Here is a 72089-nt window from a genome sequence, read left to right as displayed (position 1 = left end):
CTCCTGCATATGTCTGCGCCTCTCATGTATGCCTGAACAAAGAGACTTCAGTAATTATCCCCCTTGTGTTACTTCCAATTCTGCAGGTAGACCTCCCTTTGAATATTGGGCAGGACCTAGCTTCTAGAAGCAACATAATGCTTTAAAAGAGGGGTCCAACACTTTTCAGAGATAACAACAGAACAGATATACAGCGGGGGTAGGATAAAAAGGGGGACAGTGGAGGGGAACAGCTGTACCGGGCATACGGGAGGAGGGGTGCAGGTGGTGTCTAGCGAGTCAGGTGGCGCACAGCGCAAAGTGATGGCCTAGGTGTTGAGGAGAGACTCCTTGACGAGGTGGGCACCTTGGTTCTAGCAATGTGATGACATAACTAATGCTCTGCAGGTATACAGGGATGAGTAGTGGTTTCTAAACTCATACTCATGCTCACACTTCTACTGAACCAGCAGGATCTTAGTCATAACATTGAAAAAGGCACAACATGAAAGGTACAAATCCTTCTGCTCTTTTAGCTAGCATGGGGCGAGTGAAGTCTATACTGTAGAGGGGTGTAAGCAAGTAAGCATCCCCAACAACAATGCTTCTGTGATAACAAATAAAGGGAATTGCCAATACAAGTTCTATAAAAATATGAGACTTGAATTAAGCTGATTAAACAAACAAACTATTGAAAACACTAACAGCACACCTCTGTACAAGTACATAGAGCTTTGGAAGAAAGTGGCACTGTACATATATAGTCAGGGGTACGTAGGCAAATACATTTGTAGCTAAGTTGAAATGTAGGACACTGCTCTCCTGAACATCCGTGAAGATCTGCTCTCTAATTTCCCCTCTCTCCTCATCTAACCATCTCCATGATAAACTGGGTAGCACCGATCAGGTCCTGGCTTGGCTGACCTTGTTCCTCTCTGATCGACCCTCCCAGGTCCAACTTGTGTCCTTCCTTTCCTCTATCTCACTCTCGTCCTGTGGTGTTCCCCAGGGGTCTACCCTCTCTACCTGGCTTTGCAACCAATACCTGGCACCTCTCGCCCACTGCATTGCCGCTCTGTGCTCCAACTTTCAGTGCTATGCGGATTACACTCAGCTCGTTTTCAGGCTCCCCTCTGCCACCTCTTCTACTTCTCTCATCTCTGATTGTTTGTCTGCTATCCAGGACTGGTGTGTCGCCAATGATCTCTGCCTTAATGCCAGTAAGACAGAGATTCTCCTCATCGGCACACATGCACCCTCCTTTCCAGTCACTCTCTGGCCGGCCTCCCTTGGCCCACTTCCTGCTACCACCTGTATTTTATTGTATTGTATTGTTTATTTATTTATAGAGCGCATCTGGCCGTTCAGCAACTGGGCGCTTGCAGAAAATAAATCTTGGGTTACAGGTACATGAGTACGTTACATTTCTTAAGTCACAGGATCATATATTACAAGCTCATATATCAAGCATTTCCTACAGGAGAGATATGTTACATATATCAACATCTTTTTGTGTTGCAATATTGGATGACTTACAAAAGATAAGTAACAGTTACAAGAGTTTACAATAAATATACAGAGTATTTGGTACAGTTGGGGCCTTTAGCGGTCGTTGGTTTTAAGCCAGAGTTTAGCGTTAGTTTTGAACACATGGAAGGCAGGGGTAGCTCTAAGTGCATCTGGGATGGATTTCCAGAGCTGCGCTGCTAGGACCGGGAAGCTGGACCCACCAGTTCTTTTCAGTTTAAAGTTGGGGACTTTGGGGCTAAGAACCTCAGGGTCATCTTCGACTCCACACTCTCCTTTTCTCCTCACATCTCTGACGTCTCTAAGAAGTCAAACTACCAACTGCACCTCTTCAGAGGTATTCTTCCTTTCCTCTCCTTCCAGAAGCTCACTGTCTCCAGAGCTCTGGTTCTCTCTAGACTGGACTACTGCAACAGCCTCTTTCTAAATCTGCCTGCTTCTACTCTTCGCCCTCTGCAACTCATCCAGAACAGGACTCAAGACTTGTCCTTGGCCTCAAGCAAAGGAATTGTATCTCTCCAGCAATTAAATATCTTAATTGGCTCCCGGTGACTGCAAGGATTAAGTTCAATACCTGCTGCATTGTCCACAAGGACTTCTGGGGCCTGGGTCCTCAATACCTCCAACTCTTGCTTTGTAAATACCTTCCTACTCAAGCTCTTTGCTCCTCCACCTCCAACTCCCTCAGGGTCAGATGCTTCTCCAAGCAACGAGTTGGGGGCATATCTCTTTCCTGGGGGGGGGCCTCCCTCTGGAACTGCCTCCCTGCCTCTCTGAAACTTGAGGAGGACCATCTCTGGTTCCAGAAGCGACTCAAGATCTTGCTCTTTGCTTCTGCCTTCTCTCTTCCTCTCCCCTGCTGATCTCCTGTCCAATACTGCACTGGTCACCTGGCTATCCTCTGATTTCAGACCCAGGTCCCTGCCCAGCCAGTTGCACACCCACACTGCCTCCTGGCAACCCTTACAACTGGGTCTGTATCTTTAACCCTACCGTCCCCCTACCTGCATTTATTGGACACCCGCTGTCTGTACATACACATGCACCTGCCACCTGCTGGCCACACTTCTTGTTATTGTTTGATTCCATGTACAGCACTGCCCCCCTCCGCCTCCCCTGGCAGCTTTCCCCTCCCCTGCACTTGTGCGATCTCAATCTCACTTGGCCTAGTAACATCGTTGTCTCTGTTCCCCCGCTGTTCCCCATCCCTTGCCTCATTGCGTCTTGAAACACTTGTGTATAGGCGCATTATAAATGCCATATCATATCATATCAACAGGTGCCACTTGTTGGCAAACAAGATATGAGGCACAACATTCATCATTCTCTTTGTGAACGTTGGGCCAAAAAAAGTTAATTATGACTTAAAGCTTTGTCCCTCCCCAACTGTCCTTCCATTGGAACAACATGAGCTATTTGAAGGATTGCTTGTCTAAACATCTGAGCTACCTTGATCTGCTCAATGATCTGTTCAACCTGTTCAGAAGACAGGGAAACTTTTCTTATTTGGGTCAATACTTCCTGCCTACGGACATAAGTGGGTTGGTCACCAAATACCAACCTTTGACCCACCTCAGTTATTACATTCTGATAAAAGGAGTTTGTGTTTCTTCTTTCTGTTGTACTTCATCTGTAGCCCTTATACTGTTGACTTTATCTGAGACCTGCATCCTGAATGTTTGAATATTTGGGATCCTTTGGCTTTGTCCTTTCTGAGATTTCTGCGTTTTTTTCTTCCCTTGCCAACTGGACCATACATCTCCCTTTAAAAATGAAATAGTGTCCCACCAGCCACATCCAAGGTAATATTTTTCAATTGTTCTGTCGGTCTCCATTTCTGACTTTGAATTCTTACTGTGGAACAGCTGTCAATTAGTCTCAACTAATCAGGAATATCATGGGCCAAGACCCTTTGATAGGGCAAATTCTTCACCACTGCAGTGTGAACCATGCAGGTTTCAGAGCCATTTGTGATAGTCAAATGTATCATTGGGTATTGTTCAAAATGTCAATGAATACACTGGATATCCGTGACACCCACTGGTTTTAACACTGCCAGCAGACCTTGACTTATCAAATTAATTTTACTTCCTCTATGAATAAGAGCTTCTACTTGTTGTCCGCCAGTGTTAATCTTAGTATAATTCTCTCCATCAATGATCACTCCAGTACTGGACCCACTTTTCCCGTAGTGACTGAATTTAGCAATATGCCTGGGACATTGACAATTGTAGCATAAATGCATATCCCTTATCAACATCTCCTGTCCTGCTCTGGGTCTAGCTGTTACCTCTTTTCCTCCAGTTGGTTGGTGATTGGGAAAGTGTTTTGCCGACAATCACTACTCAGTACTGTGCCAAATAATCGTCTTCCAAAACCACTACTGCCTCCCTAGTTTTAGCGTGATGTTCTTGGACCTATAGACGTGCCACGTCAGGCACAACTACTACAAACTGCTCCAGGACAAAGATTTCCATTGGCTCCTCTATGCTTTTTTCCTCCTCCATTTTCTCAGCAGATCCATTAGTTTGGGATAGAACTCCCTGGGTCCTTCTGAAGGAGTATGTTGCTAATTCCTTAACCTTTGCCTAAAAGTCTCTGGACTTCTATTGTATTTTCTGTAGATGGCTTCCTTCACTCCTTCAGACTTATCAGCTTCTTCTGAGTTCAAAGCACTGCATTCAACTTGGGCTTGTCCAGTCAAATGTGGTACCAGTCGCATAAATGACTATGTGTTATAGCCACTGATTAGCCTTGGCTGCATGCTTAAACATAACCAGAGATGCCTCAATATCATCATCTGGTCTCAAGCGATTCAAGCAAAGGTCTTTTATAGTTGGAGTTTTTGTAGCTGGTGCCGTTAGTCCTTTCTTCATCAACTTCATCAAGTCTCCAATTTAGTGACCCTGCTTTTGCTGCAGATGTGCCATCTTCTTCTCTTACTGCTCCATCTGTTTCTTCCACCTCTGTTCATTTTCCACATGTTGATAATCTGCTTCTAATCTGCATCTATTCTATCCCTCATGACGGTTCCTCTCTTACTCAGCATGGTGCACCACCAACAACTTCGCCAGATTCTCCTTCCCTCCAGATGGCACTTCTTTTGCTGAGACCCCAGATCCTTTGCTTCATCCTTTTTTTTTTTACCTTTGGTTTGGTGGCTGCATCTCCCACAGCTTCTGTGGCCCCTTGCCCCTCCTTCAGGACTGGTGATCAGCCTTCATCAATCTCCCAGGAAGAAGACCCATTCTGCCACAGCACAATCTCTAATTTACCAGCTGCTTCCTGGTTACAGGTCCCACTCACTGTAATCTCTCACCTGGCCTGCCTGCATTTATTTGCATCTATTCAATACCTCTCCATCAGGTCGACACCTGATACAGTCTCTGCATCCCACTCAGACACAATGCGAGGGTGACCATTCAGCCTGGAGTCTGGGTAAAAAGGCATCAGCGACCATTTCCCTTACCGATAGTCATCTGCTCTCTCTGGTTACAAGGTTGTGCTACTTTTATAGCCAGGAATTCTCTTCTTTCCACCCCAGCGTATACCATGTTTGTTTTGCATAGGGGTGTTACACAACTTAAACACAATAATATTTACACAAAGAAAACCTTGATTATATACATTAAACACATTGCAATCAAATGTTCACACAGTAAACCTTGCCCCATTTTCGGAAACACCTCATTCACTCTAAGTAAATCTCCCCCTTCCCTTTTCCAACATCCTAAGTGAATGGTTTGTTCCAGGAGTTGGAGAAAACCTAACAAAAGCAAGGTCAATTCCTTCAAGCAGGTGAGACCCATTTCCACTCAGAAAGAATGCTCAGTGAAACATTCGCCGAGCCTGGAGACGTCTGCCATGCAGTGAATACCACTTCTGAAAAGTTCAAACCGTTACATTTGTAGAATTCAATTTACAGAAAAAATCCAATAGTCCTTTAGGTACATTATGATCACCCATTACCACTCAGGCAGCTAGTCAAACTGCTGGTACGCTGGGCTTCTTTCTTAACAAAACACCCTTTACTTGAACATTTCCATTAGCCTGCCCACTGTAGTAAGACCATTCTATCATGACTTCTAAATGCTCTAAACGTTAGCAGGCATTTTGTTTTCAAATTCAGTTTCCCCAGTCGCCTGTATCACTTCAGCACCACTGCTTTCTAACTCTTTTTCGCAAATGCTAAGTATGTGGGCATCACAGAACCCGCTGCTTTAAACCAGCAGCCTGCAACCTTTCACCTCTCAACCCATTCGTCCTCATTTCCACAAACTGTAAGAACAACATGTGAAGTAATAAATAGCAACAAAAACGGAGCAAAACATAAACAAAATATAGTAGGAAAAGTACATTGCCTGGGCCCAGAGTAGTAACACAGACAGCAGGAAAAGGATCCAAAGTCATAAATAATGGTGCTTTGCTCTTCAGGATAACCATGTCCATTTCCAACACTAAATCCAGATTTTTGTTTTCTTTTTCCAAAAATATTCAATGGTTGATCACTTTCAACCCATATGTGCAAACCAGTCTGTGTTGCTTTCTTTCTTTTGGTTTAAACACCTTTGACAAATCGTTGCAGCTACGCACAACATTGTGTTTCTTTCATTCTAAAAAGCTAAAAAGCAACACATTGAAAAAAGTACAATAGCCAACACTCGCAGATACGCTTGTATTCTTGTTTTGCTCTGTATATTTCTGCAGACCCGGCCTGGCCCTGTCACACCCTCTAACTGGTACATTCATGGGCGGATTTCTTTGATACGTAATCTGGCAATGCAAATAGAGGCTGTCTAAGGTCAAATGTGTGACAAGGACCATTTACGATGCATCCATCCTAGGAATCTTGAATGACTTTAAGAAATTATAAATTGAGTTTTTATGGAAAAATGCTCGATATTATACATGTAAGTCAAACAGCAGCTTTGTCTTTCAAAACCAATCTAGTTCTTTTCCTCAGCTTGTACCAACACGGCATCTTAAATGTCTACGTTTAATCATTTCAACAGGGGCACTATTTTTTCATTTTACTAACATAATTTAAACTAGGGATGGGGAGCTGGCAACTACCTAAACGTTAGGGGTTCGACTCGGCTTGAAAGGTTCAAAACATTTGGATAGAAGCTCAAAATGGCTTGCAACATTTGAACCAGAATTAGAGACTGTAATATAGAAATATGTACTGCTATCTCGGCTCAACTCAAATATCGTAACACTCAATTCTGGGATACTGGACGATTAGGAAATTATGGAATATGGCCATAATGTCCTGCCTGCAGCCATTCTGTTGCAGGGAGAGCAGTGAGACGGGCTTCTAGGAGTCATGTTCTTAAATCCAAAGCCATTCTTACTCCATCCCTAGGTAGTTGAAGAACCTTACTTCAGCTTTTGTGCAAGGGATGATTGTTAATGTTATAGGGAGCTGCTTTTGTATAAGGAATGAACTTTTACAATTCAAGAAGCAGCTGAGCTGTAAAGGATGTCCCTTCATTTTTCAAGTGGCAGCTTTCATATAAGCGATGACCATTCATTTTCCAAGGAACTGCTTTTGTACGAGGGATGATCTTTACACGTTCATGTAGTGGCTTTGCTGCAAGGGATGACCATTAACAATTTTTCAAAGAGTGGTGTGATGAATTGCCATCTACCATACGTGTGAAAGCCCTGGCTTTTTTTTATTAATTCATTAAATAATGCAGGTAATTCCATCTCTGAAATGTTCATCTGCTGATAACATGTTCTTTTTGTAATCTAAATGCCAAAAGCATTGTGTCTATGTGTGTCCTGCTGCATCAGTTTCCTGATCTGCAGCACCTGATCTACCTGTGCCATAAAGCAGGTTCAGAGGTCAGAGGTGCCCAATTGACAGTGGCAGTGACACCCAAGTCTCTGCAGCGCAGGGGCTGCATGTTTAATATGCACCCCTGTACCAAAATTATGATGGATCATAAGTAGCCCATGTTGGTGGCAGGGCAAATTCCATATATCATCTATGAATAAGTTAAGGCATGGCACATGGCATTACTCATTGATTGCAGCCACATCAAATTGAAATCACACATGTGTCAGCCCTGCAGGCCCAGTTCAGTTGTGCAAGGGTTTTGTGTATTTCCCCAGACAGGCTGGGCCTTGCCCTAGTGACAGGAATGTAGCCTTGGGGAAATGCCTCTCTGTGTTCTTTGGTAAGGGAAGGTAGCACCCTTTCACAGGGACAACCACTCCATAGGAAACCCGCCTGAGAATAGGAATCAAAGTATACACCCATTCACAAAATTCTTGGTCTCAAATTGGGGTGCTGAATACCTAAAGACATTTGATCTTATTGAGAAGGGAAGGGGTGTTGTTATTGTAGACATGAGAGCTCTCTGCAGTTGGGGAAGACTTCAACCATCTTGTCTTTCTCTGCCCCTTTCTCTCCTTCCTGACCTTCTACTTCCTCTAGAGCAAAGCACTTTGGTGTGATGTCAGAAGGGCAAAGCCTGCTTCTTTTAAGGAAAGACACTGGACATCTAAGGCAGGCTAGCTCTAGTCCAATAACCTGTGGGCTTTTATTTACCTTCAAAAGGTAGAGTCTCACACCAGTTTATTCAATCATATTTGAATAATCTTGTGGACCCCAACCCTTCAAGAAGATTTAATTGGACCTCTGTTGGGAGAGTTGATCTCTCCAAGGCCCTCCTCCAGTGAGGGGAAAAATTAGTGTGCAATTCAGGGATACTCTCTGTTTCCTATTTCTCCCCATGTACCATTGGGGATGAACCCAATGCTGGAACAAGACTTTCCTCTCTGCCAGTCACAGCAGAACCCAGGACCTGACTGTGTTGAAGGACCCCTGCAGATGTGTCCCAGTCTCCCCCATGTTTGTGAGTGTGAGATAATGACTCATCTTGTACCTCAGCCCCTGGATTGAGGCTCACATAACCCTGAGAGCCAGGACAGCTGGGTTCCTTGTGCTTTTCACCATTTAATTGCTTGTAACCTTGTTTCAAGAACTGTTCGACACATTTGAACCTCTAGGACCCTCTGTTGCTTTTTGAACTCTCACAATCTGTAAATTGCTTGCACAGCACCAAGATATCTGGTTTGGTGCTGCTGTACCACCAAGAACTGCAAAAACATACTATTGACTGCTAACTGCCCACTTCATCCATGTTTGGGCCCTAGAGACTGATCAGGTCAATAGGATTCCTTTTGCACCCAACATATCCTTTTCATATAACATTGTGGCTAATACTTTGCGTACACCCCTGATTTATTACTCAGAATGCTGCATCTTGCTATCTTTGCTTATTCTGTGTTCTTTCTTCAGGGGAGGGTTTTGGGCAGTGTTTTTCCATTTAATTATTATTGCACATGGTGTGTTTCATTAAAATTCTAGGGCCTGTGGTAGTGGCCCTGTAGTTATGGTTAAGTTGCTCAACCCATAGGAAAAGCACTTTTTGGACGGTTATAACTTTGCTGACCCTGGACAAATCCTCATGAAACTTTCCAAATAAAATATATGACCCTGTCCGATTGATTCTTTGTAGTTTGGTGAAGTTATGTTAAGGGCGGGGCAAAGTTAATTGGGAGGTCCCAAAATGTGTGGATTTTCCCATAGATGCAATGGAAAAAACGTTTGCTCACACCTACAGCCCAAACTGCTGGATGAATTTTCACCAAATGTATGGCAGGAGTGGCAGCTTGGTTCCGAAAGCATGCTTTTGTAAATTTGGTGTAAATCCACCCCATAGTTTTTTTTAAAACAAGCAAAAAGTAGGTTAAAAATAGTGATACTTGGTTTCGGTCCAAAGACTCACATCCCTGTTTAATCCACGGATGGCCTCTGATTGGTACAGACGACGATGTGATGTCTCTGGACTTCGTACATGCACGCTGATTGGATAATGAAAAGTGTGAGGTGCATCATATTTTTTTAAACGCCTGCCATGTTGGATACGTGGAGACCGGCACCTGTCTGCAGAGAGCTTGGTGGGGGAAAAGTCTGGAAAACACATTTTGGGTTATTTGATGGTGGTAAGAGGGGCTGGGAAGGGTAGGGGAGTGGAAAAAAGATGATATGGGACTATATTTGTTGGTGTAAAAAGGTCAGGCAGGTTTTTTAGCGGTCTGTGGACACTGCAGTAGTTTGCGGACAGTGCTGTGAACGAACAGCTTGGGAAAGACATTTGGGGTTATTTGATGGCTGAAATGGGCATATACATGGTAGGGAAGTGGAATGAAGGTCATTTGCAGCTGTTTTTATAGGTGAAAAAAGGGTTTGGAAATGCTGCAGGGTCCTCAGTCTATTTCGGTGTCCGCGGACATCATTTTGATTGCAGGTGGCCAGGGTGAGTTTTATTAGTTGATGGTGTATGGTACATACTTGTTACATAGGTAATTGTATTGTGGTTGTTGAAGCCATTGGCCAGATTCTGGGAGCATGGCCGAAGGCCATGCCAGGAAGAGTATGTCGACTGGTCACAACCACCACAGTAGTAATATGTGTATAGTAATTATAGGTAATGTAGTAAAATAATGGCCAGAATCATCATAGTAGTAATATGTGTATCGTAATTATAGGTAATACAGTAGGAGTGCAAAGTGTTTGTTATATGGAGGAATGATGTAATTGAACTGTATATGGTACTTATGATTGTAGTACAATTGAGGATAGTGCTCATAGAATATGTATCTGATTACAATAACTTTGGTGACTTCATTTTATAGCATTATGAAGCTGGAATCTCCGGTTTTATTTTCTGTGGAAGAAAAACAGTACAGTTTGTTAATCAGGATAGTTTAAAAGCTGTAGTTGTATGCAATTTTACATATTTTTGTATACCCTCACAAACAGTTTGTATTAAGTACTGTGTTTGGTACAACATTAGTTTGTGATACACTGCTGTTGTGTTGACATTAAATAATCGTTGGGTCATTGGGAAAAAATCAATACTGGATTAAAACAAACAATTGCAGTTCTGTCAATGTAAGGTGGTATAGTATGTTTGTTGGAAGTATGTTGTGATTAAGGGAATGCTTGAAGTAGTTAGATACCTGTTGGTGTATTATAACTACATTAGAGGCTAGAAGATGTTTTGTCATATAAGAATTGAGGTGCCGTATTTGAAGTGTTTGGTGCATGGTGCACCACCAACAACTTCGCCAGATTCTCCTTCCCTCCAGATGGCACTTCTTTTGCTGAGACCCCAGATCCTTTGCTTCATCCTTTTTTTTACCTTTGGTTTGGTGGCTGCATCTCCCACAGCTTCTGTGGCCCCTTGCCCCTCCTTCAGGACTGGTGATCAGCCTTCATCAATCTCCCAGGAAGAAGACCCATTCTGCCACAGCACAATCTCTAATTTACCAGCTGCTTCCTGGTTACAGGTCCCACTCACTGTAATCTCTCACCTGGCCTGCCTGCATTTATTTGCATCTATTCAATACCTCTTCATCAGGTCGACACCTGATACAGTCTCTGCATCCCACTCAGACACAATGCGAGGGTGACCATTCAGCCTGGAGTCTGGGTAAAAAAAAAAGGCATCAGCGACCATTTCCCTTACCGATAGTCATCTGCTCTCTCTGGTTACAAGGTTGTGCTACTTTTATAGCCAGGAATTCTCTTCTTTCCACCCCAGCGTATACCATGTTTGTTTTGCATAGGGGTGTTACACAACTTAAACACAATAATATTTACACAAAGAAAACCTTGATTATATACATTAAACACATTGCAATCAAATGTTCACACAGTAAACCTTGCCCCATTTTCGGAAACACCTCATTCACTCTAAGTAAATCTCCCCCTTCCCTTTTCCAACATCCTAAGTGAATGGTTTGTTCCAGGAGTTGGAGAAAACCTAACAAAAGCAAGGTCAATTCCCTCAAGCAGGTGAGACCCATTTCCACTCAGAAAGAATGCTCAGTGAAACATTCGCCGAGCCTGGAGACGTCTGCCATGCAGTGAATACCACTTCTGAAAAGTTCAAACCGTTACATTTGTAGAATTCAATTTACAGAAAAAATCCAATAGTCCTTTAGGTACATTATGATCACCCATTACCACTCAGGCAGCAAGTCAAACTGCTGGTACGCTGGGCTTCTTTCTTAACAAAACACCCTTTACTTGAACATTTCCATTAGCCTGCCCACTGTAGTAAGACCATTCTATCATGACTTCTAAATGCTCTAAACGTTAGCAGGCATTTTGTTTTCAAATTCAGTTTCCCCAGTCGCCTGTATCACTTCAGCACCACTGCTTTCTAACTCTTTTTCGCAAATGCTAAGTATGTGGGCATCACAGAACCCGCTGCTTTAAACCAGCAGCCTGCAACCTTTCACCTCTCAACCCATTCGTCCTCATTTCCACAAACTGTAAGAACAACATGTGAAGTAATAAATAGCAACAAAAACGGAGCAAAACATAAACAAAATATAGTAGGAAAAGTACATTGCCTGGGCCCAGAGTAGTAACACAGACAGCAGGAAAAGGATCCAAAGTCATAAATAATGGTGCTTTGCTCTTCAGGATAACCATGTCCATTTCCAACACTAAATCCAGATTTTTGTTTTCTTTTTCCAAAAATATTCAATGGTTGATCACTTTCAACCCATATGTGCAAACCAGTCTGTGTTGCTTTCTTTCTTTTGGTTTAAACACCTTTGACAAATCGTTGCAGCTACGCACAACATTGTGTTTCTTTCATTCTAAAAAGCTAAAAAGCAACACATTGAAAAAAGTACAATAGCCAACACTCGCAGATACGCTTGTATTCTTGTTTTGCTCTGTATATTTCTGCAGACCCGGCCTGGCCCTGTCACACCCTCTAACTGGTACATTCATGGGCGGATTTCTTTGATACGTAATCTGGCAATGCAAATAGAGGCTGTCTAAGGTCAAATGTGTGACAAGGACCATTTACGATGCATCCATCCTAGGAATCTTGAATGACTTTAAGAAATTATAAATTGAGTTTTTATGGAAAAATGCTCGATATTATACATGTAAGTCAAACAGCAGCTTTGTCTTTCAAAACCAATCTAGTTCTTTTCCTCAGCTTGTACCAACACGGCATCTTAAATGTCTACGTTTAATCATTTCAACAGGGGCACTATTTTTTCATTTTACTAACATAATTTAAACTAGGGATGGGGAGCTGGCAACTACCTAAACGTTAGGGGTTCGACTCGGCTTGAAAGGTTCAAAACATTTGGATAGAAGCTCAAAATGGCTTGCAACATTTGAACCAGAATTAGAGACTGTAATATAGAAATATGTACTGCTATCTCGGCTCAACTCAAATATCGTAACACTGAATTCTGGGATACTGGACGATTAGGAAATTATGGAATATGGCCATAATGTCTTGCCTGCAGCCATTCTGTTGCAGGGAGAGCAGTGAGACGGGCTTCTAGGAGTCATGTTCTTAAATCCAAAGCCATTCTTACTCCATCCCTAGGTAGTTGAAGAACCTTACTTCAGCTTTTGTGCAAGGGATGATTGTTAATGTTATAGGGAGCTGCTTTTGTATAAGGAATGAACTTTTACAATTCAAGAAGCAGCTGAGCTGTAAAGGATGTCCCTTCATTTTTCAAGTAGCAGCTTTCATATAAGCGATGACCATTCATTTTCCAAGGAACTGCTTTTGTACGAGGGATGATCTTTACACGTTCATGTAGTGGCTTTGCTGCAAGGGATGACCATTAACAATTTTTCAAAGAGTGGTGTGATGAATTGCCATCTACCATACGTGTGAAAGCCCTGGCTTTTTTTTATTAATTCATTAAATAATGCAGGTAATTCCATCTCTGAAATGTTCATCTGCTGATAACATGTTCTTTTTGTAAACTACATGCCAAAAGCATTTTGTCTATGTGTGTCCTGCTGCATCAGTTTCCTGATCTGCAGCACCTGATCTACCTGTGCCATAAAGCAGGTTCAGAGGTCAGAGGTGCCCAATTGACAGTGGCAGTGACACCCAAGTCTCTGCAGCGCAGGGGCTGCATGTTTAATATGCACCCCTGTACCAAAATTATGATGGATCATAAGTAGCCCATGTTGGTGGCAGGGCAAATTCCATATATCATCTATGAATAAGTTAAGGCATGGCACATGGCATTACTCATTGATTGCAGCCACATCAAATTGAAATCACACATGTGTCAGCCCTGCAGGCCCAGTTCAGTTGTGCAAGGGTTTTGTGTATTTCCCCAGACAGGCTGGGCCTTGCCCTAGTGACAGGAATGTAGCCTTGGGGAAATGCCTCTCTGTGTTCTTTGGTAAGGGAAGGTAGCACCCTTTCACAGGGACAACCACTCCATAGGAAACCCGCCTGAGAATAGGAATCAAAGTATACACCCATTCACAAAATTCTTGGTCTCAAACTGGGGTGCTGAATACCTAAAGACATTTGATCTTATTGAGAAGGGAAGGGGTGTTGTTATTGTAGACATGAGAGCTCTCTGCAGTTGGGGAAGACTTCAACCATCTTGTCTTTCTCTGCCCCTTTCTCTCCTTCCTGACCTTCTACTTCCTCTAGAGCAAAGCACTTTGGTGTGATGTCAGAAGGGCAAAGCCTGCTTCTTTTAAGGAAAGACACTGGACATCTAAGGCAGGCTAGCTCTAGTCCAATAACCTGTGGGCTTTTATTTACCTTCAAAAGGTAGAGTCTCACACCAGTTTATTCAATCATATTTGAATAATCTTGTGGACCCCAACCCTTCAAGAAGATTTAATTGGACCTCTGTTGGGAGAGTTGATCTCTCCAAGGCCCTCCTCCAGTGAGGGGAAAAATTAGTGTGCAATTCAGGGATACTCTCTGTTTCCTATTTCTCCCCATGTACCATTGGGGATGAACCCAATGCTGGAACAAGACTTTCCTCTCTGCCAGTCACAGCAGAACCCAGGACTTGACTGTGTTGAAGGACCCCTGCAGATGTGTCCCAGTCTCCCCCATGTTTGTGAGTGTGAGATAATGACTCATCTTGTACCTCAGCCCCTGGATTGAGGCTCACATAACCCTGAGAGCCAGGACAGCTGGGTTCCTTGTGCTTTTCACCATTTAATTGCTTGTAGCCTTGTTTCAAGAACTGTTCGACACATTTGAACCTCTAGGACCCTCTGTTGCTTTTTGAACTCTCACAATCTGTAAATTGCTTGCACAGCACCAAGATATCTGGTTTGGTGCTGCCGTACCACCAAGAACTGCAAAAACATACTATTGACTGCTAACTGCCCACTTCATCCATGTTTGGGCCCTAGAGACTGATCAGGTCAATAGGATTCCTTTTGCACCCAACATATCCTTTTCATAGAACATTGTGGCTAATACTTTGCGTACACCCCTGATTTATTACTCAGAATGCTGCATCTTGCTATCTTTGCTTATTCTGTGTTCTTTCTTCAGGGGAGGGTTTTGGGCAGTGTTTTTCCATTTAATTATTATTGCACATGGTGTGTTTCATTAAAATTCCAGGGCCTGTGGTAGTGGCCCTGTAGTTATGGTTAAGTTGCTCAACCCATAGGAAAAGCACTTTTTGGACGGTTATAACTTTGCTGCCCCTGGACAAATCCTCATGAAACTTTCCAAATAAAATATATGACCCTGTCCGATTGATTCTTTGTAGTGTGGTGAAGTTATGTTAAGGGCGGGGCAAAGTTAATTGGGAGGTCCCAAAATGTGTGGATTTTCCCATAGATGCAATGGAAAAAACGTTTGCTCACACCTACAGCCCAAACTGCTGGATGAATTTTCACCAAATGTATGGCAGGAGTGGCAGCTTGGTTCCGAAAGCATGCTTTTGTAAATTTGGTGTAAATCCACCCCATAGTTTTTTTTAAAACAAGCAAAAAGTAGGTTAAAAATAGTGATACTTGGTTTCGGTCCAAAGACTCACATCCCTGTTTAATCCACGGATGGCCTCTGATTGGTACAGACGACGATGTGATGTCTCTGGACTTCGTACATGCACGCTGATTGGATAATGAAAAGTGTGAGGTGCATCATATTTTTTTAAACGCCTGCCATGTTGGATACGTGGAGACCGGCACCTGTCTGCAGAGAGCTTGGTGGGGGAAAAGTCTGGAAAACACATTTTGGGTTATTTGATGGTGGAAAGAGGGCTGGGAAGGGTAGGGGAGTGGAAAAAAGATGATATGGGACTATATTTGTTGGTGTAAAAAGGTCAGGCAGGTTTTTTAGCGGTCTGTGGACACTGCAGTAGTTTGCGGACAGTGCTGTGAACGAACAGCTTGGGAAAGACATTTGGGGTTATTTGATGGCTGAAATGGGCATATACATGGTAGGGAAGTGGAATGAAGGTCATTTGCAGCTGTTTTTATAGGTGAAAAAAGGGTTTGGAAATGCTGCAGGGTCCTCAGTCTATTTCGGTGTCCGCGGACATCATTTTGATTGCAGGTGGCCAGGGTGAGTTTTATTAGTTGATGGTGTATGGTACATACTTGTTACATAGGTAATTGTATTGTGGTTGTTGAAGCCATTGGCCAGATTCTGGGAGCATGGCCGAAGGCCATGCCAGGAAGAGTATGTCGACTGGTCACAACCACCACAGTAGTAATATGTGTATAGTAATTATAGGTAATGTAGTAAAATAATGGCCAGAATCATCATAGTAGTAATATGTGTATCGTAATTATAGGTAATACAGTAGGAGTGCAAAGTGTTTGTTATATGGAGGAATGATGTAATTGAACTGTATATGGTACTTATGATTGTAGTACAATTGAGGATAGTGCTCATAGAATATGTATCTGATTACAATAACTTTGGTGACTTCATTTTATAGCATTATGAAGCTGGAATCTCCCGTTTTATTTTCTGTGGAAGAAAAACAGTACAGTTTGTTAATCAGGATAGTTTAAAAGCTGTAGTTGTATGCAATTTTACATATTTTTGTATACCCTCACAAACAGTTTGTATTAAGTACTGTGTTTGGTACAACATTAGTTTGTGATACACTGCTGTTGTGTTGACATTAAATAATCATTGGGTCATTGGGAAAAAATCAATACTGGATTAAAACAAACAATTGCAGTTCTGTCAATGTAAGGTGGTATAGTATGTTTGTTGGAAGTATGTTGTGATTAAGGGAATGCTTGAAGTAGCTAGATACCTGTTGGTGTATTATAACTACATTAGAGGCTAGAAGATGTTTTGTCATATAAGAATTGAGGTGCCGTATTTGAAGTGTTTTGGAATGAAGGGTATTTTTCATGTAGTTATATACCTGTTGGAGTATTCTAACTAGATTGACTTTGAAAAGTACTATTGTAGTATTAGGGATGTAGAAAGATACCTGTTGGTGTATTCTAACTGTTGTGCTATTATTAGTTACAAAATTTGGGGTGAAGGAATATTAAGTAGGCATTTGTTAAATGTGCTGGTAGCCTAGGTTTTGCAGTAACAGATTTAGGGGCTGATTCATGGAATTTGAGCGCTGAAAAGCAGGGATTGTTGTGCCATTATGTCTGCAAATCCCTGTTTAACAAATGGGGATTTGTGCGCCATTCTGCCCGCAAATCCCAATTTTTCGGTGCACAAATTCCATGAATCAGCCTGTCGAAACAGAAAAATTGATATGAGGCCAGGAAGCCCAAAGGAAACACCCAACACAGGTTACAAAGGACATACAAAGCGCTTTATTCAAAGTTACAACAATTACCAAAGTCAATTGACATACTGATAGCTATTTGGCCCTCAGAGTAACAGAACGAACTATCAACGGTAGTTCCCCGTGTTAGTGTGAGAGACCGTACATTGGGATACTCGGGTTTTTATACTTTTTATCCAGCTCTGGCCAACCCCCTCGCGGGTTAACCATTCTTGGGACCAGGCCTAGGGTTCGTTGCTAGGTCAATCCCATAATGTATGCATTTTGATCAGTTCCGCTGATACAGTTGTTCATTAACACATAGGTCAGGGATAGGACAAGGTCTCAGTTTGCGACCCTAACAAGTGGCCTGCGGGCATATTACTTATTCATGTGTGCGGAGGTCACAACGGCCAGAATCCCACTCAAAATGTCATTCGGCCTCCATTTTGTTGTTCAGGGTGACTTCCACACTGCAAGAGAACCTAAAATGGCGGCTAAATCCAAGATGGCGATTTGCACAATACATTAAGGTCAAGACCTTGCAGTGGAATCTATGTACACAATGTTTTTAGACAACTTGGCGTAGGCCAACATACATTCAAACAATGCGATAGGAGGTACAATATTATTTCGATTTCCACAGACCCTCCTTTTGGCCTATGCCAAGTGCTAAACATCATCCCTAATACTTTCGAAAATGACTCCATGTATTATCATCCATAGGTTCCGCATCATTGTCTGTAATGTCTATAGCCATAAGGTCGTTCATAAGAACCTCTTGTAACATGAATTCTTTAGATGCTGTATCTGGGGTATATATTTTATGCCCTATTGCGCTCACTGCTTGAGCACAACACCCCCCTATCATTCCACATATACTTGGGAGGCATTGAAAACAACAACAAAGGAATAACAGAATCCCTAAAATAACCAGAATAACGGAAAGCACCTTCCAACCCCAAGATCGCAAAGAATCCCAAAACCAAGTACTAAGGTTCCAGTCTCCTACAGGGATATGGACTTCAGAACTGAGAGTATGCAAGTTCTGAATTGCTTTAAAAATTGTTGGTGAGGAGTCTGGTATGAAAACACAACAAGCGGACCCCACTAATTTGCATACTCCACCTCATTCTGCCAAGATGACATCTAACGCCATCCGATTTTGAAGTGCTACCAATCTTATCGCCTTTTGCTCTAAGGTCATATTGTAGAGTATGTCCGTGGTCCGGTTGATCGTTCTCTCCAATACCCTTGCTAATCCCCTAATGTTCTCTGAGTTTGCTATTTGTCCCCAAAAGGGCACAACCGATTTAGCTATGTCCCCCAATACTTGCCCAGGGGTATCTCCATTGTTGTCTCGCCGTGGGCGAGCCTTAGAAACCTCCAATGTACTAGCTACAAATATCCCGGGTAACAATATTCCTAAATAACAGGTTCCCTGCCAATCCTTGGGCAGCCAGTTAAATGCTAAACTACCACAAACAAAATAAACAGGCCCTCCTACATACAAAGGCCTGTTTTCCCCAGTCAAATTTACAACGTTTTTACAAGCTTCAAAATCTCCCATTGGCCTAGTGCCATTTCTCTGTACACAGAAGGGAACTGAGTCAGGACTATGATTTATAGAATAAGAAGGAGGTACAGTGTCCTTATTGCCTATCGGAGCCATTTTAAAGGAAATCATAGTTTGAAAAGGAAGAGATAGTTTGTCAGACGGCCTAATAGAAGCGACGTTAGGTTTACTTCTATTTGCGAAAAGCGAGCATCCCAGGGGAGTCAATTCATGTTTCTCGAAATCATTCAGATTAGTTCCATCAAAGTTCCCTGAGATGCTATCATTCCATCGACCAAAGAATAGTGCTCTAAGTGAGGCATAGCAAGAAGTCGTTAAAGGTAGAGGATGTATATACCATCCCAGTCCCTTGTTCCCATGTTGCGGTAAATGAGTACAAATCCAACAATTACTCTTATTAAAAATGGCATGAGTAGCATTCATTACTATCATCAGAGTGCTATTATGATACTTCTGTCTATGTTGGGAGTCTCTAGGGGACAGAGTATGAAGGTGTACAGAGGGAGTCAAAACAGTTGGTACGATCTTGGTCGGTAATAAAGTTTTCAAAGGATAGACTTCTTCGAAATACCAAAGTCCTACAGCAGCAGTTGCAAAAATAACAATAATCAAAATCAAAACACAACAGTACGTTTTCGGGGCCCAGGCACATTGTTCATTGTTCGATTTGGTCACCCCCTTATCTAAAAGTCCAGTGCGGGGAGCAGCGGTGAAGGTGGCAGGCATCTTAGTTCCTCGATCGACGGCCCCAATGTTCGTTGCTGGCGACACTACGGTCGCGTGATTTCTTAGTCCTTCCCAACCCTAGCAGAATCCCTTTTTGTTCAACAAAACAAAACAATTTTCCGATCACTTCCTTTTCCAGATGCACGACACTCGTGCCGTAGTTCTATTTCCGTGGTCGAAGATTGTACCTGATGGTACCCAAATTTGTGTGGTCCAGAAGCAAAGTATCGTCACTTCCTGAGGGAAGCGACGTGTCGGTGGCGACGGAAGTCGCAGAGCTCAAAACAGTATTTTCCGGAAGTGATTTTTCAAGAGAGTGCGGAAACTAAATGGACCGTTCCCCAAGCTCCTCAGGCTCAGAGACCTTCTCCGACGCACTCACAGTGCTGTTTGCTACTCCAAGATCAGAGACTGTAGCATCAGTGAGGGGTTCTGCTTCTTCTGTAGCGTGTGGCGTCGGGTGAGGAAGTTTCTTGACGTGAGTTGCGTGAATCCAGTTCTCCTTTCCAGCCACCCGCACTGCTGTCCTGGTGACCAGTAATACTTGATGGGGTCCCCGCCAGCGAGGCGCGAGACAGGGGGACCTCTCGTAGGCCTTCACGAGGACCCAACTTCCAGGCTGTATATCGTGTCCTGGGCCCGTGAACCCTACAGGTAAAGCAGAATTCACCTGGTGGTAAATGAAATACAGATTTTTAGTTAACTGGTTACAGTAGTCTACAAGCAATACATTCTCCACCTCCCTCAGGGCTTTAGGTTTCGGGAGACCCCAAATGTTAGCAGGTCTCCCCATCACTACTTCAAATGGAGAAAGCCCAGTTCTAGTCTGAGGTGTGGTACGCATAGCTAATAACACAATAGGCAAAGCATCTGGCCATTTCAGTTTGGTATCAGCACATGTTTTTGCAAGTTTATTCTTTAAAATACCGTTGTGTCTTTCTACCAACCCAGCACTTTGAGGATGTCTAGCTAAATGAAATCGTTTCTCAATGCATAGGACTGCACATATTTGCAAGATTACTGCTGCGATAAAGTGAGGACCATTATCCGACCAGATTATCCTCGGGAGCCCAAATCGAGGAAAGAATTCTTTTACCATAATCTTTGCAGTGGTCATGGCGGTAGCATCTTTGACGGGGAAAGCCTCGACCCATTTACTGAAGGCACAAATAATGACAAGAACATATTCAATAAAATCAAAGTGGATGACCTCAAAGGGGACAGAGGGGTCCCGAAACTTCCCCTTGGAGTCACTGTCCCTTTACCCACATTGTGCTGTAGGCAGATCATGCAGTTCTGGACGTGCCTCTTTGCAGTTTCCATAATTTTGTCATTTACCCAAACCTGTTCTAACATTTTCGTGATCTGCTGGGCACACACATGCGTAGGACCGTGTGCCATTGTAACCATTGCCAATACATAAGAATCAGGAAGCAACCATTTCCCTTCGGATGTATCCACCCAACACCCTTCGTCATCCAGTTTCCCCATTCCTTCAGCCCACTTTTTAGATTCTTCCATCGTGGCATCAGTCTGAATATCTCGCACAGACCCAATACCTTCATCCATTATGCAAACGTCTCTCATTTCCCTCAAGGTATACATGTCCGTGCTAAGGTCTGTGGCCGTTTGTCTGGCTATCAAATCCACAAAAGCGTTCCCTCTGCCCACATCATCTATGACCTTGCGATGTGCTGCACATTTCATGATCGCTAACCGTTTAGGGAGTGAGAGCGCCGAAAGTAATTGCACTATCAAAGGGCCATGCTGAATCTTGGTCCCATGTGAGGTCAGGAACCCTCTTTCCGACCAAAGTTTTCCGAAGTTGTGAGCCACCCCAAATGCGTACTGGCTATCGGTATATATATTTAGTCTTCGCCCTTGGGAAAGTTCACAAGCTCGGGTCAACGCTATAATCTCTGCGGCCTGCGCGGAGTTATGCGAAATTCTCTTAGTTTCGACAATTTTGCTCAATGTAGTAACTGCATAAGCAGCTGTAGATGTACCATTCGAAAGTTTGAAGCAGGAGCCATCGCAAAACAGCTCCCTTTCTGCATTCTCCAAAGGAGTATCTATGAGATCTATCCTGCCCTTCGTTTCTTGTTCAGTGGTATACAGGCAGTCATGTAATTCTTCGTTACCGCAAACAGTGTTTTGCGGGAAAGGTAAGAGTTCAGCCGGATTAAGAACACAACACCTCTTAATTTGAATATGAGGGGCAAACAAAATTAGTTCATACCTTGTTAACCGTGCAGAGGTGAGGTGTTGCGTTTGGGTTTTGTTCAATAGAATATCAACAGAGTGAGGTACCATCAAAATCAAATCATGGCCTAGGACCATTCCCTCACTCTGTTTTACAGACGCGGCAGCAGCAGCGACAGGGCGCAAACATCTTGGCAAAGCGCATGCGACAGGATCAAGGGCGGAGGAGTAGTAGCCGCACGGCCTATTCTTCCCTTGTGTTCCTGTGTTAACACAGCCAAAGCACATCCATCACATTCATGCACAAACAACACAAAGGCCTTGTCATAATTTGGAGTACCCAGAACCGGTGCCGAACATAGCGCGGTTTTGAGACGCTCAAATGATCGTTGATGCTCCGATTCCCATGGCAGTGGCAGAGAAATGCCCTTCTTCGTCAAAGCCAACAACGGTTTTATCACTAGTGCGAAATTCGGGATCCACAACCTACAGTAGGACGCCATCCCTATCAGGGCTCTGACTTCCCTCTGTGTATTTGGAACAGACATGCCAGAAATGTGTTTTATTCTTTCAGGTGTCAATCTTCTCCCCTCCTTTGACAGGAGGTAGCCTAGATAGGCAACCTCCTGACAACAATATTGAAATTTTTTAAGCGAAGCATTGTGACCATTTTTAGCTAGATGAACAAGCAACAGAATAGTGCCTTCTTTACAGGCCTTCTCAGAATCTGCAGCCAAAAGTAAATCGTCAACATATTGAAGCAGCGTGCAAGTAGGTGGCAATTCAAGGGTGTCGAGCTGCTCTTTTAAAGCTCTACTATAAATACTGGGACTTTCAGTATACCCTTGAGGTGCCATTGTAAATGTAAATGAGCGTCCCCCCAAGGTGAACGCAAACAGATATCTGCTTTCTTTATGTATAGGGATACTAAAGAAAGCGTTTTTTAGATCCACAACGCTGAAGTGCGTAGCCGTAGCAGGGATCATTGTTAATATCGTCGTCACATCAGGCACAATTGGAAATTGTGGGGCGACCACTCGGTTAATAGCACGAAGATCAATTATAAACCAGTATGGAATTGCATTGTCGCCTTTCTTATATACGGGTAAGATCGGACTGTTACACAAACTACCTGTAATCTCCTCGATCACCCCACGATGTACAAAATCGGAGACAATGCATTTCAAAGCATGTTCACCTTCGACTGATATTTTATACTGCGGGATGCGTGGCAGTTTCACCCCATGTTTCAGGACTATTTTAACGGGCTCAATCTGTAACACTCCGACATCATTATCGTCCACCGCCCACAAGCATTCCGGGACAATGCTGAACTCGGGAGGTAAAGGTAGAATCGAGAACTGAGAATTAGGAAGTTGCTGTGGTGAAACCGTTAGCCGTACTCCATCTGAAGAACAATGAATTACTGCGTTCAATTTCTTTAACAAATTCAACCCCAGCAAATTCTCTCCACAGTTTGAAGTGAGAAGAAAAGGGCAATGGTCCGTGAAGGGACCCAAAGAAACGGATACCGGCGCAGAAACCGGACAGACAGTTGGTATACCAGAAAACCCTATGGAAACATTTGTTTGCCCTGACAGTGGAATGTTTGGAACCCTAGAATGATCAATGGAGCACTTCTGTGCTCCAGTGGCAATCAAAAACTGGTGTTTCCTGTTCCCTACTAATAATTCAACGTAGGGGCCTTTCTGATTAACGGGAATAGGTGAAGGTTCCAAACCCTGCTTCGAGCAATCCTAATAAAATAGAGCTTCATCAGAAGGAAGCTCTTCAGAAAGGTAGGCAGCAGAAGGGTGATCAAATATGTTTCTCGAGTCCGTACTCGAGATCTGATTTTCCGGTGATAAAGGTTGCTAGAATCTTGCAAAAGCTGACCTCTGTCAGGGCCCCCTGCTCCAGGGCGGCCCCTAGGTCGTCTACCCATGCCCCCAAATGCACTGCTTGACCTCTGGCGAAGGACAGGGCACTGTGCTCGCCAATGACCTTCCTGGCGGCAATAAGCACATTGATTAATATTTACAGGACTCAGAGGAGCATTTCCTTTTGGAACGTACTGACCTCTAGTTTTTGTCATACCTCCTCTGGGGTTTCTAATAATTTGCTGTAATAATACTTTGGTTTTCAAATCTCCCTTTCTCTTTTCAATCTTTTCCTTCTCATTATTAAAACGGTTCTCATAATACTGAGCCATGTGCAAAACCTCAGATTGAGATTTTGCCTACCAAGCGCTCTCAGAGGACATAATTTGTGACTGGATGTCAGGTAACAATCCACGTACAAATTTGTCCATGAACAACCTCTTCCCGACTCTGTACCTAAATCCTGTCCACTGAAGTCAGAAAATACCTGCTCGAATCTATTGAAAAATTCGGTGGCGCCTTCAGTTTTCCCTTGAACACAGGCCGTAAGCTTGTCCCAAATAATCCTTTTTTCTGGAATTATAGTTTTTAGTTTAGTGACAATCCTATCAGGTAAAGTAAGTATTACCTGTGGTGGTTTCTCACCAGCTGGTCTTTCTCCATCAATTCTAATCATATTTGCCCATGTATCTCCCAGCCCTGGCACATCGTCTACTGTCCGAACCTGTTTCCATACATCTACAGGTAGGAGTACAGGAAATAACAAGTCAATGTCACTCAAGGTGAACACAGAGGACTGTAAAACTGACTCTATTTCTTTATAAAACCCCGTCGGGTTTTTTCTAATATCAGGAACTGATTGTCTAATTGTGTTCACTTCCTGTCGTGAAAACGGGACGTGAACGAATTGAGATACATAATGTGCAGGGACATCCACAGCGGGGGCACCAGTCGCTGCGTTGGCGGGGATCTCAACTTTTGGGACAAAGGTCGGAGGGACCTCTCTCATGGACAACTGAGATATAGGTACCTCCGGCCGCTTACTAAGCAATAGAGCCAGGTCGAGCGCTAAGGCAGCTGTAGAAGTGTCGGGCGAAAAAGCCCTTTTACAAATCCCCAATAATTCTATGGGGCAACTAACCCTCTTCCTTACACATTCCTCTTGCAGGTGCTGTACCATCACCTGAATTACTTTTCTTTGCATCTCTACTGTATACTGACTATACGTGTCATATACTTCGTCTGGCGGTATCGATGAATCCGAGATCCATCGAACCGCATCTTTGGTACAAATTCGTACTTCCTCAGGTGCCGCTCTATGGCATGGAAGGAACCGTTTCTGTACATATATTCTATCGTCTTCATCATCCTCATCTCGTGATTTTTCAAAGTCTTTCCTAAACTCAAACAATCTCTCAACATGTCCATATACTTTCTGCTCTGTGTCCCTCGAAAGTGCCAAAGCATTCAGATCTCTCACCCCTTGTGGAAGATCCGAATTTTGTAATCTACCCCACATCACACACAAATGAGTCCCCAAACCTTCGATAAAAACATTTTTCTCGGGAAAACTATTCAAATTAGATAATGTAGAAAAAACATTAGCTTGATCACCTTTCTCCATGCAATGCTTAGCCCATGCAAACAATTCCTGTTTCCTATCTGCAAAAACAGTACTACGAGTCACAATCTTTGACCCTGCATCTGGATCGACTCCAATCAATACGGGGCCACTCGGGAGCAGAGGTATAGGTAAATTTAACAAAGGTGCAACTATCGGTGCAGGGGGAAGGGGCGGTGCGATAGGCGGAGGAACAACAACCAAAGGACTAGGAACAATAGGCTGTACAGGGGGAACAGGAATAGCAACAGGAACAACAGCAGGAATGGGCAGAGCGCCCAAAACAGGAGCATTCGGAGGTGGCGCTGAGGCATCGGGCCTGCGTTCATTTAATAATTTCTCAATAAATTCCTCAGACACATGGAAATCTTTAGAGGGATACATTTTCTGGATCCCGAGTAAAAAGGCTCTATCCATATTTTTAACTGATTCTGAACGCTTTTCTTTATCATATAATAATGCTTTTTCAGCGTTTGTTTTATGACGACGTGCATGTTTATCCCTACTTTTAAGCTGTTGTAATGCTTCTTTCTTCCAATTCTGTAACACATCAAAGGCTGCTGGTCTAGCCTTTTTCTTTAACAAGATTGATTCTAAGTATTCAATACGGGGGATCTCAAAACTACCGTTGATTGGCCACTGAAATTCGGAGGCATGTCTGGTCTGTCTGTGCCAAATATCATTAAATACTATACTTCCAATGCCATACTTACAGTACATAGTACACGCCGGCGACCCCTCCTGTGGTGCCGGGCGGCTAAATTCCAAGGATTGTCGATCGCTGCGGAACAGAGCCCTAAAGCAGCTAGACAATTTCCCAGGCATTTCACAAAAATTTGGTGTTACCTGGTTCAATAATTGTGTCTGCAGATACAATACGCCAAATTCAAAGTGTCAGGGTTAAATTAAGAGCCGGGTCACGAGTGCACCTGACCAAACCTAAGGAGGACCGTACGGTTTACAAAGAACTTACCTAACGAATTTTACCTTGCGTTTGGTGGTTTCGGCAAATCTGCCCGCCTCAAAATTGGACCCTCGTCAAGATGCCGTGTCAGACCACACGACTATCGTCCAAGGATCGGATCGTGCAGCGCTGCCGAGGTATCGCGTCTTGATCGGTCGGGCCCGCAGAATCACACCGTCCGATCCCGGTTCGATAGTCTGCGTCAACCTTCAATGATCCGGCATCAATCTTGAGGGTCCCTATTCGGGCGGCTACTGTCGAAATAGAAAAATTGATATGAGGCCGGGAAGCCCAAAGGAAACACACCAACACAGGTTACAAAGGACATACAAAGCGCTTTATTCAAAGTTACAACAATTACCAAAGTCAATTGACATACGGATAGCTATTCGGCCCTCAGAGTAACAGAACGACTATCAACGGTAGTTCGCCGTGTTAGTGTGAGAGACCGTACATTGGGATACTCGGGTTTTTATACTTTTTATCCAGCTCTGGCCAACCCCCTCGCGGGTTAACCATTCTTGGGACCAGGCCTAGGGTTTGTTGCCAGGTCAATCCCATAATGTATGCATTTTGATCAGTTCCGCTGATACAGTTGTTCATTAACACATAGGTCAAGGATAGGACAAGGTCTCAGTTTGCGACCCTAACAAGTGGCCTGCGGGCATATTACTTATTCATGTGTGCGGAGGTCACAACGGCCAGAATCCCCCTCGAAATGTCATTCGGCCTCCATTTTGTTGTTCAGGGTGACTTCCACACTGCAAGAGAACCTAAAATGGCGGCTAAATCCAAGATGGCTATTTGCACAATACATTAAGGTCAAGACCTTGCTGCGGAATCTATGTACACGATGTTTTTAGACAACTTGGCGTAGGCCAACATACATTCAAACAATGCCATAGGAGGTACAATATTATTTCGATTTCCACAAGCCCCTTATTGTTACATTCAAATCAACCACTTCTTTATTTGACATAAGCAGTTAATGCCCTGGAGTGCTTGTGGTACCATTGTAGTATACCATACCAACTGTTGTGAATGTTTTTTTTTCTCCAAGAGATACTTGGCTGTGTGTGTAGCGTGTGTGTAGCATGTATGCTTTCAGTTATTGTTGGTACCATCTGCATTGTAACGTAAAAGCAATAGTATGACATAAGTGGCTATATGAGTTTATTTGTATGATGGAACGAGTGTTTGAATTGCAAAAAGGGTTTAATATGCATTTATTTGCATGTTGCAGAAGCTGGTGAAATGGAATGGATTCAGAATTCAGAATGGATACTTTTACAAATTGTTCATTAGGGATATGGTCTTGTGAAACATGGTTGCAGAGAGTGCATGTATGTTTCCACAAGTATGAAATCTGGAAGACTTCATTTGTAGGGATGTTTTTGGTTTCCAGTACTTGTAGTAAGTGCATTAGGAATTCTTGTGGATCTTCCTGTTTGCTTTTTGTAAATGTTACCATTTCTGTACAGTAGTCCAATTCTTACCTTATACCTGAGACACTATAAGTGCTATCAGGATTATTTGTGGCATTTCTATGAAGGATGAGCATTTGCAAACACAACTGGTCTGAAACATTTAAGTAAATGTTGTGAACAATTTGTGAGAATTGAAAGAGAAGATTCATTCTCACATTAGCAAAACAATTTTCTCCAGTTGTGTTGCTGAAATTAAATGGACCAGAGCATTCTGTTTGTGGATCTTTTGATGGGCCTGCGAATCTTTCTTGAGAAGAGACATTTGTGTCTTTCTTTTCTGATGGATGTGCAGTTGGCTTTGTACTAGACAGTCTTGTGGTTGTATTGTTTGATGCAGAAGGAGTTGGTCGTTGTTTTTTAGTGGTATTGTAGGAAGATCTGGTATAGCTTCTGTTTGTATTGTGTTTTTAAAGGTTTCATTATTTGAGGTACAGGATCTAGATGAGGGGGGTCTATAGTGCTCATAGCTTGTTGTATTCCAAGATGCAAGGAATGTCAGCATTGGCGTTGTTTGCATCAAATATCACTAGAAATTGACCACTGAGTGTAAGCAGATGTGAACGTGCTGCATAACTCATACCTTATTTAAAGACTTTGCTGCCAATGTCAATTAATGCTTGTTCTAGGGTTAGACCATGTGATTTGTGAATAGTGACAGCATATGCAAGAGATAGAGAACATTGCTCTTTGTGTATGTACATGTCTTTGGAAAGAAGGACATGTGCTGTTTTTCAACCAATTTGGTTAAGTTCTGCAAGTTTGTCAAAGTGGATGTTGACAAACTTGATGTTGTAGTAATGTGGATATGTTTGAAAGCAAACAACTGCACCAATTGCTCCATTGACTAAATCTTGTTCTACATCAAGGATACATTTTAGAATTACTCTGCAATTTAGACACAAAGTCAATGTTTGCTCCAATCCAGCTGTGTCTGAGAAACATGTTCTACTCTATTTAGTCGTGCTGTTGCTTGTTGACACATAGGATGTTTCATGCCATTCACTTCTAGTTTGTCTGTGGAGCTGATATGCAGTATGGGTTGCATTCCTTTTTTCAACATTGTCTCATTGAATTGACTACAGCTTGCAAGGGTTAGCATTAAGGACATGCATTTTAGATTGTGTTGAGTTAATTGTTCCATGACATCTGGAGCCAATGTGCTTTGTCCATATAGCTCATGGATTAGTGTACAAATTTGCAAATTAAGAAGGATTTTGCATCTTTAGTACGCAGACCAGTTCTAATGGTTTTTAAAATGTTAGCATAGGTGAAGTCTGTAGACTGACACATTTTTTTTAGTTTGTTTTCTATACTGAAAATGTTGCCAGAGATTTACATTTCCAATGCTGCTAAGGGTATTGGTGCATTGTTTGTGTCCTAATGTTTTAAAAATAGGTTAACCTTTCACTGGTGTTAACTGTAGGAGGTCTCCAAAAACAATAACATGTTTCCTGCAAACAGTTCTTTGTAGTTGTATTTTTAGTACTTCTGGCATTCTGAGATGAATTAAAGGCAACATGAGGTTCAGAACCATGCTTAATTCATATATCAGGAATAATTTAACTTGTTTTAGAATTCTCCATACCTCAGTAGCAGCTTCTGCTGATACTTTGTAGTATTCTAATTTGTTTTGGTGTTTTACGGGGAGGAGCAGTAGTCAGTGTAAAGTTGCACCTCCTATGTTGTAAGCAGCTAAACCTCTGGAGGCTGTTAAGTTTTGTAGAAATGTGCTGATTATTTTAATTAAGAATGTTTTTACCAGAACCAGCTTCCCTACTTCCATACAGGAGCAGCGGTTTATATTTTTTTACAGCTACAAGTTTTAGTTTCATTTTTAAAACCATGTTCAATTTATTGAGTGACTTCTAGATAAATGGCGAGTTGTTCATCATTTAGCTGTGATTCGAGCACTGACAAGACATCTTCTGATTGTTTATTTTGACACATTGTATTTTCTTCCTCAGTCATGGCTATTCCTGCTTCTTTTAGAATTCGTGGTTCTCCAAGAGGTTTCTGGCTTCCCTTCATGGAAGGTTGACTGCCCTCAGGAGTGTCTTATCTAGTTGATTTCTGTAATAATAACCTTTTGTAAAATTAAGTGTTAGAGGGACCACCAAGAAAGCCCACTTGGAACTTCCAGTCTCAAGTGTGTCTTCCTTAAATGAAAGAGCCAATTGGGAGAATGGTTGGACAGCACTCTGACAACTTGGGTTCCATACATTCCAACTAGGTATGATGCACTTTAGATTTTAGACTGTCCACTTTTATTGTATTTCTATTGTGTTCATGGTTTTAGTTGGATTTAACTTGATTTGGGCGCAGACATTTCAAACTGTCCTCTTATCATCTGGCACCTTTTCCAAATGCATTAAGCCACATAAGCAAGTCTGGCCCAAATCTGGAACATATGCACAAAGCACTTTTCCCTGAATTATAACAAGTGGTGTAGGTATGCCAATTTGCAGCCCGTTCATTTTTGGACCCTGTGTTTGGGTGGCATTTCTAAAAACCAACGCACCAAGCATTCCAACCAGGGATTCTACTATGAGTACAATGCATTTAATTTGCAAATTTGCACACAAATGGGCTTGTTGGATTCATATTTACATTCATCCAGTTCATGATGCAACTGTTTGCAACCATCTGGCCTTATGTGACTAATCTAATGCACCTTCTACCTGAAACCCTTCATCCACTACTAGTTACAGTGTACTTTAATTGCAGATTTGCACACTTAGTGCTCCTTAATCCTGCATATTCTTTGCACAAGTTACTGCTTCCGGTATTGGGCCCAATGCAAAAATTTGAATATTGTTCAATTTGAACTATACCGGACCTCAAGCTTAAACCTGCCTAAACTATATACAACCAAACCCGATTTCCAACATAAGTGACTTTAACACTCATTATATGTGCTTCCCCATATGGACAGTCACATTATATTACTTTTGTGTCATTACCTCAATGGATATGCCATCACTAAATGGTTCTGTAATTCTAAAGGACTATGCACTTTAAATTGCTATATTGCTCATTAAGTGCAAAAGTTCCACGTCCAATCTATGTCCAACCCAAGCAAAATTGGTCTCCCTCTTTAACACGCTCTTAGCCAGCAATCTTGTGTACAGCCAGATTTTCAGCATACACCCACAACATGTTTATAAATGGCTGAAGGCATTTACAAAAGCCTTGCCTACCCTACCAGGCATGTTTTTTGGCTGCACAAACAGAAAAGGGACTGTATTTCCTTTACCATCGAGAATGTCTGACTGTCTACTTAAGTAAACTATCAGAGTAACTGTGTGATTGTATATGTGAGTAAGTGGACAGTGAGCTACGAAGCGCGTAATCTCTTTTAATCCTGTGACACGAATAAACTGGAATTGTTCCGTGAAAATTCTCTCTTGCTGATGGAGGTCTGATTTTTTGACATTGTTGTGGACTTCTATGAGTGCAAACCTCAAGTACGTTAGTTTGTGCTGCTGTTTTTGCCAATATAAATATATTTATTTAATGAAAAAACTTTGTTAAAGGGACCTTATGGTTAAGTTGGACTAATAAAAACCTATGAAATTCAATGAAAAAACTTTGCTAAAGGGACATTATGGTTAGGTTGCGCTACTAAAAACCTATCAAATTCAGTGAAAAAACTTTGTTAAAGGGATGTTATGGTTACAAGTAAAACCAAAAAACCCCTGAAATTCGCCAGCTATAGTAAGCTAAGCAACCATAACTCACCCCACCACGGTGCACTGCTAAGAATAACACCCATGACATCAAAGATGACATCACAGATATGATTGATGACATCACTGATGTCAAACTTACATCAGAGGGGCAAACTTATAGGGGGGTCCCAAGATTTTTTCTTCCATAGACTGAATGGGAAAAATGTTTGCTCACGACTACAGCTCAAAGTGCTGGACGGATTTTCAACAAATTTGCCACAGGAGATGCGGCTTGGTCCGGAAAGCGTGCTTTTGTAAATTTGGTGAAAATCCGTTAAGTTTTTATTTTAAAACAGGCAAAATGTAGGTCCCCAAGTATTAGTGATATCTAGTTCCGCTCCGTGGACCCATTTCCCTTTTCGCTCTGTGGACAGAACTCTGATTGGCCCGGAGGGACATGTAATGTCTGCGGACATACGACATGCCTGGTGATTGGCTGGAGGGAAGCATAAAGTGCATCATGTTTTTTTTCTGAAGCGGCTGCCATGTTGGATCTGTGGATATCCGTTGATAGCACAGCGGTGAACAGGGCTGAAAACACATTTTGGGGCATCTGCTGGTGGGAAGAGGGGCTGGAAAGGCTGGGGGAGTGAAAGATGGGTCAGTTGATGTATTTGTTTAGGTGGAAGAAGATTGTGCTGTGTTCGCGGTGTCTGCGGACACCACAGCAGTTTGCGGATAGATCCTCGGATGAGCAGCTTATATGGTGACTGCAGGCAGGATTCATTAGGGTGGGGGAGTGGAATGTAAATGATACTAGGAATTGTATAGAAGTGTACAGCGTCTCAGGTGGCTGGATTATATGTGTGGGTTGTGGCCAGTGTACAGATTGTTGGGTGCATGGCTGTGTTATGTTGTGTTCATTGTGGCCAGCTACTAGAGTATTGGGTGCATGACTGGAGGTTATGCACTGAAGAGTCCAGTGGTGTGGCCAATTGTAGAAGTACTGTAATGGTATGTGTAGAAAAGTGGGGAGGGCCTCAGTCTGCTGGCTTATTGGACTGAAGAGTGTTCTGACTAGTTGCACATACTGGAATGCTATGTGTACATTAGTAGACAGGGCTTCAAGTGGATGCCCTGTGTATTTGGCTTGTGGCACTGGGCAGATTGTTGGGTATTTTAGTATGTTATGATGTATTGGTTGCAGTTAGTAAAGTATTAGATGGAGAGGCCATGCATCCAAGAGTTTGTCCATTGGCTGAAAGTACTGTAATAGTATGTCAAGTGAAGTGGATAGGCCCTGAGGGGGCTGTGTTATGTTTGATGGTTGTGATAAGTGGGAAGGTGTTTGCATGTATGGTTGTATTATGCTGCAGTGGTTGTGGCCAGGGCCTAGAGTCTTGGTTGCATGGCCGGAGGCCATAGGCCTGTTTGTATTGTTCAGGCCCTATGCAGTTCTTTGCAGGATATGTGGAAATGCAGTAGAAATTGTTCTATCATTCTCTGTAATAAAAGAAAGCATAACATGTTAGGGTAGGTACTTCATAATGTGTTATTGCATTGCAGACATTTGTGTACTTTGTGGACCCTCATAATTAGTACTTCACAGGTTTTATGCTTCAAACAAGTGTACTGTGCAATGTGCTCAGTTCCTGTGTTTCTTTGCATAATCATTGGCTCTGTGGGCAAAAAAAATATTCAATGCAGGATAAAAAGAAATGTCTACATATATTTGTTGTTATGTGGCATAGTCTGTTTTAATGACATGTGCCCTAATTATAGCAATGTTTAATGTGGTCAGTTGTAGTAGGAGGAATTGAAATGGTATATGATTTTCATTTTGGAAGTGGTGGTACTATGGTTGCAGTTAGATACCAGTCGGTGTATTCTAACTGTTTATTTGTTTCTGCCTTTTATCAGTATTTCTTTATGCGTTTGGTTGCTGGTGATGTTCTTGCAGTACTGTGGTATTGCAAATTAATATTGCAGAATTGAGGGGGCAGTTAGATAACTTTTGGCATATTCTAACTGTTGATAGTTTTGAAGTTGTTGAGGGCATGTTTATACTTAATACATGTTGAAGGGTTTCCTCGGAAGAACTTTTATTTGTGCTGGTGGATTTCAAATTGTGTAGTAATGCGAAATTATATTGTAGTATTATGGTTGCACTCAGATACCAGTTGGCATATTCTAACTGTTGACAGTTTTTCACTTTTGCAGGGTATGTCTTCAAGCACGTTCATTCTTATTGGTGGATTTACATTTTTCACTCTTGTGAACTGCTTTTGCTGCAGTATGGGTGTAGTTACAGTAGATGAGTATTTCTTGCATTGGAATGGGCATTGTTAGATAGGTGTTGCCTTATTCTAACAGTTGGTGGTTTCAAATGTTATTGAGGACAGTTTGTAGACCCTGATACTCAGATCAGTGAGCAAGTTTTGGTGTCAAGAATATTAAGTAGGGATTTGCAAAATTTGCTGGTAATCTCTGCTTCAGAGTAATGGAAGTATCATTGCATTCAAACCACCGACAATTCTTTTTAATATATGCAGTATAGTGACCTGCACTGGTTGTGGCACCCATGTGGTAGATTATGCCTACTTTTGTAAAGGTTTTGCTGCCAAGTGATACTTGTCCATGTGTGAAGCCAGTAAGCTTGCAGTTGTTTTTGGTACCATCTGCATTGTATCAAAAAAGCATTATTACAACCTATTGGATATGACAGTGCTACTGTCATGATCTCTGCTTCCAAAAGGTCAGGGTTTTCCCAACTCCCTTGGAAGCAGATCCATAACCCAGGTTCCGAGTGCCAACCAGCCCCAATTGGGACCTTTTGGACCCAGTCCTGGCGCCAGTGGCACCAGGCTCATAAATATGCCCAGTCCCAGCGCTGGAAGCGCCGGGCTCATAATGCTTGGGTGGACTTACCTGCAGCAGACCATGCTGCTTACTTGCCTGCCAGTTGAGCCTCTGATCTTTTTCTGTTTGGAACTACTTTTCCTGTTGGGTGGGGCTGGAGCCACTCCCTAGATTCAGAACACTGGAACTCTTCTGGAAGGCAGGAACTCTTTTCTTACCAGGAACTCTTTTCTTACTTAGGCGTGGCTGTGGAAGGAGACACCTAAGCACTACAGGAGGCTATTTAAACCACACCCGGTGGATGAATCTTGCTTTGCGTTATTCTGCACCCTCTGCAGCAGAACGCTCATCGTGTCTTCTGCATCCGGTCCTGGGCCTAAGGAAAAAGGCTTACCATCCTGAATCCAGTCTTCAGCAACACCTATAAAGACAAGAAAGAACAGGTTAGCATTCCGGCATCTGAAAGGCAAAGGCTTACCTACTCTTCGTGCGCTCCGGAGGTCTTCACACTGCATTCCGGCATCTGAAAGACAAAAGCTTACCAACTCTTTGCACACTCCGGAGGCCGTCGGCGCTGCATCTCGCATCTCGCATCTGAAAGACAAAACAAGGTGCGTTTAAAGACATTGGGGAACTTTAATACTCACGTGCCATCTAACCCAGTGGGTATCCCGGCACCCTGTAGCCGCTCCGAACTTGTACCTGCAAAATAAAAAGACAGTTAGAGCGCTTCGTGAAGCTGGCAACAAGCGCTTACTTACGTGCTTCCAGGCGCTTCTATTCATCACACGGGCTCCATCTTCAACTCACTTCAGCCTGTCATCCGCCATCGCCGGAACCCTGCAAAACAAGAGACATCATTATTAAAGACTTTAAAGACATTTGAGTTACTCGAAACTTACCGTTCGTGCAGTAAACGACGGACAGCAGTCCTCTGAAGTCAAGAGGCCTGCGCTACCTATCCAGTGAAGAAACTGGTTACAGCACCCTGCCCCGAGGCAGATGGAGAGCTCGGCATTCACTTACCTAAGGTGAGAGCGTTAACCTGTGGGGGTCTACAGGAGAGGAGAAGAGGAAAGAGATAGGGACACCCCAATACCCCAGTTCATTAACCCCGTATTTTCTATCTGCAGACATCTTACTCTGCACGTCAGGCATACAGGGCACAGAGGTCCAGCCCAAAGAGCCAACCGGGTGCTGCACATCACCTTTGAAGATACGGTAGTCGCCCAGTCAAGACCGGCGCCTCTGCGAGAATCAGGTGAGCGTTACAGAACGCAAAGCCTACCGCAAAACTCTCGCCCAGGCGCTATGGAAACCTCGGATACTGACCACCTAGCCCGGTTACTTGGGGAACTAAGGGCAGAAGTGCATGCAGCTCGTCAGGAAACGAACGCTCTAAGGAGGGAACTAATTATTTCCAAGGAGAGAACAGATGATCTTGCTAGACAATTGCTACAGTCACAAGCCGGACAGACCCCGCTACCCGCATCAGGGGCAAATCTTCCTTCAACATCCTCTATGAATCCAGTGCAGATCAACCTACCTGGGAATGTACCTCTGGCTCCGCCCGAACGATTTTCTGGTGATCCAAAGAGGTTTGCGGTATTTATCAATCAGTGCCGGTTGCACTTCTTATGCCGGCCAGCAGCCTTTCCAACTGATCAAGCTAAAGTAGCTTTTGTACTTTCGTACCTTAGTGGCAATGCGGCAGACTGGTCGATCCCTCTAGTTAATCAAGATGATCCAGTTCTCCATGATTTTCAAGCCTTTCAGCTTAGTATGGAAAAACTGTTCGCAAGACATGCACAGGGGCAGGCCTTGGACAATGAGCTTCTTTCGTTGCGACAGGGTAATCAAGACCTTTTGGCTTATATTGCATCTTTCAATAGACTAATAGTGGAAACTCAATGGCCTGAGGACAAAAGGATTACGCTGTTTTATAGAGGTCTACATGGAGAGCTCAAAGACGTTTTAGCCCAAGTAGTGAATCCCCCACAAGACTGTTCGGATTATATAGACTTGGTCGTTCAAATAGATCACAGACTGCAGAACAGGAAGGCCGATCGTTCCAAGTTTGATGCTTGAGTATTTTCCAAACCGCCAACTCCTTCCAAAGGAGTAGACTCCGGGGAACCCATGCAAATAGGGGGTCTGAAAGGTCCTCTAACACAAAGGGAGCGGGAAAGGAGAAAACAGTTGCAATTATGCCTATATTGCGGAAACTCAGGGCACTTTCTTCGAGACTGTCCGGTGAAACCTGCCAAGAAGGCAGTAGGAGCTGCAGTTACCACAGTTACAAACTCTGAGCAGGGAAACAACCTCGCCCGACAAGAATAGAGGTCCTCTTGCCGAGCGTGAAAACCAGTTCCGTGACCTCGCATTTCGTGATACCTATGGTCCTCATTAGCCCTGATAATCCGGGTCGATTACATGCAATTGAAGCTTACGTCGACAGCGGTGCCATCGGCAATTATGTGGATCATGAAATGGTTTTGAGGATGAATCTAACTCTTTGTCCCAAGGTTGTAAAGGACGTCATTACTACGGTGGATGGTACGGAGATAGCCTCCGGGCCAGTAACGCATACCACTCAAGAGGTGACGCTAGTAAGTCAAGATGGACACCATGAGAAGATCGTGTTCGACGTGATCAAGGCCCCTCAGTTCCAGATTATTCTAGGAATACCTTGGTTAGAGAAACACAATCCTCTGATCGATTGGCGAGCAAGAACGGTCCAGTTTCCAGAATGTGTCTCTACGTGTAACCCTCCACCTGGTGTTGCACTGGCAGCAATTTCTTCAGAGACTCCCCAGTTACCTCCCGAATACCTAGAATACCAAGATGTTTTCCGGAAGGAGCAGGCTAACTCTCTACCTCCTCATAGGTCTTATGACTGCCAGATAGACCTGATACCTGGATCTACTCCTCCTTGTAGTAGAATTTATGCCCTCACCGAGCCTGAGAACCTTCACCTTCGACAATACCTGGATCAATACCTGGCAAATGGGTTTATTCGTCCCCCCAAGTCCCCTGCCTCTTCAGCTTTGTTCTTCGTTCCAAAAAAGGAAGGAGACCTTAGAACTTGTATTGATTATCGCTCCCTGAACCAGATCACCGTTAAGAATAGATATCCGTTACCTTTGATCCCTGAACTCCTGGACCAAGTCAGAAAAGCATGCATATATACAAAGCTGGATCTTAGAGGAGCTTACGACTTGGTACGAGTAAAAGAGGGCGATGAATGGAAGACGGCCTTCCGCACCAAGTATGGGCTATTTGAATATCACGTCATGCCCTTCGGACTTTGCAATGCCCCGGCTGCCTTTCAGTATTTTATGAACGATGTCCTCAGAGAGCTCATAGACGTGTGTGTTGTTGTTTACATCGACGACATTCTCGTTTATTCTTCATCGGAATCTGAACATCGGAAACACGTGAAAATGGTCCTCGAAAGATTGCGTCAACACAAACTTTTCGCTAAGTTGGAAAAATGTGTTTTCAACGTGACTGAAGTTGAATTCTTGGGATTCATATTATCACCTGGCGGAGTGCGTATGGATTCAAAGAAGGTCGATGCAGTTCTCAAATGGCCATCACCATCCTCCGTAAAAGGTGTGCAAAGCATGTTAGGCTTCGCTAACTTTTACCCCAGGTTTATCCCCGAGTTCTCTCGAATAGTCCAGCCCATCACTGCCTTGTTAAAGAAAAACAAACGTTTTGAATGGTCTACCGAGGCGGGTCAAGCTTTCCAGGATTTGAAGACTAAATTTATCTCTGCACCAATCTTAAAACACCCTCGCCCCGAACTCCCCTATATCGTGGAAACTGATGCTTCAAGCCTTGCCATGGGGGCAGTTCTATCACAAAAGGACCCGGTAACCAATCAGTTGCATCCCGTGGCATTTTTGTCCCGCAAATTCTCGCCTCCTGAAGTCAATTACACGATTACTGACAAGGAACTTCTGGCTATCAAGTCTGCCTTTAAGGCTTGGCGGCATTATCTGCTGGGGGCCCGACACACCGTTACTGTGATTACGGATCACCGAAACCTGCAATATTTGAAAACCGCAAAAGCCCAATCCTCTAGACAACTCCGTTGGGCATTATTCTTTGCCGAGTTTGACTTCATAATTACCTATCGACCTGGTACCAAGAACGGTAAAGCCGATGCCCTTTCTCGGATGGGAGTGGAAGAACACTTGATCAACCCTAAACCTGTACCAATCATTCCCGAACAAAGAATTCTGGGTGTAATCACCACAGAATCCATAGAGGAAGTTAAGGATAAAGCCAGGCAACTTGTAACTCCAGCAGACATACAGAATTGGCATCTGCAGGGAAAGGACTTTGCAGTAAAGGACAACTTATTGTATTTCCAAGAACGATTATACCTACCCAGCACAGATTTACAGAAAAAAGTAATCTCTTGTTATCACGACTCTTTAATGGAAGGTCATCCCGGTATAGCCAAGACCTCAGAAAAGATCAAGCGCTACTTCTGGTGGCCGTCTTGGAAAAAAGATATCAGAGACTTTATAATGTCCTGTGGAGTATGCACCCAAAACAAGAGTCAAAAGGAAAGACCAGCAGGCCTCTTACGCCCTATTGACATCCCACCTCGCCCTTGGCATACGCTTTCTATGGACTTCATCACCGATCTACCTCCATGCTCCGGATACAATACGATTCTAGTAATCGTGGACTTATTCTCCAAGATGGCGCATTTCATTCCGCTCAAAGGCTTGCCAACAGCAGCAACTCTGGCCCGAGAATTTCTCGAAAACATCGTCCGACTGCACGGTTTTCCTTCGGTTCTAATTTCGGATCGAGGTAGTCAATTTATTTCTCATTTTTGGCGAAGTTGCTGTCGGTCGGCGCAAATTGATGTGAGACTATCGACCAGTCACCACCCTCAGACCGACGGACAAACCGAGAGGACCAATCAAACTCTGGAACAGTATTTACGCTGCATGCTGCAACAAACTGAAAAAACTTGGAAAGATATCCTTTGGATAGCCGAGTATGCCTACAATAACTCTGTCCATTCGGGAACTGGGAAAACCCCGTTTTTTCTTTTGTACGGCAGTCACCCTCGAACCTCGGAGTTGGATCCCCTCCAAGATCTTGAAACACCAGCAGTAGACTACCTGCATTCTACAATCACCCAAGCCTTTAAGGAAGCTGTTTCTCACCTTCAAAGGGCTAAAGAACAATACAAGAAAGGAGCAGATCAACATCGGAAGGAAGCCCCTCACTATCAAGTAGGGGATCAAGTCTGGTTATCCACCAAATATCTATCTCTAAAAGGGCCACGCACATTCAACCCAAGATACCTTGGTCCCTATTCCATCACTACCATAGTAAACCCAGTAGCGGTCAAGTTGGACTTGCCCCCGCACATGAAGATACATCCGGTCTTCCACGTCTCTCTATTAAAACCTGTGCAACCTCAAACCCGACTAACCAAATCTCCAAAACCTATCCTAGTTGATGGAGAACTCGAGTTTGAAGTCAAAAGCATTCTGGACTCCAAGATCTCCAAATCTAAACTATTCTACCTAATTGACTGGAAAGGCTACGGCCCCCAAGAGAGATCCTGGGAACCTGCTGAATATGTCCACGCTCCTCGCCTAATCAAAAGATTTCACCGAACATTTCCTGACAAGCCAAAACCCCCGGAGAAGCCCGGTTTGGGAGGGGCCTTGAGGGGGGGTACTGTCATGATCTCTGCTTCCAAAAGGTCAGGGTTTTCCCAACTCCCTTGGAAGCAGATCCATAACCCAGGTTCCGAGTGCCAACCAGTCCCAATGGGGACCTTTTGGACCCAGTCCTGGCGCCAGTGGCACCAGGCTCATAAATATGCCCAGTCCCAGCGCTGGAAGCGCCGGGCTCATAATGCTTGGGTGGACTTACCTGCAGCAGACCATGCTGCTTACTTGCCTGCCAGTTGAGCCTCTGATCTTTTTCTGTTTGGAACTACTTTTCCTGTTGGGTGGGGCTGGAGCCACTCCCTACATTCAGAACACTGGAACTCTTCTGGAAGGCAGGAACTCTTTTCTTACCAGGAACTCTTTTCTTACTTAGGCGTGGCTGTGGAAGGAGACACCTAAGCACTACAGGAGGCTATTTAAACCACACCCGGTGGATGAATCTTGCTTTGCGTTATTCTGCACCCTCTGCAGCAGAACGCTCATCGTGTCTTCTGCATCCGGTCCTGGGCCTAAGGAAAAAGGCTTACCATCCTGAATCCAGTCTTCAGCAACACCTATAAAGACAAGAAAGAACAGGTTAGCATTCCGGCATCTGAAAGGCAAAGGCTTACCTACTCTTCGTGCGCTCCGGAGGTCTTCACACTGCATTCCGGCATCTGAAAGACAAAAGCTTACCAACTTTTCGCACGCTCCGGAGGCCGTCGGCGCTGCATCTCGCATCTGAAAGGCAAAACAAGGTGCGTTTAAAGACATTGGGGAACTTTAATACTCACGTGCCATTACTCCTTTCCACATCTAACCCAGTGGGTATCCCGGCACCCTGCAGCCGCTCCGAACTTGTACCTGCAAAATAAAAAGACAGTTAGAGCGCTTCGTGAAGCTGGCAACAAGCGCTTACTTACGTGCTTCCAGGCGCTTCTATTCATCACACCGGCTCCATCTTCAACTCACTTCAGCCCGTCATCCGCCATCGCCGGAACCCTGCAAAACAAGAGACATCATTATTAAAGACTTTAAAGACATTTGAGTTACTCGAAACTTACCGTTCGTGCAGTATACAACGGACAGCAGTCCTCTGAAGTCAAGAGGCCTGCGCTACCTATCCAGTGAAGAAACTGGTTACAGCACCCTGCCCCGAGGCAGATGGAGAGCTCGGCATTCACTTACCTAAGGTGAGAGCGTTAACCTGTGGGGGTCTACAGGAGAGGAGAAGAGGAAAGAGATAGGGACACCCCAATACCCCAGTTCATTAACCCCGTATTTTCTATCTGCAGACATCTTACTCTGCACGTCAGGCATACAGGGCACAGAGGTCCAGCCCAAAGAGCCAACCGGGTGCTGCACATCACCTTTGAAGATACGGTAGTCGCCCAGTCAAGACCGGCGCCTCTGCGAGAATCAGGTGAGCGTTACAGCTACGTAACTCATGGCTTCTTTAAAGACTGTGCTGCCAATATCAATACTTGATCTAGGGTTAGACCTTGTGATTTATGGATGGTGACTGCGTATGCTAGAGACAGAGAAAACTGTTCTCTGCATACATACATGTCTTTGAAAAGAAGGAATCAGGCTGTTGAGTGTCCTATTCTTTTAACTTCTGAAAGTTTGTCAAAGTGAATATTAACAAACTGAATTCTGTTGTCACGTGGGTATGTCTGGAAGCCAACAACTGCACCAAGTACTCTATTAACTAAACCTTGCTCCACGTCAAGGTTACACCTTAGTATAACTCTACAGTTTAAACACAATGTTAACATTTTCTCCAAACCAGCTGTGTTAGAGATAGAGTTCTCTAAGGTATTTAGTCGTTCTATGGCTTGTTGACACAGAGGTACCGTCATACCGTGCACGTCTAGTTTGTCTGTGCAGTAAATTTGCACTAGTGGTTACATTTCCTTTTTTAACATTGTTTCATTGAATTGTGTACAGCTTGCTAGAGTTGGCATTAAGGACATGTGGCTTACATTTTTTAGTGCTAATTGTTCCAGTAGCACATGTGTTATGCCCATATAGCCCATGGATGCATCTGTTATTTAAGGTAGACTTTGCCTCCCTAGAAAGTACACCAATATGAATGCTTTTCAAAATGTTGCCGTACGTGAGGTACAAAGACTTATGCATATTTTCAGTTAGTTCTCTGTATTGGAAATGTTGCCAGAGATTTACATTTCCAATGCTGCCAAGAGTTTTACGGTACAGTTTGTGTCTTAAGGTTTTAAAAATAGCTTCATCTTTTACTGGTGTTAATTGAAGATGATCTCCAAAAACAATAATGTGTTTTCCTCCAAAGAGTTTTTCATAGTCTGTTTTAAGTACTTCTTGCAATCTGTGGTGAATCAAAGCCAACATTAGGTTGGAGAGCATGCTCACCTCATCTATTAGGAACATTTTCATTTGTTTCAGAACTCTGCATAGCTCCATAGCAGCTTCTGCTGAAAGTTTGTAGCAGTCAAATTTGTTTTGGTGTTCTACTGGAAGGAGTAGCAATCGATGTAAAGGGACAGAACCTATGTTGCAGGCAGCTGAACCTGTGTGGGCAGTTTTATCAGCTGGAAGCTTGTTGTTTGTCAATTGTTGGAGGAATTTGCTGATGATTTTTATGAAGAATGTTTTGCCTGAACCAGCTCAGCCACTTATATACAGGAGTATAGGTTTCTAGTTTTGACAAGTACAAGTTTTAGTTTCATGCTGCACACCATGTTCAATTTCTTTAGTTACTTCTAGAAAAATGCTACGCTGCTCATTGTTTAGTTGTGATTTCAGTAGGGCAAAGTTTTCTGCAGATTGCTGATACTGCCACATGGTGTTTTCTACTTCAGTCATGGCTAATTCTGCCTCATTTGGTATGAGTGGTTGTCCAAGTGGTTCTTGGCTTCCTGTAAGACAAGGTTGACTGCTGTCAGGAGTGTCTATATTTAGTTGTGCTTGAATTTCTTCTTATTGTTGTCCAACATGTTTTTGCATTGCGTAAAGTTTATATCTGTTATAGCGCTTTCATTTGCATTGAAAGAATCTTCATAGAAGGCATGGGTGTCCAATAAATCTTCTTATTTTCTCCATCGTTTAAAAAGTTGGACTAGGGACATGTAGAACAATTCTCTATGATGAGGAGTTTTTAATGATAACTTCATATGATTAACTAGGCTGCGTTTGGTAAGTTTAACCAAACTGCCCTCACAATCTTTGATTATGTATTTACCTTGTTTCTAATCTGGTTTAACATTATTTTTTTATGAGAAATTTTGGGTTATGTGGTATAGGCACATAGTTTCTAAAGCCAAACTCCTGGTTGGGGAGTATGTCTCCAATAAAGTGTTCTTCAAAATGTCCTGGCTGTTGGGGTTGGTTTTGGCTATTGTTTCTATGTCTTGATATGATTTGAGAACTCTTTATCTGGATGCAGCAGGACCAAGGCTTAGCCAGGCAATGTTTTCAGATTTCCCATACAAGGCGGTGCCGTTTAAACGCTGTGCGGCCACTTAGCAGCCACATTCTCTATGGGAGAGCATTTTTATGCCAAAGCTGTAACATTTTTGAGAACGTGTTTTGTCAGATGATAGGTCATCCCAGTCTTTCAGCTCTGTTTTCTCTGCTTTGGTTAAGTAAGCTGTGACATATCGTGCAACTGCAGTGGAATAATCTGCAATGTACTGCACATCCATGTTTGCATTCCACAGGAGGGTAATTATTGCATTGTAATTATTGATATACTTTGATGCTTCAGTTCTTCTTATGCAGTATGTGTTCTTAGGTGATTTGCTTTTCACACTGTGTCTAACAGAAGACATCAAGCTGTTTACTTGTTCTGTAGTTGAAACTAGTCTAGGGAAACCAAAGCAGCATTTGGTGTAGTATTTGCATTTGTTGTTATATTTGCATCGACAATTCTTGCCACATTTGTGTCTTTGAAACTGCAAAATATGTGCATGTAGGTCACTATGTGTACTTTCTGAAGGGATTTAGCAAGTGACATATTTGTGAATGAACTGCAAAACAGTGGCATCACTGTCCTGACCAGATTTTGAGGCATCTTTAATCCACAAATGTATATGGATGGGTGGTGCTCCTCTGGCTTGATATTCTTTTCTCCAAAAGAAGTGTTCGACTTCCCCGAGGGGAGGAATTGTTTTTACTACAAATGAAGTTCAGCATGGCAATAAAGTAATGATGGAAGTACTGCAATACATTTACAGGTTCAAGAGAGCAGAGTTGTCCTGTTGTTTTCATGTCTATTCCTGCTTTATATTGGATTGCTATGCATAGGAAATCGCTCAAGTCTTCCCATGCATACTCTGCACAACTTAAAGTAAGAAACCATGTGGGTGGACCAAGGTTACGTAGCATACACCGTACATCTGCATAAAGTTAGAACCAGTATACTTTCGTACAACACATGTTTGCCAAAAGATTAGTAATACTTGATTGTAAAACTTCATCTTTCTCTTTCACCTTTTCAAGTAGCTGTGTAGCAGACATGTTTAGAAAATTGGAACCTGTTTTGAATGTGTGCGCAACTCCTTAACATAGAGTTGCTAGTTCACTTTCAAAGAGGAGATGAAATATGTATTCAATATTTTGTCTGAATCTGGGGTCTTCAGAATACATTAGTAAAGAACAGCATTCTGATGCAGTTACTTGTGTGCATCTTTCATCGTACCTTTCAGCTTTTCCAGTAGGAAACAGTAGAGGAAAGGCTTCTGCTTCTACACTTTTTCCAATATGCTGATTTCAGATACTTTGGCTTGTGGCATTTGTTTCTAGTGCATCGGCTATGGTGTCTTTGGAGTGCAGTGGATGAATAGTATAGTGGTCTAAAATATTGGAGGCTGTAGTAGGATCTAGAAGTTCAAATTGGCCAGTTGCTGTGAAATCCTGAATAATTTTGGTGGTTTACCTCAGGTTTCCTTCAATGTTTATTTCATTGTAGTATTCATTGTATCTTTAAGATATTGCAGAACTTCTCTAACTTTGTTTAAGTCCATACGTTGCTGCCATTTTCTTTTGTCTTTTGTAGGTACACCATTCACTAGTATAATCAAAGATTGATGTATTGGCCATTGCAATCATAGAGGGTCTACATTTTCTTTCAGATCTAAATGGAAATAAACTACTTTGCCACAAATGCCTTTCAGTAATTCAGAGGAAGGCAACGTCGCTGTTTTCGGTTGAAGGCGTATTATCACTTCAAATGTGTGTACTGTTTGGATTATAATGCTCTCATACAAATTAAGGTGTTGGAGTGGTTTTGGCAGTGGGAATATGTCCAAGTTATTAGTGATAGCCTGTGAAGGCATTTGGTTATTTACAAGTTTTGCAGTGCAGCATGTGCACAGTATTGAAGGGTTAATAATTTTGTATGTGTTTTCTGCTACAAGATAGAGAGCTAATTGGTGCCATTGGGATTCCTCATTGTCTTCTATTTTGTACATTATGTCTACAGTTTTGGTGCTCTTTTTATAAAAAGTTCTGCGGCAACACACATCTCTGTTTGATACTTCAGCAGATGTGCTTTTAAACTTGAGTATTTTAGCACTTATGGTAGTTGTAATCTTTGTTATACATTTCCTTTTAGTTTTACATTTTGAAAGAGGAGTCACAGTTTCTTTTGTGCTAGCTGCTTCAGTTTTGCTCAGTGAGTGTATTAGCTGTTTTGTTTGAACATTTTGTACAAATTTGGCTAGAGGTGGATGGCTATTTTGTATGCTTTTTGTTTGATGTGCTATACTTCTGCATTGCTTTCTACAGAGTTGCTTTTTGGTAGGCATTGGTAACTTTCTGTTGGAGAAAAAAGGAGAGTGTGGGTTTGGGCAATGTTGAGTGTGTGAATATGAGGGTATGCATACATATAGCGGTGTGCGATTGTGGAATGGGTTGTTAGTTCAGGTTGGGAAGGCTGTACTGGTATGTGTATGTTACTATACTGACGTTCAGATGACAATATAAAGAGTGTACCTACTGAGGTGCAATGATAAGAGTGAAGCAAATGCTATTGGGTTGATAGACTTTTGTATCCTACAATAGAAAAACACTGCACTGTCTGAATAAGAGGCAGAACACTACAATAGTATTTCACTTATGTTGTTGTATGTGAAGAGTAGGTTTCTTCTGGGCTCTATTTTGCAGTTGAGACACCACTGGCTTTCGGGAGACTGGTCTTCACTGCAATTGTGAAAGAAGGAATTTGGTACAGATGTGTCTTACTGGCACAATAAATGCACTTGAAGAACACATTATTTAAAATTGTAGGAGAATTTGTTAGCAGGAAGAGTTAGTGTGCATGTGAAATTGTACAGCAATGTGTATGAATGTGGATTCGGGAGCACCAGTATTGTTGCTAAGGGGGCCAGTGGTGTACTTCTAAGTGTGTCATATGAGGTGCACTTGTGTAAGTGTGTGAGTTGTTGTTTTGTGGAATCATAAAAAATACAATATTACGGCTGTTACACCAAGCAAAGGATAATACACCGACATGGTCTTATAAAGATTCCCAGAATCTTTATTACAAAACTGAACAGTATTCAACAAAGTACACAAATAGCTGTTTGGACGTCAATACATCACAGAGACCACCAGCAGGGTTCAATGTGAGCAGTGAACAGAATTTCCTAGCTGGACATCGACACATTTATACAATTTGTAAAATGATGTCCAGCCCTTTTACAGGTTAATTATACACTGGGCTAGGGTCGCGCCAGGTTCACTTTCCTAATTTACATATCTTGTGCATGTGGTTTACTTTCGAATACATTTACTAACACACTCCATTATTCTTTAATTTAACATTTACATTCTTTACATACTGTTTTAATACAGACCAAACAAATGTTTCACATATTATATTCGGATAGTATTACTGTTCTTGTATACTTGTAGTTTAACATTGCTAATTCGAGGAATCCCCTGCTCCCGAGGTCAACAAAGGACAAGGTCTACATGACCCTAACATGTAGCCTGAAGGCAAGTTGGACATTAACTCTCCTACAGAGGTTGGAGAGGTTAAGGCAAGAACAAGGGCACACAAGACGGCCATTTTAGATTACAGGGTGACTTTGTACAAAACCCCCAAAATGGCAGTTCTAACCTAAAAATGGAGACATGATTCAAGATGGCGGCTTACATCAATTTCTAAGGTCAAGACCTTGCCGTAGAGAGTTATTCGCGTACAATCTTAAGCAACTTGGCGTAGACCAATATACATACAAATCGTTATAATAGGAGGCATAATTTAATATCCAGTTCGACAAACCCTCCTTTTGGCCTATGCCAAGTGCTAACGCTACTTCTGATCTACTTGCAAGTAACTCCATACGTCATCGTCCATACACCCCGACTCATTGTCGGACATATCTATTGCCATTAGATCTGATACCAGAGTTTCTTTCAATACATACTCTTTGGAAACCTTCTTTGGGGCGTATATTTTATGCCCTAATACACTTGTTGCTTGCGCGCAACATCCCCCTAACACTGAGCATATACCAGGGGGACACTGTATACAACAACAAAGAAACAGAAAACTTCCCAAGATAATCAGCAGGGCTGAAAACAACTTCCATCCCCATGACCAGAGTAGGTCCCAAAACCATGTGCCAAGTTCCCAGTTTCCCTCAGGAACATGTACTTCTGAACTAAGAACATGTAGATTTTGGATATCCCTAAAGATCGTCGGAGAGGAGTCTGGTACGTAAACGCAGCAAGCGGACCCCACTAATTTACATACTCCTCCTCTCTCTGCCAGGATGACATCTAATGCCATCCGGTTCTGAAGAGCCACTAATCTTATCGCTCTCTGCTCTAACGTCATATTATAGAGTATGTCAGTGGTCCGGTTGATGGTTCTCTCCAATACTCTCGCTAGTCCCCTGATATCTTCTCAATTCGTAATTTGCCCAAAAAATGGCACAAAGGATTTCACAATATCTCCTAGAGTTTGCTCTGGAGTATCTCCTTTTACACCTCGTCGTGGACGAGTCTTCGAAATTTCTATAGTACTGGCAATAAATGCCCCGGTAATAGAATCCCTAAATAACAGGTTCCTTGCCAATCCCTGGGAAACCATGGAAATGCCACATTACCGCAAACAAAATAGACAGGTTCGCCTACGTAGAGAGGTCTGTTTTCACTAGTCAAATTTGCAACGTTGGCGCACTTTCAAAAATTACCCATTGACCGTGTTCCATTCCTCTGTATGCAGAAGGATACTGAATCGGGGCCATGATTAACAGAATAAGATGGAGGCGTGGCATCCTTATTGCCTATAGGAGCCATTTTGAAAGAGATTAAAGACTGAAAGGGACGAGACAATCTATCAGAGGGCCTAACAGAAGCAACGTTTGGCTTACTTCTATTTGCAAAAAGCGAGCATCCCAGGGGCATCAAAACATTCTTTTCAAAACTATTTAAATTTGTACCATCAAAGTTCCCTGAGATGCTGTCAGTCCATCGACCAAAAAATAGTCCTCTAAGAGAAGCGTAACAGGCAGTTGTCAAAGGTAAGGGATAAATATACCAACCTAGCCCCTTATCCCCATGTTGCGGTAGATGTGTACAGATCCAGCAATTGGTCTTATTAAAAATTGCATGAGTTGCATTCATTATTAACAAAAGGGTATTATTCTGATAGTTCTGTCTATGCAAAGAATCCCTAGGCAACAAAGTATGCAATTGCACAGAAGGAGTGGGAATAACAGATACATTTTCAATAGGTAAAAGTCCTCTAACGGATATGCTTCACCCAGATACCATAAACCAAACCCAACAGTTACTAAAAATCCAGTAATTATCACAAAAAGGCAACAATTTACTTTGGGGGTCCCCTTACATGCTTGATCATTGTCTCTGCTAGTCAAATGTTTATCTAAAAGTTCGGTACGAGCGGTAGCGGGTGCAGGCAGTGTTGTCTTCAACCGAAAAAACACCAATTGTTCGTCTGCTGGCGACTCCTATCGCGTGTCTTCTTAATTATATTTTGCAGTTTCAAGTGAGAACAAAGTGTCGTCACTTCCTCCTGTTTATATGCATGCAATCTATGTGCTTGGTATGCTTTAGTAAGATACATGCAGTTTTCATTTTCTGTGTGCATTCTCGGCATTTTAGAGCAGGTGTGTTAGTGGGGTAAGTGGTTGTGAAAATAATAGAAGGAAAGAAGAGAATAAGAGTTTGCATATTACAATGGGTGATATGGGTAAAAGAACACTTTGAAAGCACACAACATTGTAAGTGTCACGTGATGGTATGAGATGGGAGAAATGTCAGGATGCTTATTGAGTTGGCCCTGTTAATTTGCATTTGTAAAAGAGTTGGAAATGTACAAAATATATGCATACCTGTAGTTTGTGTTGATAGATGCAGATGTGGATACATCTGGAAGAAGATATGTTGGAGAGTTGATCTAAAGTGCTATGTGGGATGTACTGACCCTCTCGGCTCTGCTCTGCAACATCACTGTGTTCTGGTGGCACCAGAACCAGCTAAATGGCTGCAAAAAGCCATACGCGCGCTAAACCTATGAAAATTGTGCTTTGAAACCAGCAAGATGGCTGCCAATCTACTTTATTCACACAATAGAAGACTCAGGTTGATCGATTCTGTAGGGATATTTTCACAAAATGTTTAATTTTTTATTTTTTGTTCGCCCTCTAGAGAGGTACTTGGAATTACTTTAAAAAGACTGCTTCATAGATGAAAAAATGATTTTATTCGGTTTCTCTATCCACAGGGTATAAAAGGAGGTACAGATAGATATATTTCTATTGGTACTGATATTCCTTTGTTTTTTTTTTAAAAAGGATAGTGTTTCAAATCTCCAGTGTTTCTCTTCTGTTCTGATCTTTCTCATAATTTTCCTTAATTTTCAGAATCCAGTTTGGAAGTTTTTAGATGATTCCCATCTTTTTTGTGGGGAGTCATAAATTTGGAGGCCCGGATGAGTTTTGAGTTCATTATCTACTCGTCTGAGACTCTTCCTGATATTTGAAGCCTACCGGTTTCAGTGGCACAGGGGCCACATTCATCAGGGCTGGACAGACACTTAAAGGTTAATGTGTCAATGTCTAGAAGCTGGTTGGATAGTGCTGGGGTATCCCACCTGCAGATGAGAGGGGGAGGAGAACAAAAGAGGGTGGGGGACAAGAAAGGATAGTGAATGGCACCATAATGATCTTTGAGCAGTGTCACAATTGTATATTACATCAGTGCTATCATGTTGTAAATTCAACCTAGGTCTTACCTAGTTAGAGGGGTCCCCACGAGTATCCGTGTGGTTGGAAAGAATGAATTTAGTACTTCGCAAAGAAGCATGAAACATTTGTCATGCTCTGGAATCTGGAAAACAAAGGGGGGGTAGTGTTTTAACCAGAGAGGGTGGGCAGTAACATTATTTATCACAAGTAGTTAAAAATTAGTGCTTAATTAAGAGGTTCATATCCAAATAACCCCCGGCAAATTTTCATTCAAAGGGCTCCAAAAATATGTGCCATGTCTCAAGAATGCTTAAAATGTCTTAAAATGTCTATGCTAGAAGATTGCCATTCAATGTAGAGTATATAACTTATCCCTCATCATGTAATGCCAGAATCCCCTGAGGTAAAGTTACCAACGGGGGGTGCAGGCAAAAGGAGGGAGAAACTGGGAGAGAGGAATTTCCACTAATCGACCTGCTACACTCCAGAGCCCATGGTAAACGAAAGGGAAAAGGACAGAAATGCAAGGCTTGAAGTATGTGCCTGCACGTCTAATTGAATTAGCTTTTCCTAATGATTCACACAAAATGGGCTTACCTTCTCCGCTTTAAACTTTCAGGTCGGGGAGGGACGGCTCACCGAGGATGATGCTGGTCCGTGTGCGGTTATTTTCATGGCTGTACGCGAGTCCAGCCGCGTCTGAATGATGTATTGACTAAGCGTCCACATTGCTGAAAAACGGCCAGGGACACAAAAGAGGGACTAGTTCCTGGTACACACCATCTTGTATGAGTATACAAGCACGTCTAAATCAATAAATAAGACGTGAGAGGTCTGCACGTAACTTGACATTACCTGTTATGACCATATACTTTATGGTTATAATATCTGAAAATGTTACTCCGGAATGGTAGCAGAGTGTGTGAGTCGACATCCTTCATACAAAGAAAGTGTTATTGCCATTGTTCGAGCACAACGTGAAACTCATAATGAGAGAGGCAACATAATGAGAGAAACAAAACATCAAAACCCGGGGTACAGATGGTTATGAGAGAGTAAATAAATACTGAGAAGCCCTCATACATGCTGGTGGATTATGTGTTTTGAGTCCTAACGCACATTTGTCATATAGTGTATTGAAAGCTATAACTATGCAGGTCCTGACATATAGGGGGCATCAGTGTTAATTTTATAGATCCGAAGGCTGAGGGGCACTGAGTGCATACAGGACACATAATTGCAGATGGCAGTAACCCAGGTACATTCATTGGTATCACATAACTTATATCACATTGTTTACAGACAATTATACACATGGTCAAATACAGTTGAGGTTGTTTCTTCTCATAAAGTAGCCAGAGTCTGCCAGCTAGTTGGTTCATTCAAGCCGGACTTGTCTGTTTGTAGACGAAAGAACCATAATTGTTCTCTTTTGAAGAGTAAGTCATGAATGTTTCCCCCTCGTTTAGGGACATTGACTTTTTCAATGACTGTCCATTTGAAATCCGTCGCTCCATGCTGATGTCGAACAAAGTGAGTTACCATGGGGGCAGTTAGTTTTTTGGTGCGGATACATGACCAATGTTCAGCCAGTCTGATTTTAATAGACCGGGTGGTCATACCCACGTATTGCTTGTTGCAGGGGCAGGTGATTAGGTAAATAACGTTTTTACTGTTACAATTTGTGAGATTTTTCTGCAGCCATGGGTAATGCCAACCAATGTCGATAGATGTAGTTCTAGTAATTACTGCGCATGCACTGCAGGTGCCACATGGCGCATGTCCCGTGGGTTTTGCCTGATTCCATAAGGTATCTGCAATGGATTCCCTTGGTTCTTTGTAGGTGTGAATAAGCGAGTCTCGAAGGTTCTTCCCTCGCTTGATTGCAAATCTAGATTTCTCAAGATTTGATTCTCCCACATTCAAGAGTGGCCATAGTTTGATCACTTCTTTTTTAATTTTGTTAGTTAAGGGTGAGAAGTAGTAATCTTCTCTTCTTGATCTATCTTTCTGGTATGTTGTTCCAAAGTAGTATCTCGCGGAATATTTTTTGCTCTTTTTTTAGCTTTCTTTATCGTGCGTCTGGGATAGCCACAATCCCGCAACTTGCAGTAAAGTTGGTTTGATTGTTCTTCATATGCCTGCATAGTTGAGCAGTTCCTGCAGTATCTCAGGAATTGTCGAAAGGGTAAATTGTTTCTCAAGCTGGATGGATGGTAGCTCGTATATTTCAAAAGAGAATTTCTATCTGTAGTTTTGTTATATACCTTGGTGTTTATTTGGTTGTCTCTTATCTCCAGGTTCAAGTCTAAAAAATGCACAGACGTCTTACTGTGTGTTTCAGAAAAAGTTAGAAAAGGATTCTGTTTGTTGAGCCAGATCATAAAAATGATGAGTTCTTGTTCATTGCCTTGGAAAATCATCAGAACGTCATCAATATATCTCTTCCACAGTTTTATATATATGCACCAAAGGTTGGTGATAGGGTAGATGGTCTTCTCTTCGAAATCTGCCACATACAGATTTGCTAGGCTCGGCGCGAAGGTAGCGCCCATCGCTGTACCAGATGTTTGTTCATAGGATGAGGTTTCATACATGAAGTAATTCCTAATCAAGGCAATCTCGGCTAATTGGATAATGAGATTAACTGGCGTCTCAAGGGGTGGGATTGTGTCTCGCAGGATTTTCTCGATCACATGTAGGGTTGCCATCTGCGGGATTTTAGTGTATAGCTGTTCAATATCCAGTGTCACAAGTAATTGACCTTCTATGTCAAAGGGTAGATCTTTGAGTAGCCGAAGGACGGCAGTGGCATCCTTCAAATGTGATCTCATCTGGCTCACTTTAGGTCTTAGAAAAAAGTCGACAAACTCTGACAATGGCTCCAAAATGCAGCCTATGCCTGACACTATGGGTCTTCCTGGGATTGGAGTAATTCCCTTAAGAACTTTAGGTAAGGCATAAAACGCTGGTCTCCTCTGTGTTTTCGGGTTCAAATAGTCATACTCTTTTGTGCTGATGTGACCCTCTACTAGGGCTTCTTCCAGGATCGGTACTATCAGTTGTTTAATATCTTCTGTTGGGTCTTTTCCCACTTGTCTGTAGCTTGTTCGTTCCTCTAGCAAAGTTTGTACCATTTGTTTGTAATCCTGTATATCTAGGAGCACTGTGGCTCTACCGTTGTCCGCTGGTTTTATCATTATTTGTTCGTTGTCAGTCAGAGCTCGTAATGCCAGTCTTTCTCTCTTCGAGATATTGTTAAATGTTTCAGGCTGTTCTTTCTCCATTTCTTCGATCTTCCTGAGCAGCGCTTTTTCAAATGTTATAGATTCCGGAGTGATTCCGTGCGGAGGTGGATAAAAGGTGGATTTCCCCCTCAGATTGGTCGCACTTTTTTCTAATTCTATATGGGTGATATTCTCAAAATATTGTTTCAGTCTGATTTTACGGACTAATTGTGCTACTTCGATTCGGGTTTGGAAAGGATCATGTGTGGTGGTAGGAATAAAGGATAGTCCTTTTTCCAGGAGGTCCTTTTGGTCTTTAGTCAATCTATGACTGGAGAAATTCATCACTAGGGATTTCTCTCTTAGTTGTTCTGGAGGTCCTGGATTATTGAGAGTCGGATCAATATCTATCTGCGATACACTAGTGCTGGTTCTCTGTGGCTGTCCTTGTCTCTCATTTGTTTGATTCATATCCTCATCGTGCCACGTGACTGACTTTTTCTTAAGGGAACTTTTTAGGGGGGCATTGATGTCTGTCCTCGTCCCTTGCTGCGTGTTACCCATGGTGATTGGTCTGCCAGGGTGCCTGCCACTGTCCTCTTCCTCTGTTTCTGGTTTTTCCTTGACCCAATGAAAAAATTGGGGTGCTGTGGTGGAATTGCGATTAGATTGATTGTTGGCAGCACTGCTAGTACTTGCTGTGCTGCTACTTCTTCCATTGGAGCTCCCACTTGAAAAAGTCCAATTTTGTGGTTTGGGGCGATTGTTTTGTATCCTTTTCCTATTGAATTGATTGAAAAATTTGCCTGGCATAGAGGGAGTCTGGCTCTGATCTTCATAGTGGGAATCCGTAATATAGGGATGTATTCTTTCTTGAGTGTAGGAGGCTAGATCTTTCTTAAGTTTCAACACTTTTTTATTTAGATTTAATTCCTTAAATTCCTTCATAGAGGCCTCCAATTCTTCAATACTTTTTTTGTAAGACTCAAAGACATGAGCTGATTTCAGGGCATCTTGTTTTTCCTCAATCTCCTTCATTAATTTCTCGGATACTGTCTTGGCTGTGCTGATAATCAGTACCAGCCAGTCCCGTGTGCACTTGTTTGAGATGTACGACCAATCCTTCCTGAATTGGATTTGTTCCAGGAATATCCTCGGTTCGATCCTCACAATCAAACCCATCGGGGCTGCGTGAGCCAATAAATATTCGGTCATTATTACTCCGTGGAGCACGGTTCGAATCAACTGTTTTTTTAAAACTTCAAGTTCATTCCAGTCATTTCCATTTGTCCCAATCTCGGGGATACCATCTGTACCCAGTATAGAGGGGTTACTTAGGAGATTCTCTACTAGATCTTCTGCATATGCTAAATATAGATTTTCTGCCATTTTAGGTGATTGTTATTGTACTTGTTCCAAAGTCAAAATATTTAATGCGGAAAAATTGAAGACTCCAATGAAGAAAAAGTATTTACTGTGCACTAAAATAGAACAAGTTTTGCTACAAGGGTTTTATAGCTGTGGTCCACAGCGAAACAGCTGTTAGAAGAATCACTTGACACTAAAGGACCAAGAAAAGGGTCTCAAGCCTGAGTGTACCCTTACGTATTCACACAATAGAAGACTCAGGTTGATCGATTCTGTAGGGATATTTTCACAAAATGTTTAATTTTTTATTTTTCGTTCGCCCTCTAGAGAGGTACTTGGAATTACTTTAAAAAGACGGCTTCATAGATGAAAAAATGATTTTATTTGGTTTCTCTATCCACAGGGTATAAAAAAGAGGTACAGATAGATATATATCTATTGTGTACTGATATTCCTTTGTTTTTTTTAAAAAAGGAGAGTGTTTCAAATCTCCCGTGTTTCTCTTCTGTTCTGATCTTTCTCATAATTTTCCTTAATTTTCAGAATCCAGTTTGGAAACTTTTAGATGATTCCCATCCTTTTTGTGGGGAGTCATAAATCAGGAGGCCCGGATGAGTTTTGAGTTCATTATCTACTCGTCTGAGACTCTTCCTGATATTTGAAGCCTACCAGTTTCAGTGGCACAGGGGCCACATTCATCAGGGCTGGACAGACACTTAAAGGTTAATGTGTCAATGTCTAGGTAGCTGGTTGGATAGTGCCGGGGAATCCCACCTGCAGATGAGAGGGGGAGGGGAACAAGAGGGGGAGGGGGACAAGAATGGATAGTGAATGGCACCATAATGATCTTTGAGCAGTGTCACAATTGTATATTACATCAGTGCTATCATGTTGTAAATTCAACATAGGTCTTACCTAGTTAGAGGGGTCATCACGAGTATCTGTGTGGTTGGAAAGTATGAATTTAGTACTTCCCAAAGAAGCATGAAACATTTGTCATGCTCTGGAATCTGGAAAAAAAGGGGGGTAGTGTTTTAACCAGAGAGGGCTGGCAGTAACATTATTTATCACAAGTAGTTAAAAATTAGTGCTTAATTAAGAGGGTCATATCCAAATAACCCCTGGCAAATTTTCATTCAAAGGGCTCCAAAAATATGTACCATGTCTCAAGAATGCTTAAAATGTCTTAAAATGTCTATGCTAGAAGATTTCCATTCAATGTAGATTATTTAACTTATCCCTCATCATGTAATGCCATAATCCCCTGAGGTAAAGTTACCAACGGGGGGTGCAGGCAAAAGGAGGGAGAAACTGGGAGAAAGGAAGTTCCACTAATCGACCTGCTACACTCCAGAGCCCATGGTAAACGAAAGAAAAAGTATTTACTGTGCACTAAAATATCCAAATAACCCCTGGCAAATTTTCATTCAAAGGGCTCCAAAAATATGTACCATGTCTCAAGAATGCTTAAAATGTCTTAAAATGTCTATGCTAGAAGATTTCCATTCAATGTAGATTATTTAACTTATCCCTCATCATGTAATGCCATAATCCCCTGAGGTAAAGTTACCAACGGGGGGTGCAGGCGAAAGGAGGGAGAAACTGGGAGAAAGGAAGTTCCACTAATCGACCTGCTACACTCCAGAGCCCATGGTAAACGAAAGGGAAAAGGACAGAAATGCAAGGCTTGAAGTCTGTGCCTGCACGTCTAATTGAATTAGCTTTTCCTAATGATTCACGCAAAATGGGCTTACCTTCTCTGCTTTAAACTTTCAGGTCGGGGAGGGACGGCTCACCGAGGATGATGCCGGTCCGTGTGTGGTTGTCTTCGTGGCTGTACGCGAGTCCAGCCGCGTCTGGATGATGTATTGACTAAGCGTCCACAACACCGAAAAATGGCCAGGGACACAAAGAGAGACTAGTTCCTGGTACACGCCATCTTGTATGAGTATACAAGCACGTCTAAATCAATAAATAAGACGTGAGAGGTCTGCACGTAACTCGACATTACCTGTTATGACCATATACTGTATGGTTATAACATCTGAAAATGTTACTCCGGAATGGTAGCAGGGTGTGTGAGTCGGCATCCTTCATACAAAGAAAGTGTTATTGCCATGGTTCGAGCACAACGTGAAACTCATAATGAGAGAGGCAACATAATGAGAGAAACAAAACATCAAAACCCAGGGTACAGAGGGTTATGAGAGAGTAAATAAATACTGAGAAGCCCTCATACATGCTGGTGGATTATGTGTTTTGAGTCCTAACACACATTTGTCATAAAGTGTATTGAAAGCTACAACTATACAGGTCCTGACATAGAAGGGGCATCAGTGTTAATTTTATAGATCCGAAGACTGAGGGGCACTGAGTGCATACAGGACACATAATTGCAGACAGCAGTAACCCAGGTGCATTCAGTGGTATCACATAACTTATATCACATTGTTTACAGACAATAATACACATGGTCAAATACATTTGGGGTGGTTTCTTCTCATAAAGTAGCCAGAGTCTGCCAGCTAGTTGGTTCATTCAAGCCGGACTTGTCTGTTTGTAGACGAAAGATCCATAATTGTTCTCTTTTGAAGAGTAAGTCATGAATGTTTCCCCCTCGTTTAGGGACATTGATTTTTCAATGACTGTCCATTTGAAATCCGTCACTCCATGCTGATGTCGAACAAAGTGAGTTACCATGGGGCAGTTAGTTTTTTGGTGCGGATACATGACCGATGTTAAGCCAGTCTGGTTTTAATAGACCGGGTGGTCATACCCACGTATTGCTTGTTGCAGGGGCAGGTGATTAGTTAAATAACGTTCTTACTGTTACAATTTGTGAAATTTCTCTGCAGCCATGGGTAGGGCCAACCAATGTTGATAGATGTAGTTCTAGTAGTTCCTGCGCATGCACTGCAGGTGCCACATGGCGCATGTCCCGTGGGTTTTGCCTGATTCCATAAGGTATTTGCAATGGGTTCCCTTGGTTCTTTTGTAGGTGTGAATAAGCGAGTCTCGAAGGTTCTTCCCTCGCTTGATTGTAAATCTAGGTTTCTCAAAAGCCGTCCCAGGAGGATGGCTCAGTGGCAGCGTGCGCGTCTTGGAAGCAAGACGCCACGAAGCAACAACAGGTTTGATCCCCGGGTCCGCGCTTAGAAACCTCTGGGTGTTTAAGCGCGTTATAAATACGTAACTAAGACAAAAAAAAAACACAATTACGCAACTAAGAAAAACAAACAATTCCTGTAACAGCGCCTCGATGCCTGCGGGCTGTGTGAGCGCTTTATAAATGTAAAATAATAATAAAATAATAATAAAATTTGATTCTCCCACATTCAAGAGTGGCCATAGTTTGATCATTTCTTTTTTAATTTTGTTAGTTAAGGGTGAGAAGCTGAAGATCGCAGTAATAATCTCTTCTTGATCTATCGTTCTGGTATGTTGTTCCAAAGTAGGATCTCGCAGAATATTTTTTGCTCTTTTTTTAGCTCTCTTTATCGTGCATCTGGGATAGCCACAATCCCCGCAACTTGCAGTAAAGTTGGTTTGATTGTTGTTCATATGCCTGCATAGTTGAGCAGTTCCTGCGGTATCTCTGGAATTGTCGAAAGGGTAAATGGTTTCTCAAGCTGGATGGATGGTAGCTCGTATATTTCAAAAGAGAATTTCTATCTGTGGTTTTGTTATATAACTTGGTGTTTATTTGGTTGTATCTTATCTTCAGGTTCAAGTCTAAAAAATGCACAGACGTCTTACTGTGTGTTTCAGAAAAAGTTAGAAAAGGATTCTGTTCGTTGAGCCAGATCATAAAAATGATGAGTTCTTGTTCATTGCCTTGGAAAATCATCAGAACGTCATTGATATATCTCTTCCACAGATTTATATATATGCCCCAAGGGTTGGTAATAGGGTAGATGGTCTTCTCTTCGAAATCTGCTACATACAGATTGGCTAGGCTCGGCGCGAAGGTAGCGCCCATCGCTGTACCAGATGTTTGTTCATAGAATGAGGTTTCATACATGAAGTAATTCTTAGTCAAGGCAATCTCGGCTAATTACATAATGAGATTAACTGGCGTCTCAAGGGGTGGGATTGTGTCTCTCAGGATTTTCTCGATCACTTGTAGGGTTGCAATCTGCGGGATTTTAGTGTATAGCTGTTCAATATCCAGTGTCACAAGTAATTGACCTTCTATGTCAAAGGGTAGATCTTTGAGTAGCCGAAGGACGGCAGTGGTATCCTTCAAATGTGATCTCATCTGGCTCACTTTAGGTCTTAGAAAAAAGTTGACAAACTCTGACAATGGCTCCAAAATGGAGCCTATGCCTGACACTATGGGTCTTCCGGGGATTGGAGTAATTCCCTTATGAACTTTAGGTAAGGCATAAAACGCTGGTCTCCTCTGTGATTTCAGGTTCAAATAGTCATACTCTTTTGTGCTGATGTGACCCTCTACTAGGGCTTCTTCCAAGATCGGTACTATCAATTGTTTAATATCTTCTGTTGGGTCTTTTCCCAATTGTCTGTACCTTGTTCGTTCCTCTAGCAAAGTTTGTACCATTTGTTTGCAATCCTGTATATCTAGGAGCACTGTGGCTCCACCTTTGTCCGCTGGTTTTATCATTATTTGTTCGTTGTCAGTCAGAGCTCGTAATCCCAGTCTTTCTCTCTTCGAGATGTTGTTAAATGTTTCAGGCTGTTCTTTCTCCATTTCTTTGATCTTCCTGAGCAGCACTTTTTCAAATGTTATAGATTCCGGAGTGATTCCGTGCGGAGGTGGATAAAAGGTGGATTTCTCCCTCAGATTGGTTGCGCTTTTTTCTAATTCTGCATGGGTGATATTCTCAAAATATTGTTTCAGTCGGATTTTACGGACTAATTGTGCTACTTCGATTCGGGTTTGGAAAGGATCATGTGTGGCGGTAGGAACAAAGGATAGTCCTTTTTCCAGGAGGTCCCGTTGGTCTTTAGTCAATCTATGACTGGAGAAATTCATCACTAGGGATTTCTCTCTTAGTTGTTCTGGAGGTCCTGGATTATTGAGAGTCGGATCAATATCTATCTGCGATACACTAGTGCTGGCTCTCTGTGGCATTCCATGTCTCTCATGTGATTGATTCATGTCCTCATCGTGCCACGTGACTGACTTTTTCTTAAGGGCACTTTTTAGGGGGGCTTGATGTCTGTCCTCGTCCCTTGCTGCGTGTTACCCGTGGTGATTGGTTCTGCCAGGGTGCTTGCCACTGTCCTCTTCCTCTGTTTCTGGTTTTTACTTGTCCCCGATGAAAAAATTCGGATGTTGTGGTGGAATTGCGATTAGATTGACTGTTGGCAGCACTGCTGGTACTTGCTGTGCTGCTATTGCTTCCATTGGAGCTCCCACTTGAAAAAGTCAAATTTTGTGGTTTGGGGCGATTGTTTTGTATCCTTTTCCTATTGAATTGATTGAAAAATTGCCCTGGCATAGAGGGAGTCTGGCTTTGATCTTCATAGTGGGCATCCGTAATATAGGGATGTATTCTTTCTTGAGTGTAGGAGGCACGATCTTTCTTAAGTTTCAACACTTTTTTATTTAGATTTAATTCCTTAAATTCCTTAATAGAGGCCTCCAATTCTTCAATACTTTTTTTGTAAGACTCGAGGGCATGAGCTGATTTCAGGGCATCTTGTTTTTCCTCAATCTCCGTCATCAATTTCTCGGATACTGTCTTGGCTGTGCTGATAATCATTACCAGCCAGTCCCGTGTGCACTTGTTTGAGATGTACGACCAATCCTTCCTGAACTGGATTTGTCCCAGGAATATCCTCGGTTCGATCCTCACAAACAAACCCATCGGGGCTGCGTGAGCCCATAAATATTCGGTCATTATTACTCCGTGGAGCTCGGTTCGAATCAACTGTTTTTTTAGAACTTCAAGTTCATTCCAGTCATTTCCATTGGTCCCAATCTCGGGGATACCATCTGTACCCAGTATAGAGGGGTTACTTAGGAGATTCTCTACTAGACCTTCTGCATATGCTAAATATAGATTTTCTGCCATTTTAGGTGATTGTTATTGTATTTGTTCCAAAGTCAAAATCTTTAATGTGGAAAAATTGAAGACTCCAATAAAGAAAAAGTATTTGCCGTGCACTAAAATAGAAAAAGTTTTGCTACAAGGGTTTTATAGCTGTGGTCCACAGCGAAACAGCTGTTAGAAGAATCACTTGACACAAAAGGACCAAGAAAAGGTTCTCAAGTCTGAGTGTACCCTTACGTATTCACAAAATAGAAGACTCAGGTTGATCGATTCTGTAGGGATATTTTCCCAAAATGTTTAATTTTGTATTTTTCGTTCGCCCTCTAGAGAGGTGCTTGGAATTACTTTAAAAAGACTGCTTCATAGATGAAAAAAATGATTTTATTCGGTTTCTCTATCCACAGGGTATAAAAAGGAGGTAGGGATAGATATATTTCTATTGTGTACTGATATTCCTTTGTTTTTTTAAAAAAAGGATAGTGTTTCAAATCTCCCGTGTTTCTCTTCTGTTCTGATCTTTCTCATAATTTTCCTTAATTTTCAGAATCCAGTTTGGAAGTTTTTAGATGTTTCCCATCTTTTTTGTGGGGAGTCATAAATCAGGAGACCCGGATGAGTTTTGAGTTCATTATCTACTCGTCTGAGACTCTTCCTGATATTTGAAGCCTACCGCTTTCAGTGGCACAGGGACCACATTCATCAGAGCTGGACAGACATTTAAAGGTTAATGTGTCAATGTCTAGGTAGCTGGTTGGATAGTGCCGGGGAATCCAACATGCAGATGAGAGGGGGAGGGGAACAAGAGGGGGAGGGGGACAAGAAAGGATAGTGAATGGCACCATAATGATCCTTGAGCAGTGTCACAATTGTATATTACATCAGTGTTATCATGTTATAAATTCAACCTAGGTCTTACCTAGTTAGAGGGGTCCCCACGAGTATCCGTGTGGTTGGAAAGAATGAATTTAGTACTTCCCAAAGAAGCATGAAACATTTGTCATGCTCTGGAATCTGGAAAACAAAGGGGGGTTAGTGTTTTAACCAGAGAGGGCGGGCAGTAACATTATTTATCACAAGTAGTTAAAAATTAGTGCTTAATTAAGAGGGTCATATCCAAAAAAAACCCCGGCAAATGTTCACTCAAAGGGCTCCAAAAATATGTGCCATGTCTCAAGAATGCTTAAAATGTCGTAAAATGTCTATTCTAGAAGATTGCCATTTAATGTAGAGTATATAACTTATCCCTCATCATGTAATGCCAGAATCCCCTGAGGTAATCTACTTTCCCTGTGTCAGTAGTGGAAGGAGACTACACTGCTGAAACCTGTCACTGGGCTGCCCACAGAGTGGAAACGGAAACTACATGAAAGGCAGTGCTTTATTGCAAGGGAACCCAGAAGTGCTCTGAAATCCTTTTTTCCTTGTTTGCTGAGATTACAAAATAGTGTTTCCAACATCAGAACATATCAAACATCCTTGCTGGGTGTTACCCGTCACTTTATTTCAGGAATCCACATGAGCACACAATGTCAGGAAAAGCAGAATCTCTCATCAGAATATCCACATTGAAAAGTGTGCTTGTCTGTGAAAATCTGTCAGATTATGGGCGCGGTACCACCGGTCGCCTGCATGAAAGCTGTCATTTAAGTGCATTATAAGCTTAAACTTGTGCAGTTAAAATCAAATGGTTGGAATTAAGTGACTTGCCATCAAAGGCAATATAGGTTGCAACTATTTAATCTCTATGTTTTAAAAGACTGGAATTAGAGTTCTGTTTGCCTGTTTAGAAATTATAAGTTTATTTTCAACTAAGCAAAATGTAACAATTGACTTTAAAGTAACCTATAAGCCAAAGAACTTCAAAGCAAATTCCACAGCTTGCCCCAACAAAAGGCACCTCCCTTCTGCTCTCTGCCCCAGGAACTCACATTGAGGTGTTAATGAAGAGGGGAGGAGATTTCGGTCTGCTGCTCCTGGTAGAGACAAAGGACTTCCTTGATTGAAAAGATATGCAGATGCAAGTGTCAACAGTAGCCCGCTGCCAGAGGAAAGGGGCAGGGATTGCTCTGAGCCACCAGAAACTTTGGGGGGCGGGAATAGACAGTTTTGTTTATTCTTAAAGCACAGAAAAGTATATTTTTGAAAGGGACTGACAAAGGACTGTGCAAATTTGTAAAAATGTAAAAATTACAGTATTGGTAATGTGAAATTTTTGGTCACGTTTTAAAAGTACTCAGAACTCTGTGCTATGTTCAAGGGACATGACTGCAGAATTTGTGGTTTTGTAGCAATTGTATTGGTGCCAGAAACATGAAACCTCATATGATTATGAGCAGATATCATGCGCACATATGTGTAAAATTGTGGACAATTCCAACATTGGATAACAGACCAAAAGTGCGAAAAATTGCCAAATCTAGACCCAAGCTCTCACTGCAACGGGGCTTGGATGAATACTTGCTCCACCAAATTTGTGATATCAATATGCTATTGCTATCAAGTTTGTAAAATTCTAAATATGTCTTGTATGAAAGATAGATTTCATGTGCAGAAAGAAAGGGCAGGTTTTCCCTGGATCATAAAACACATTGGCCCTCATTACGACCCTGGCGGAATCCGCGGTGCTAAATGCACCGCGGAGCATGGCGGAAAGCCGCCGATAGCGCCATGGGGGTTGGCGGATTTACCACCCCATGCCGACCTTGGCGGAGCGGTAAATCCCCAATCCCCATTTTACCCTTCCCCATTCCCATTCTTGCCCCATAGGGTATAATGGGAGTGGGGAAGGAGTTAATTACGCCGCCGTAAAGTACGGCGGCGTAATTAACAACGAGGTCCCTTAGCGCCATGGTTTTCTCCGCCCGGTAAAACCAGGCGGAGAAAACCTCCATGGCGCTAAGGGAACTCGTAGTACGGCGGACGGGTCCGCCGCGATTAGCGCTGGCGGAAACCCACTCCGCCAGGGTCCTAATGAGGCCCATTGTCATGATGACACTCTGTTTTCTTCTCAAATCAAGGGAGAGGAAAGACCCTAACCAATAGAATGCCGGGGGGATGTGCCTAGTAGAATTCAGCATACCCACCCCTTTAGAAAATACATAAATAGAGACAGCTTAGGATCTAGAGACAAACACACATTCACCCACCATCTGATTGCTGGCGGAGCACTTTGCAAAAATCCAGAAACCAGATTTTACCCCAGACCTCTAAGGGGAACAAAAGAACAGCCTGGTTGTGCTGTGCTGCTTTCTCGCTAAGAATTCTTGCCAGAATCCAAAGATCCAACCCAGTAGAACCGTGCTGTGACCAGATAGCTGTGAACCAGAACCAGAACCCGTGAGATCCAGTCCAGTCTCACCGTGCGGTGTCCAGAGTGCATTGCTGATTGCAGAACCAGAGCGCCTTGAGTCCAGTCCGGTGTGCTAGCAGAATTCCTGTCCAGAAAGTATCCCTGACCAGATCCCTGATGGTTCCATTCCAAACATTGATAGTGACTATCCATAGCATAGGATTGTCACTAGCATATGTATTTGTCCATAAACCATCCTATCCAAACTAATTTTCTTACATCCATAACTGCATTGTTATAATATTTTGTCTTGCCTGAAATCTTTCTCTTACCCTATAGTCCTTTGTAATAGTTGTGTTAAAATCATCTTTGCTCTAATATATTTTCTGAAGAAAGGCGAGCGTCTCGGCAGGCCAAACCAACCAGAGATATCCTGGGCTGGTGCTTGCGCTGTTGTGTAGTTTGCATCTTCATAGTATACCCCTAGTGTAAAGAAACCTTGTTTGTAATTTTAAAAAGCACATTCGTGTTTTGCAATTTTGCCTCTTTCTGAAAAAAATGACCTCCACAAAAACCGTTTATGCTAGAAACGAAATTTTAGGGTCTACTTGAAGCTAACTATCCTCATAGTTGTTCCACAATCGCGCTTACTGCGCACAGAAAAGTTTGCCACAAATTTTTCATTTGGCTGAAATCTATCACGTGTGAAATAGCTGTTAATTGCATCCGACCTCAGAATTAAGTTTTCAACATGCTAGTTACTCAATAATCATTGCTAGTGTTTGTCTGATACCATACAAAGCAGCTCCCACTAGTATTGAAACCATTTTAGTGAATTAAATCAATTTTTCAGCTTTTTTACCATTAATGCAAAGCCAACTTTAAACCATTTTTGGCAAGTTTGTAATCATTCCTGTTTCTCTTTCTGTGTTTGCTGGGGGGAAATAGGGATTGATACTATTTTGTTGAATTCTGTATTCCTGAAACCTGTTTCTCTCCTTCCATATCTTTATATTGCATATTGGGGGGATTGAGTAGTGTGCAGGGGGAAAGAGTAATCGCATTGCATTTTGATTGAATTTACACAAAAGTATTATTATATGCTGCATTATTTTTCCTATCATTATTCCTTGAGATTAAAGAGATTGTTAGTGTAACATCACCCCATTGGTGATCATTGTATAACCATTAAAATAGTGTGATATATATATTGTGAAATACATCAAATAAATATTTTTAACTTTGCAAAACAGCCTGCTTCCTGGTTCAGTGTGACCGGGGGGGGACTCACAGAGAGGGGCGTGATATAAGGGTACATCATTCAGAAATAAAATAATTTATAGACATAAATAAATAATTAAGGGTTTCAATTGTGCATCCCATGCTAGGCATTGACTTAGGTGAAATGCCGGGTTGAAATCATTTACAAGATTGAGGGCTTGTGTCAGCGATTTCTGAATTAGACATACCACTTGTGACAGTCTAATACAGTGTGCTAACTAACGGGGTACATAAACCCTGTTGGGCTACCACACTGTGCTACACTGTGAAAAGCACCCCTCAATAAGAAACGCTCTACGGAATTGGTCTGTTTTGCAAAAATAAAATAAACTTCTGTAAGTCAGAAAGGAAAATAATATTTCCAGAATGGCGACCTTGGTCGAAATCAATAAGGCAAAAGAACACCTACCGCACAAACTTTTTGTAAGGGGTGAATGTTCAGAGCAGGACCAGAATGTGTGGTTGCAGGAAATTAAAGAGCAGACCACTGCAACAGGGTTAGACACATGGCAAGACCATGGTCTATTACATATGGCACCGAGTGAACTGTATATGGCCCCTAAGGTAAAGGAGAGCAAAGTAAGATTGCCAAAATAGCGGCATATCTGGACCTCCATATTGGAGCAATACAGGAGAAATATGCCGAAGGCCAAGATCTGGAAAACAAGCAACTGCAAGCATTAGAAAAAGCCCAAACTGATCTGGACTCTGTAGATCAAAGGCTATAGGTATCCTGCAGCAGGAGAAGGTAGAGCAGGATACCAAAATGCTGGCCTTGCAGAAAGAGTACCAAGAAAGTTTGGACTCTCTACTGCAGAGCCAGAAAAAGCTGGAACAGCAAATACATTTTAATAGAGCCTGCACAGAGCAGGTAGTCACCCTGCAAAGCCGCCTAGACAAAGAAAAAGAAGAGAATAATAAAGTAATTCCAAAGACCTGGACACCCAGGCAGAGTTTGATGAAGAGCACCAGAAAGCTGGTGCGCTCCAAAGACAGAGGGACGACCTGGCTGCACAGAGGCATGCTCTTGTTAAGGAAAGGGATACCTTAGGCTAGGAGGTCAGCTATTTAAAAGCGAAGATAGAAGAAAATCACCTGGCCCTTCAGGGACTGAGTGACCTCTAAAAAGACTATGAAAAATTGTTAGAGCACACCAGGAGGGTGGAAGATGCTCTAGCAAGGAAGAACCAGGCCAGTCTCGACAGGACTCAGGAGGTAACCCACCTGCAGCAAAAACTGGCCCACTACTCTAAATTGACACAGGAAGCACAGAGAGACAATGAGGCTCTCTGTGAGAAAAATGACAGGCTCCACAGACAGCTAGCTATGCAAGAACAACTGATAGAAACTTGCAAGGCCTTGATAGAGGAGCAGAAAGCTCAGGTTCTTGCATGGCAACAGGGAGCAGGGGCCGAGAGAGATGAGGTCCGCTGGGAAGGGAAATATCTGAGAATAACCTCAGGAACCCTAGTACCAGAGGCTTTCATCTCTTCCAATCCCTGGACTCTGCCACCCCGATGTCCATTCGCGCACAAGAGCCAAGGGCCACAGGAATGGCAGACTTCAGCACTTCCCAGGAATGGATGGGCGGGCATCTGGGTATGGGTTCACAAGTACTGTAAAATTAAGTGGGGAACTCCATGAGAGTAGGCCCAGTAAGGGCATCCTGAAAAACCTCTGCCCAGCTAGGACAGTGGGGGGGTGGGCACTCATCAAATCCTGGGAGCAAGGAGGAATCAGAAGACTCCCCTGAGCGCCACAGGACACAGGAAACTAGGCCCCCACATTCTGCCAGCCATTCCAAGGCCCGCAGAATCCAGGAGAGCCTAGAAGACCAGACAGGCACCTCTGGTAGCAGTGCCTCTGAGTCAGAGGAGGAGTGGACCAGGGTCACCCGAACCAAAAAGGCCAACAAGGCAAAAAGGGCCTTGCTCAAGGATCCCCTAAAACAAATCAAATCGATAAGGAGCGTCATCACGCCCTCTCATAAGAACGCAAAATATTCAGTTTGGGAGCACCTAGAGCTCTTTGAACAGATGATGGAAACGTTCCATTTGAAGGACAGCCAAAGCTGTATTCAATATGTGAAATGGACCTTCCCTCCCGAGTACTCCAGCTTCTTTGCGGGCCGGAGGACCAGAATCATTCTAGATGGTCCACCTATGGGACCATAGGAGGCTCACAAGGCAGCCTACAACTTCCAATGTGGGGAAGATCAGGCCCCACAGGCCCCACAGGAATTTGTTCAAGAATTAAAGCGTGCCTTTGCGCAGACCACCAGAAAGGTGTGCACTGAAAGCAAAGAGTTTGTGAATACTTTCTTCAACGCTCATCCAAGTACATCACAACCCAGCTAGTGAGAGACTTTCACAAGAAAAGATCACTAGACTGCTGGGTCATTGACCAAGCCACACGCATTTATGAGGTGCAAAAGACAGTGGAAAACAAAAATAATCCAAAAAGCCCCAAAACAACCAACACCCCTGCTGCTGCGAAAGTGGAAAGGTGAAGGTTGCCCCCATTTAGATTTGGAGATGGGGGGCCTAAAAACCTGCCTGCACAGAATCAAAGCAACCCCAAGCCCAGAAGGCCCTTGGGCCAATCACAAACAAGGAGCCAGGGAGGAAATCCCACAAATGGGACCCCTAACTACCCTGACTACATCAGCACTCGCTACAAGGGAAATTGACCCATCCTGGGTTATGTGTGGACTCCTCCAGCCCAAGAGGGGGGATCCAACCAAACTGCAGCTAACCCAGGGAACTTACCTCCTCACTTCCCCCAGGAGGGCAGTAATTCCCCAAATACTGGACAGAACTTCTTCCCAAGGTACCCGATAAACTTTCAACCCCAAAATCATCCATCCTTCTTTCGCCACTTTCCTGAGCCCAGACAACCCAAACCGGGAGAGGGGAGGCCAAGGGTGGAGGGGTACCCAAACTTCACTAACCCGGGGTATTCTGGGAGAAGGGATAGCTACCCTTCCCGGGATCAGCCCAGGGGAGACATGACAACCCCGTACCAGCCTGAGCGGGTGTCACAACTAGAGCGCCAGGTCCAAAACATGGCACAGGATCTGGGTCACATGCTGAGGGCTCAGCAGAACCCTCAGATGAGCATGGTGGTGCAGAATGCCTCAAACTCAGGACCTGGTGCTCCAGAGCAATGACGGGGGAAGAACCCCGACAACCCACCTGTTCCCAGGGAGGAGGCACAAGGGGAAGGGGGGTGTAAAGCCTTGGAGGAAGCTTCCTTCCCCACTTGTAAAAAGCACCTGGAAACCCAGGAACCAGAACCCAAATCTCCTGCCCCTGAGAGTATGCCACCCAAGGAGCAGAGGGGGGGTAGGCAAAATAAAGAGCCCAAAAAGACCCATTTTGAGGAGGAGGTACAAAGCTTCTGATTTGGAAGGAGAGGGATCCTCAGAGGATCCTGGTAAAAGTATCTTATCCTTTAGAGATAGGGGAACTCCTTCCAAAGAAAAATGGGTCCCAAAGGATCGAAATTCAGACTGGGTAGATGTGGGGACTGAGTTAGCACCGCCCATCATCCAACCCCAAAATCATCAGCATGAAAATCCCATGGTTCAAACCCATCCCGTTGACTGCCTCCAAAAAGGGGGGAGCAGCCCGGAACCAGAACCAGGGGAACCCAAAACTCCTCCCATATCTAGTTGTCACCTTTTCTTTTCAGATTCCCAAGACTCCAAACAGAATTCTTCCCAAATCACCTCGGTATCAGTGTCCAAAACCAAGAAACTAACCCACCAGTTGTCCAAAAATGTACACTATCTGTGCCCCGTTGAGGAGAAGGAGGGAAGATTCTATGCCCCGGTCCAAATACAGGGGCAGTGTACAATTTTGGCACTGGTGGACACTGGATCCCAAGCTACCCTTCTGTCAAAAAGGGCCTTTGATAAACTGAATTCAGGAAGGGGGGGGGGAATACCAAATTCCTCTCACCCCTCTTCCTGGACAACTTCAGAACTTTGACGGGAAGGAAATTCCCACCGAGGGGACTGCAGATTTGGAGATTAAAATTGGGCGACACAAGGTGAAGCACCCGGTCATAGTGGTAACTCAAGAGGGCACCCCTTTTTTACTGGGGAATGACATCCTGCAAAGGTTGTAACCCCTAATAGATTGTGTAAACAAGGTCCTCTGGACCCAGACTAGCCGACCAATAAAATTGAAACAGAGTGTCAACCATGTTAGTTTAAACGGCACATGGTGGAACAAAAATCTGATCAAATAGAATTTCAGTTCCAGAAAAACCAAATCCCAGACGTGACAGTGATAGCAGTAGGACAACAAACTGGTGATGGGGGTCCTCTCTATTTCTGAAAATCAACCTTCCTTCCAGTCTAAGGTGACATTCCACACTGGAAGGAAACACTCTGAAATTCTTTACAAATCCACAATCAGAGAATCCCACTCCTATAGTCCAGAAAGATGAGAATTCAGCTCCAAGCCTGGCTGATATTCAGAAAATTGGAGAGCAGTTGTTCATCACTATTCAGTTAAATGAAGGGAAGGACTCTGTTCTCGCCTGGGTGTGTGTGAACAAGGGTAAGAGCTTCATCAGCGAGGCCACGTTCCGCAAACTCCCAAATGATCCAGCCATTCCCACATTTAAACTGATAGACACATGGGAAATGGATCTGGAAACACCCAATTCCAAACATCTCCTGCCAAGTAGGTGTATGCTCAAAATCTCCATGGGCAACAAGAGCATAGTCCATAATTGTTGGGTCGTGCGAGACGTCACTGCCACCTTTTACTTAGGCAGTGACATTCTCAATCGCTTTGCCATTAGTTTGGACCTAATAAACTTCAAAGCTTGGTCCCGATTAGCGGATCATCCCATGGGCTTTGATGACCCAGAGAAAGCATTTAGGTCAGCTCAACTGCTGCCTTATGCAGTTGAAATTCAGATTGGAGAGGAAGTCACCATCCCAGAAAGGACCCGACAATTCTCACTGGAGGTGAAAGTTAAAAGAGGACAGAAATGGAAAAACCCTGACGCCTATGTTCATCTGAATGCTTATTTTCAACAGCAAGGGTTGCGGGGTGAACACAACAACACCAGTCAATATAGAACATGACCCCATTCCAATAGAGGTGGATAACAGCGACTTAAAGAGTATCACTCTAGCCGCAGGCACCATTAATGGAATGGCGGTTGATGACTGCCATTTTTCCATAGATTTAGGCAAAGAACTGTTAGGACCAATCCCCAAGGACGACTGTTTTTACAATGATAGTGATGACAGCACAACACCAGACAAGATCTTCACCCGGCATGGGGGGAACCTCCTGGTGTACACTTCCTGCCCTTATGGTAAGGAAGATGTGACCTCTGACTTCAGGAGGGATGAGGTGATTTTCCAAGTCCGCGAGGACTGCCTTCCCCACCTGAAGCCACCAGTCCAAATCAGCACTTTGACCAGGGACTTCTCCACCCAGCTGGAGGAGTTGGCTGAGGTAGCAAAACCAGAAGACTTTCCAGGCTTCAGGCAGATGGTTGAAGAGAGAGTCTAACAAGCTGGTGCCTGTGAGACTCTGGAGCTGAAGCAAAAATGTAAACAAGTTTTCTTAGATTTTCAAGATCTTTTTGCGGAGGACTCATATGACTGTGGTCGCACCGACATTCACACAACAACAATTCCCACGGACCCTGGCATGACTCCAGTGTTTGTGAAACAATATCGCTTGCCTCTCACATCAATGGAGGCCCTTACTGAAATAATTAAGAACCTTGAGTCCCGTGGGATAATCCGTCCAGTCCACAGCACCTTCAACAATCCGGTGCTGGGGATTTTGAAGCCAAACGTCCAGTGGAGACTTTGCGCCGACCTAAGGGAGCTCCTCAAACGGGTTCATACTTCCTGATGGCCTCTTCCATGCATTGACCAAGGGCTGGCCCAGATCTAGGGGTCAAAGGTATTCACTGCCATTGACCTGACCAATGGGTACTGGACTGTACCTGTCAGTAGGGAGGACCAATACAAGCTGGCTTTCACCTTCGGGGGGCAGCAGTACACATGGGCCCGAAAACACTTTCGATACATCAACTTCGGCAATGAATTCAACATTTTTCTACACAAGGCCATGCCCGAACTGGGTGAAAGGGGTAACATGGCCTATGTAAATGATGTGCTAGTCAAAAGCTCCACTGTGGAGGAACACATAGCGGAGATCCGTTATGTTCTGACACAGTTGAGGGCTGCCGGAGAAAAACTCTCCTTTCAAAAGGCACAGTGGTGTAGAACCTGTGTCGTTTTCTTGGGGCATGAGATTACTCCTCAGGGTCTCTGTCCCCAGGAAAAGAAAGTGGAAGCACTCCAAAAAATTAAAAGACCCCACAACTCTGCGGGAACTAAGGAGCCTCCTTGGACTGAATAATTACAGCAGAAAGTTCATTGAGGACTACGCAGACATCACAAGACCCCTGATGCATTTTTTGAAGGGGGGGTCAAGTGGGAGTGGGGTCCAACACTAGCCGAGGCAGTAAGACAACTCAAAAGAAGCCTCTCACAAGCACCTTGCCTAGCTTACCCTGTCAAAAACAAGGAGTTCTTCTTGGAGACAGGGTTCTCAAATACATGCTTAACTGCAGTACTATATCAAAAGCAAGACAAGGTCAATAAAGTAATCTCCTATGCGAGTAAAACTTTATCCTCTTTGGAGGAAAAATTCAACCATTGTGAGAAGGCACTCCTGGCAACGGTGTGGGCATTGAAGAATTACCGCCCGTTCATCCAGGGGAAACATATCATAGTGGAGACTCCACACCAGACTCTGCAATATCTCCAAAGTGACAGAATCTGGGCCGGAAATGTGAGTAATTCCCGATTCTATCAATGAAAGGCTTGCCTGTGGAGGTCAGATATGGCCAAAACAAGAAGAGTCCCCTCGCGCAAGGTC

Source organism: Ambystoma mexicanum, chromosome 4p, assembly GCF_040938575.1.
Source record: "Ambystoma mexicanum isolate Mex_15411 chromosome 4p, UKY_AmexF1_1, whole genome shotgun sequence".
Classification (NCBI taxonomy): domain Eukaryota; kingdom Metazoa; phylum Chordata; class Amphibia; order Caudata; family Ambystomatidae; genus Ambystoma; species Ambystoma mexicanum.
Note: the sequence above shows the minus strand (reverse complement) of the source record.